The 72089-nt window shown below is 37.9% G+C and overlaps 1 protein-coding gene across 2 annotated transcripts; it reads left to right on the top strand.

Annotated features, from left to right (window-relative positions):
• The first annotated feature begins 22595 nt into the window (after positions 1 to 22595).
• Positions 22596 to 63416, top strand: LOC135644099 (UPF0400 protein C337.03-like). 2 transcript variants are annotated; one of them, XM_065161545.1, is made up of 8 exons: positions 22596 to 22930; positions 24755 to 24868; positions 26003 to 26250; positions 29783 to 29902; positions 30040 to 30181; positions 38014 to 38153; positions 38255 to 38290; positions 62391 to 63416. In XM_065161545.1, the coding sequence occupies exons 2-8, from the start codon at positions 24793 to 24795 to the stop codon at positions 63159 to 63161; spliced, it is 1533 nt and encodes a 510-aa protein (XP_065017617.1). In that variant the 5' UTR covers positions 22596 to 22930; positions 24755 to 24792; the 3' UTR covers positions 63162 to 63416. The 2 variants fall into 2 exon arrangements, with proteins under 2 accessions (XP_065017617.1, XP_065017616.1); XM_065161544.1 differs by having other exon boundaries at positions 30034 to 30181.
• The last annotated feature ends 8673 nt before the right edge of the window (positions 63417 to 72089 follow it).

Here is a 72089-nt window from a genome sequence, read left to right as displayed (position 1 = left end):
TTTATTTGTTTTCCTAGTTGACATTCATCGTACACATTATCTTTAACAAATTTAATGTTAGGAATACCGCTTGTAAGTTCTTTAGATGAGATTTAAGAGATTAGTTTCATGCTAGCATGACCTAATCTCTTATGCCAAAGCCAAGCATCGTCATTCAAAATCGAAAAGCACATTTCATTACAAAGATCATCAATGTCAATAGCATATATATTATTTTATTTTGGGGCAATCATAGATATGTTTTTGTGTGGTTTTTCAATAATGCAAGCATTGGATTCAAATCTAATGATGTATCCTTTATCATACAATTGACTAATACTCAAAAGATTATACTTTAAGCCATCAACCAACAACACATCTTTAATCAAAAAGTTGAATTTGTTACCTACGGTTCCTTTGCTAATGATTTTACCCTTGTTGTTATCTCCGAATGTGACATATCCTTCGTCTATGCTAGTGAGCTTAGATAATTTAGATGGATCTTTGATCATGTGCCTTGAGCATCTACTATCAAGGTATCTTCTCTTGCTCCTAGCTTGTGATGGTAAATATTTTTACAAAAAGGGTGATTTTAAGGTATCAATTTGACCTTTGATACCTCAAAATCGATTAACTCAACTTATTGTTTTACATGAAGTTCTTTGTAGTTCCTTTAGGAACTCAAATCAATTTGTGTAGACTAGATCTCTTAAACGGATATTTATAAGCAACATATCCAAGTTTGCAACAAAAGTTGCATTTAGTGCAGGGTGATACATGCAAGGTAGGGCCTTTAACAAAGGTGGTTGGATTTTAGTGAGAGCGAGTCACAATTCAGATTCTACCTCTTCTATGAACGTGACCCTTATTGGCAAGAATCATATTCAAGGACTTGTTACCAACCTTAAACTTTTCTAGAGTTTCTTGGAGTAGCAAGTTTTCCTTCTCAAGTGCCTCTAGGTGTTCACACTTCGTGCATGGAGGCAATGAAGGATTATCATGCTTAATTTTTTTAATTTATTATTTAAAAGGGCATGCTCTTTTTTAAAAGAATTATACTTTTTGCTCATTATTCTATATTCATCGAACAAATCATGAAAGGCATTTAAAAGCTCATTGAAAGATAAATTTGTATCTAATGAATCACTTATCTCATCTCCGATAGCTATTAGTGCGTAGTTGGCGATTTTCTTATTGCTTTGTTCTTCGTCTTCAGAATCGCTCAAATCATCCCACGTTGCTTTGAGCGTCTTCTTCTTCTTTGGTTGTTTCTTCTTCACTTTAGGATATTCGCTTTTAAAATGTCTCAGCTTCTTGCATTCGTAGCATATAACTTATTCTTTCTTGGGTTTAACTTTATTTTTAGTGTCATTTTTAGATTTATTTCTTTTTATGAATTTTTTAAACTTTCTTGTCAAGAGTGTCAAATCATCATCATAGTTCTCATCACAACTTTATTTCAAGTGGTCTTCATGAGTTCTTAGTATTATATCCTTCGTGTTCTTTGGAAGGTTGTTCTCAAGCTCTTCATGAGCATTGTAAGTTATCTCATAAGTCATTAATGACTCGATAAGTTCTTCGAGAGAAAAATTATTCAAATCCCTGGCCTCTTGAATAACCATTACTTTAGGGTCCTAACTCTATGAAATGGATTTCAATATTTTATTAACGAAGTTAAAGTTAGAAAAACTTTTACCAAGCATTTTTATACCGCTAACGACATTCATAAATCAAGTGTACATATCTCCAATGGTGTCACTTGGATTCATCCGAAAAAATTTATAAGAATAGACTAAAAGATTTATTTTGGACTCCTTTACTCTACTAGTGCTTTCGTGAGTGATTTCGAGTGTGTGCCAAATATTGAAAGTTGTTTCACAAATAGACACTCGATTGAACTCATTTTTATCTAAAGTGTAAAATAAGGCATTCATAGCCTTGGTATTGAAAGAGAAAGTCTTCTTCTCTAACTCATTCCAATCGTTCATTGGAAGATCAGATATTTGAAAGCTATTTTCCACAATGTTCCATAACTTAAAATCTATAAAAATTAGAAAAATCCTCATTCTAGTTTTTCAATAGGTGTAATCCGTCTCATTGAATATAGGTGGACGTATGATTAAGTGACCGTCTTGGTTGCAGACAAACGTCATCTCTCTTAGGTTTCAAACTAAAATGAGAGTGACCTCGCTCTGATACCAATTATTAGTATTAAGAACGATACTAAGAGGGGGGGTTAACTAGTGTAGCAGATAAAATCGATAAATTTAAATAATTTCAAAAAACTTCGTGCGATGAAACTCTTAGTTCGATGTACATTGTTTTGAAAAGACGTTTGACTCGAATAAGTTTGTAAGTGAGTAGAGAGGAGGGGATTGGACTGTTTGCAATGAAGTAAAGTAGAATACAGCAAAAGTAAAGTATGCACTAAGAAGAGAACATGCCAATTTTATAATGGTTCGATCGTTCGAACTACATCCACTACCGACTCCTCCTCCAATGAGGTCACCGGTTTCCAATATTGATCTTTCTTGAAGGGCAAAGATCAATCACCCATTTATAGAACTTTCAAAGGTGGCCCACTCTTCTTTTTCAAACTTTCACACTTAGAAACGATGGAGGTGAACTCTCAACTTTTGCAAGCTATTTCACTATAGTTTCGGTTCAATTCTTATCACTTCTCTGTGCTTTACTAGTTGAGAAGTAAGGGGTATTTATAGCCCTTAATTGGCTTCAAATTGGAGCAAAAAAGTGTCACATCCCTAGTTTTTAGGGTACTAGCGGTACCATCGCCAGTATTGGGCGATACTACCGCTTGACACTCTGACACTGGGTGGTACCACCTCCCAGCCTGGTGGTCCTACCGCCTGACAAAGTCTCGGAGATTGGGCTATGGTGGTATCACCACCTGACAGTATTAACTGCCAATGGTACTACTACTTAGGTGGTACCATCGCCTAGACCTCTTAGGAGGCTAAGCCTCAAGCGGTTCCATCGCCTAGCAAGGTTCCAAGTGGCCGAGTGGGCCTTCCATCTGGGGCAACTGGGCTCGGCCCAACTCAGCCCTATTTTGAGCCTAGTTGGCCCCTAATTGAGTTAGTTGGATTACCTTCCAATCATAACCCTAATTATGTGCTAACTTCGATATTTAAGGCACACACTAAATAAAACAAGTCAAGTCTATGTTTCTTCCAGCAAACTTCCAATGATCTTCCAACGGACTTTCGACGATCTCTCGGCAATCTTCCAATAGACTTCGAGTAAGCTCCTGGACTCATGATGATCTTCTTGGTGAGTTCCGATGAGATTCTTTGGCAAGCTCCTGGACTTCTCGATCAATTATGGCGGTACTTCCGACGAACCTTCGAGCTTCTAAAGAACTCTCAAACTCCCAACGAATTTTCGATCTTGACTCCGACACTTCATTTTGCTTTATGCCTTGATCGCTATCGTAGTTAATCCTATATACTTTTCTCAATATATAGATTGGATCAAACAATTTACTAATTAATTTTATTATCAAAATTCGAAATTCAATGATTCCAAAGTTTTAACTTGTTTTAAATGGGTTTTGACTTAGTTATACTATTTTTGAATTGCCCATAAATAGTATAAGTAGGTCTACATCATGGTTTTTTTTTAATCGCACTTTCAGAATATGTTTCAAACCTATTTATAAGCTTAAATGTTAGAAAAATATTGAATGGAAGCACAACATTATTAAAAATTAAAGAAATTAGAAAAATCAAAATATTTACATTGTGAAAAATATTAGAAAATATCAAATAAATCCTCTAAAAAAATTATAATCTTGTCACATAGGAGCATTTCAAAGGTTTAATGAAAGTTTCAACTTGTTTTGACTTTTGAACCAGTTATACTATTTTTTAAGTGCCTTAAAAAATATAAATGGGTCTAAATCATGATTTTTTTGGACTACACATTCAGAATATGTTTCAACCCTATTTAGAAACTCAAATTTAATAGAATATTGAATGGAAGCATGACATTTTGTCAAATTTTATAAAAAATTAAAAAAATCAGAAAAATTCATAGTTTTTACTATTAGGAATGAGTCGGCACTAGGGGGGTGAATTAGTACAATGGTAAAATCATATCAGTTCTGAAATGCTAAAATCGATTTCAGAAATGCTTAATTTGAAGGCAATAAGAAGAGCGTAACAAGTAATGAGAAGGCAGTTTGCAGTTTAAAGTAAATTGCCTAAAGTAAAGGTAAACCAGATTTTTATAGTGGTTCGGTCATCGTGACCTACATCCACTCCGCTGATTCTTCTTCCGTCAAGGCTACCGACATCCACTATTGGTCTTTCTTCAATAGATGAAGACCAACCACCTTTTACAACTCGATTCTCCTTTTATCGAGTTTACGAGATAACCCTTACACCCCCACTTACTCCTCTCTCAAACTATTCTAACACTTAGAACTTTTGAGAGGAGTTCACACAAGATTGCAGCAGCGTTTCTTTCTATTTTTACTCTCAAGTCTTGTGTACCTTAACCAGAGATGAGAAGGGTATTTATAGGTCTCAAGTTGATTCAAACTTGGAGCCTGAAAATATCTCATCCCGGGTTTTCTAGGTACGGGCGGTACCACCGCTTGTGCTGGGCGATACCACCGCTTGGCATCCTGACACTAAGTGGTACTACTATCTTACAGAGCTCGGAGACCGAGCTCTGGCGGTACTACCGCCTGACAGGGGCGGTACCACTATTGGTAGCATTTACTGCCAGCGGTACCACCGCCCAGTCTAAGCGGTACCACTGCCCAAACCACCTTGTCATGGGCTTAACTGGTTTTTGAACATGTTCGATGCATGGAGTACAACCCTTGAGGAGGCGGGTGAAGTCAAGACGCTTTGAAGATATTAGAAGGTAATTGTTACTTGACTTCGCCCGCCTTCTCAAGAGTTATACTCCATGCATCGAGCTGGTTACTAACCTTCGCCTACTCTTTGCTCACACTTCTGAAGCACTCGAAGTGTTTGCACTCCTTGCATTGAATTAGCTACTGTGATTCACCTTCTCAATGCCATAGAACTTCTGGAATGTAGGAAGTTTTCACCCCAACTTGGAGTAATTCTCTAATAGATTTGGTCGCCTATTGGATTGTACCGTCTTCTCCATCAACCCGGTCGCCTACTTCACTGAGTAGCAAAGGTATAGTACCATGTACTGCCTGCTTCATTCCTTAGAAATGCACTATTACATAACCCAAAGTCCTTCACTTTTGGCTATCCTAATGAGAAGCTCATTGACACCGGTCTTATGAAGTTCCTTGGCCTCTACCCTTCAGTCTTGTCTCGATACTTAGAGTTTACCTCTGCATGCTCCACCTCCTCGGCCCCTTTCACAACCAAGTGCTCTCCCTCCACGAGAGCACGGGATCAATAACTTTCATAGAAGTCCCGCCTCTACGGTACCATGACGCTGCCATACCCATGGCCCTACTATCCGTCGCCTTGCATCTGCATCCCTTTTCTTCATGATCAGCAGATATGTCTTTATGGCACTCCTTCGAGTCCACCTCTATTCTAACTTATGCTTAATTTTGGGTAGCCAAGTTCCACTGAACTCGTCGTCGCTTCCTCGCCCCTTTTGACCCCTTGCTTTAATACATATGTGTTCTCCAAACAGCTCCTTTTGGACGATGGAAAGACAGACTGCAACTCCCATGTATGGCCTCTGCTATTATGTTGTAGGGTTTGTACCAATTCTGTTCTCCTTAGCTTCTTTGGTAGCAACGTTCGCTTACTCAACCTTGTCCTCTGACTTGCCGAGCTCCTTTAAGCGAATATGGGCTTTAGAGCAATCCAACTCTCCAGCTGCTTCGATCATACCTCTACATGATCAAGTCTCTCCCATGGGACTCACTGGCACTTGCATTCGAACTTTTCCCTCGGTGGAACACAGCCCCCATATGCTGATAACCAAGACTTTCATCCGATGCAAGATTCGATGCATGCACGGAAGACCTGCCTCTACGGTACTATGGCCTTCACTCCTTGAATCCATAGCCCTTTTTACTATCGTGTTGTTCACCGAAGTGGAGCTTCCAATAGCTCCTAATCATACCACCAAATGATATAGTCCCTCACGGGAATATGTCGTGTATATCGCATTATCACGAACTGTTCCACCATGATCCGCTGCACCATGTTGCCTCCTGGTGACATCTCTATTGCATTCTGATCCTTGTGGGATGAACTCGAATTGTGATCCCTCCATGTGTGGCCTTTGCCAATACATCACAAGGTCTCTTCCACCTTCGATTTTGTTCACTCCTTTGGCATTCGACCTTCATCCACCCACTCTTGGGTCACACTTAGATAAAGCCCTGCTCTAAGATAGTTCGTCGCCTAGTAGCTCCCGAAGTCCACCAACTTTGCTACAATTAGTGCACCATTGTTTGGATCCTGGGCCTTTGCCCCTACCAGCACAATCTCCGCTGCGCACCGCTTCCTGCCTGGCAACACTATGGCATATTCTTCAAGAGTACCCGCCTCCGCGTCCTCTTACCCCGTGCCAAGGCCTTCTGAACCCAACTTCGCCTCCGCAAATTGAGTCACCTTAGTTCCTTCATCAAATGCTTCTCCTAGATAAGGTACATGTGCCCAGAAGCTTCCTTCGTCTTTGGCACCATGCAAGATGAGTCCGCTCCGTCAGAATGAAGGACTTATGGAACAACATGATGCTGCTCTTGCCTCGGCAAGAGTTCATGTCCTTAACCTCTACTAGCCATAGGTGCCCAACAAGTCAATCACGTGAGTGATGGCATGTGTGACTTGACATAGAATATTTTTACTAATTATATTTTGGTATTTATCACTTTATATTAACTATTGCATATATGCATGTATATATTGTGATATCCTTGGATCTGTGCAATGGGAATAGGATCGTGATGAGATCACGATAATGAGATCAATTCACCTTTAAACATAGATCATAAATAATCTTGATCATAGGTTACTCGAGAGGGATATCATGATAACTGGATAGACCGGTGTGCTATATACCCGTCCATATGATGGATGCAGTTAGTCTCATAGTTGCTCGTGTGGGGACACTAGGGACACAGTACAAGTGCTTATTGGAGAATGAGTTCACTGATTGATCCGCTTACGGAATGCTGGATGGTTGATGATGCCTTATTGTCAGACAGCGATTCTGTAGTCCTAGTGGTGTATTTGGTCCTTAGACTTGAGACACCAAGGATATCCTGTATGAGTGCTCCACTCTTTGATACCAGACTTATAGGTTTGGATGTCCCAGATCTAATACAACTGATCATTGGGAGTGGCAATCGACCTTACGAGGGCTATTGAGTGTCGATAGATGATCATCCACTCTCGACATCATGAGAGGAATATCTCATGTGTTCTTGCTCAGACAAATCCCTGGTTATGGTCATTCGGATTGAGAGAGAAAGAGTTCTTTGGGAGAATCCGATTAGAGCGAGACTCGAGAAGAAATCGTATGGGTTTGACAGCACCATACCCGATATACGGTCTCTAGGATATTAGATGAACGAGGGACTATAGGTATACGGTAAGTGAGGATAGACAGTTCCAATGGATTGGATTCCCTTGTATCGTTTGGGGACTACGGCGTAGTAGCATAGTACCTCCGTAGTCGATGAGTCGAGTGAATTATTATAGAGATAATAATTCACTAAGTTAGAAGGAATTCTGACAGGTATGACCCACGGCCAACTCGATATTGGGCCTAGAAGGTCACACATATATGGTAGGCATTGCGATGAGTAGAGGTTCGGATATGAGATATTCGCCGGAGCCCCTATCTTATTGGATATCCAATAATCCATTGAATTATTGGATCCCATGGACGAGATCCAATAAGAGTCCATGAGAGATTATTGGATAGAGATCCACTAATATAAAAGGCTTGGACAATTGGATGCAGATCCAATACCCACTAGGGGAGGATCCATTAGGGTTTGACAGGGGACCTCTATAAATAAGAGGGATTCAGTGGTTCATAGGCTAGAGCCTTTACTTGCCTCTCCTATTCTCCTCCCCCTCTCCACCTCAGAGTAGCCCTGGAGTTTTGAGGAGCATCGTCATAGCCCTGCTGTGTGGATCATCGCTAGAGAGGAGGACACTTGACCTTCTTCACCCTCTCCTAGAGATCTGCAAGGAAACAGGGATATACGATCTCCCTAGATAACACAATCTATTCTATACACAGTTTGTTTTACGAATTTTGCGCATCAATCTTTGTACGATGACGAACATCTGTTTAGAAAATTGGGGATTTTGTTTTTTCTTGTTCTTCCGCTGCGCATGTGATGTCGCCCCCAAGATTTCCTAATAGTAGTACCAGAGCCAGGTTGTTCATGTGAATGATTGGTTTTGAACTGCGTGTGTTGTATTTAGGAAGAATTTTGATGTCAAATTATTGACGCAATAGACGAGGAAGGGCAGCAACTGCTGCTGACCTTGCCATGTTCGAAGATGGCTACCAATCTTCATGCAAGCAGGCAGCCTACAGTGGTGGCGCGCAAGGGCGGTGCCTACGGGTGTTGGACTAGCGGGCAAAGGCGCCGCAGGGCAGCGGCGCCTGCGGCCGCTGCTCCCGCGGGCAAAACCCCCGCAACTGCGGCCACCCAGTGAGGCAGCACTGCCTGTGGGCGTTGCCTCGCGGGCAAAACCTCCCACGAGGACAACGCTACCCACGAGGGCGCTCACCTGCAACGGCGGCACCTCAGCCCCGTTACACATGCCACCGCCGGCAGGGTGGCGGCAACAGCAGTAGTAGGGAAGAGGAAGGGGGGCTTAGGGTTTTTGGCAAAAAGATAATTTTGCCCTTCGAAATTTGAGAAATTCTAGTTTCTGTCTTTTGTTCAAATTATAAAAATACCCCTAAGAATTTAAAAATTCCCTACATGTCCCTGATTTCAAAAAATATTAATTAATTAAAAGGTTTAGTTGATTATTATTTTTTATTATTATCTAGTAGTCCTACATGCTAATGATTTATACATGTGATGTTTGATGTGTGGACGGATGATCATGGACCGTGTGATGTGTGTACTTGTGATTATTATTGTTGGGGTCTGCGAGCCTCCATTATATTTCTCATTTATTGTCGGGCCTGCATGCCTATGATTAAGTTGTAATCACATGAGGAAGCGCAGCGGGAGCATGGATGCGATAGCGGACCCACGAGACAGACGATCGCGATGCATGAAGATGCATCGAGATGTCAACAGAACCGACGAGGATGAGATGGACGATTATAGGGCATGGAGATGCACCGTTGCACACATAGATCTTGATGTGAGTGATTAGGCCTACTGGCTCGGGCTTGATCACATTAGGTTATGGTCCATGATCATCTGGTGTGATTGCTTATACACATACTAGATATGTATATATATTTGCATACAATGTAGATATATATTAAATATGTATATGTGTGACATTTCATATTAGGAGACCAAATCATAGAAACATCTCTCTTGATAATATTAAGTTGATAAACGTGAGACAATTAGATTGACCCACGTGGCCTTCCATCGTTATAAGTAGGAACTGATTCCCAGTGTACGTTGAGTTAGTCGAGTCCCTTGAGGCTCATCTATATTGTGATTCGCTATCTTGCTTACGACATAGAGACGTCACCGATGACCTGAGGACATGGTATGCTTAGTCGAGTCCCTCAAGGGTATATCATTGAATCAGCCTCATCTTATAACGATGGTGTTGACTTAACCGAGCATCATGGTTAGTTGAGTCCCTCGAGACCATGGTGATTCGGAGGCCGAACAGGACGGGAATCACAATGAGTTGTGATTGGCAAGAGTTGCCTACTTTTTGGGCTTAGTGTGATTAGTCGAGTCCCTCGAGGTTACACTAAGACGCTGATTGGATCCTGATCCCCACTAGAAGTCTACCGGAGACTTCCGTTTCACGTGCTGAAGGTGTTGCGTGACTCGCTAGTAAAATAGTGGGAGCATATTAAGATATAAGCTCATATCTTGATTATTTATTTCTTACAAAATCTGCATGTCACTCATTTCTACTGAATCTTTATTTTCAGAAAATGTCGGTTTCAAATCCCTTACGAGGCATACTTGATGTCAACCGTCTCACTGGGCCAAATTATACGGATTGGCTCTGTAACTTGAGAATGGTTCTCACAGTGGAGAAAATCGCGTACGTCCTTGATACATTGATGCCTACGCCCGAGGAAGGGGCAAGCGAGGATGAGATCACTCGTTACGTGAAGTACATTGATAACTCCACTCTTTCTCAGTGCTATATACGTGAGGATGAGACTAGAAAGAGACGAGATAGACCACAAGATGGGTAATGGAGCAAAAGTTACTGTAGTAGTTGTTGGCAAGGTCGCCCTACATCTGCCTGGTAGAGCTTTTATTGCATTAGATGCATATTATTTTGTTCCTTCTATTATCAAAAATATTATCTCCATTTTATGTTTGATAGTTTGTGGATATAAATTAGTTTTTGAGAACAATGGTTGTTCGATATTATTAGATGATAAGATCATCACGAAAGGAATATTGCATAATAATTTATTTATGTTAGACACTACTCCACATATTATGAATATAAGTGTGTCTAAGAGGAAACGAGATGAGGTGAACAGTGCATACCTATAGCATTGTAGGCTAGGTCACATCCACGAGAGAATGATTCAAAAGTTACTAAATTATGGATATTTAGATCAATTTGGCTATGAGTCAAATGTAACTTACGAGCCTTGCCTTTATGGAAAACTAATCAACACTCCATTTAGTGGAACTAGAGAGAGAGCCACTAAGCTGCTGGAACTCATACATAGTGATGTATGTAGACCCATGTTAACTCATACCATTGGTGGTTACTCCTACTTCATTACCTTTACTGATGATTTCTCAAGGTATGGATATGTGTACTTATTGAAGTATAAGTCTAAGGCCTTTGAGAAATTTAGAGAGTATAAGAATGAAGTGGAGAACCAGACTGGAAAGAGTATCAAGACTCTTCGATCAGATCGAGGAGGTGAGTACTTAAGTACATAGTTTACTCAGTTCCTCAAAGACCATAGGATAATATCCCAATGGACACCTCCTTATACACCTCAGCTCAATGGTGTCTCTGAAAGAAGAAATCATACACTACATCATTATTGGGAATGATGTAGGAATACTATCCATAGTAAAGGCTTGGTTATCTAGAAACTTCTCTATTAAGGACTTAGAGGAAACATCCTATATCTTGGGGATTCAGATCTAAGAGGATGCTTGGCTTGTCATAGTCCAAGTACATAGAAACTATTGTCAAAAGGTTTGGCATGGAAAATTCCAAGAGAGGTCTCATACAGATGAGACATAGGATTTCATTTTCTAGGAGTATGTCCCCAAAGACTCTAGAAGAAAGGGCGAACATGGATATGATATCTTATGCCTTAGCAATAGGGTCTATCAAGTATATCATGCTATGTACTAGGCTTGATATAACACATGCTCTGAGTGTCACAAGCAGGTATCAAGCGGATCCAAGCTTGGAGCATTAAAAAGCAGTAAAGTATATCCTTAAGTACTTAAGAAAGACTAAGGATCTTATATGGAGGAAGTAACCTCAGGGTTGAAGGCTACACGGACTCACGTTTTCATTCTGATGTCGATGATAGCAAGTCGAATTTGGGGTATGTGTACACCTTGAATGAAGGAGCAGTGTGCTGGAAGAGTTCCAAGCAAGATACTACTGCTGACTTGACCACAAAGGTGGAGTATATAAGGCAGCAAAGGAGGTAGTCTGAATGAAGAAGTTCATCATAGATCTAGGAGTCGAGCTAAGTAGCGAGGAGCTGATTCCTTATATTATGACAATTATGTGGAGATTACTCAAATAAGGGAACCCGGGTCTCATCAGAAGTGTTCTGAGGAGGTTCCAACTTATTAGAGAGATCATAACCTAAGGAGATGTAGTAGTGGAAAGAGTTTCATCCGAAGATAACATTGCAGATCCACTAACAAAACCATTGTATTAAATTATCTTTGAGCATCACACGGGTCTGATGGGGATCAGACATATAAGTGATTGGCTTTAGGTCAAGTGGGAGATTGCTAGTCATAGGTGCCCAACAAGCCAATCACGTGAGTAATGGCACATGTGACTTGATATGGAATCTTTTTTCTTATTATATTTTGCCATTTATCACTTTATATTAACTATTACATATTATATATATATATATATATATATATATATATATATATATATATATATATATATATATATATATATTGTGATGTCCTTAGATCTGTGTAATGAGAATCAGATCGTGATGAGATCACGATAATGAGATCAATTCACCTTTAAACACAGATCCTAAATAATCCGGTCATAGGTTACTTGAGAGGGACATCGTGATAACCGGACATATTGGTGTGCTATATACCCATCCATATGATGGATGTAGGTGGTCTCATAATTGCTCATGTGGGGACACTAGGGATACAGTATAGGTGCTCATTGGAGAATGAGTTCACTGATTGATCCGCTAATGGAATACTGGATGGTTGATGATGCCTTATTGTCAGACAGCGATTCTGTAGTCCTAGTGGTGTATCTGGTCCTTAGACTTGAGATACTAAGGATGTCCTGTATGAGTGCTCCACTCTTTGATACTAGACTTATAGGTTTGGATGCCCTAGATCTAGTACAGTTGGTCATTGGGAGTGGCAGTCGACCTTACGAGGGCTATTGAGTATTGATAGAGGATCATCCACTTTCGGCATCATGAGAGAAATATCCCATGTGTTTTTGCTCAGACAAATCCTTGGTCAGGGTCATTCGGATTAAGAGAGAAAGAGTTCTTCGAGAGAATCCGATTAGAGCGAGACTCGAGAAGAAACTATATGGGTCTGACAGCACCATGCCTGATATACGGTCTTTGAGATATTAGATGGTGAGGGACTATAGGTATATGGTAACTGAAGATAGATAGGTCTAATGGATTGGATTCTCCTGTATCGTTTGGGGACTACGGCGTAGTGGCCTAGTACGTCCGTAGTCGAGGAGTCGAGTGAATTATTATAGAGATAATAATTCACTAAGTTAGAAGGAATTCTAACAGGTATGACTCACGACCAGCTCGATATTGGGCCTAGAAGGTCACACACATATGGTAGGCATTGCGATGAGTAGAGGTTCAGATATGAGATATCCGTCGGAGCCCCTATCTTATTGGATATCCAATAAGCCCCTAAATTATTGGATCCCATGGACGAGATCCAATAAGAGCCCATGAGAGATTATTGGATAGAGATCCACTAATATAAAAGGCTTGGGTAATTGGATGCAAATCCAATACCCACTAGGGGAGGATCCATTAGGGTTTGATAGGGGACCTCTATAAATAGGAGGGATTCAGTGGTTCATAGGCTAGAGCTTTTGCTTGCCTCTCCTATTCTCCTTCCTCTCTCCACCTTAGAGGAGGCCTGGAGTTTTGAGGAACGTCGTCGCAGTCCTGCTGTGTGGATCACCACTAGAGAGGAGGACGCTTGACCTCCTTTACCCTCTCCTAGAGATATACAAGGAAACAGGGATATACGATCTCCCTAGGTAACACAATCTATTCTATACGTAGTTTGTTTCACGGATTTTGTGCACCAATCTTCACACGATGACGAACATCTTTTTGGGAAATTGGGGATTTTATTTTTCTTATTCTTCCGCTGCGCATGTGATGTTCTCCGAGATAAGGTGCATGTGCCCAGAAGCTCCATTCGTCTTTGGCACCATGCAAGATGAGTCCGCTCCGTCAGAATGAAGGACCTATGGAATGATCCTGCGCTTGCCTCTGCAAGAGTTCATGTCCTTGACCTCTATCCAAGGAAAGCATTGTGCCTTCAATTTTACATTGAAGGTACTTTGCCAAGTTACACCCAAGTTGCTCCGCTCCTTATTTTTGCATTGAGTTGATGGTGGCCCTCGCGTCCACCATTCTATGGGTCAGCCCTCCCTTGAGTCCAATCTTCATATCAACTCCAAGTGTGCCTTCATTTGTGTTGCTTTGGGTCGCTCCCCCACTTGATCTCGTAATGCATCCATCAATTCATTCTCTCAAGCGAGATCATGTGATGACTCCTCGCCGCTTGCTCGGTCCATTGAGCTTTGTGGAGTTATTGTTTGTTGAGGTACTCCTCCTCAACATGTGTGGTCTGTTACACATGATTCTCTCTCTAGAGAAACCAGAATCTATCCCTCTTGGATAACTGTCCCATTGGAGCAACATCTCTCTTCGCTTCTTTCTCTCTGAAAGTTTCGGAGACCACCATCCCCTTCGGACTACTCCGATCTGCTGAACAAACTGTGCATTGTTCTACCTTCTGCAAACATACTTGCTAGATTGTGACTCCACATTAATACAGCCCCTACTACACTACTCAAGGCCTAGCAATATGCTGAACTCACTACACACTTCAGCCTCCTACGGACGTATCCTTCACATGCCGAAGAGAAAGATTCAATGCTCCATGGCGCCGAGTTTCGGTCGCCTTGGGATGGCCGTGAATATTCCATCATCCGCATACAAGCCTATGCATGAGTACCAAATTCTTTGAGTTAGCAATTCCCCTCACCTCTGTGAGCTTTGCATAACTCTTTCGGTCATTGAGCAACTCATTCCACTTTGCATGGTCTCATCCTTTACTAAGTGCCTCGCTTGCCTTGAGTACCATCAAATATTGTTGTCAACGTTAAGTTGTAGCTCCAACTCAGCCATCCCAACCTTTGTGCGCTCCACATTCTTCCAAGCTTGCTTGTTCTCGTGGTGCCTCTTGTGCGAAGGGTTTGGCCATTCCTCTGAATACCAATCTCAGATGCTCGCTCCTCTAAGTGACCCCTTTTCCCTACATCTCCATGCATGTTTTCCCCCAAATAGTCGCGCGTGTACTAACTACCCTCAGTGCAACCCTGCTAGGTCCCCCACATTTTCATGCCAAGTGTTTCTATGAGCATTTTTCCTGCTCTGATACTATCTGTCACAAACTTAGCTGGTTTTGCCTAAGTCGTGTGGCACCCTTGCATGTCCGTCTGCAAAGGTCAGCCTCCCCGAAACCTCCCATGGTCCCTTAGGACCTACAAAAGAGAAAATTGGTTAGAGAAAACACCTCACTTGGGATCCACAAGCAAACATTTCCGAAAACACTTCATAGACAATGTAAATTATAAACAGACTTTACAAGCTCTGAACAGTTGCACAATAAAGGGTCAAAATGGTCCACTACAGACTGAATATCTCTCACAAGTGTCTACATGACATGATCTTTATTTACAAGCCTAAGAAGGCTACCAAACCTAATTAAAATGGGGCTGTTAAGCCTTCGACCGTTCCTCTACATGCTGTGCAAAGCATGAACAAACAGAAAGACACAGATATACATAAGTACTACATCAAACATCCTGTTTAGAACTTTATCCGTGACAACCTAGGAGACTAAGTCTCCCAGGCAGTGCCACTGTCGGCCAGGCTTTCAGCATCCTGGTTGGGCCATGAATCCGACCCAAACCAGCCTAACTTCGGGCCTAGTTGGCCCTTAACATAGTTGATGGGATTATCTCCCAATCCCAACTCCAATTATATGCTAACTATGATTCCTAAGACATATTCTAAGCATTCTAGTTCTGGTATGTCAATTGCTCTTCCGGCAAGCTTCTGGCGATCTTTCGGCGAACTTCCAATAAACTCCCAACAATGTTCCGATGGACTCCTGACAAGCTCCTATACTTCACGACGATCTTCTTGGCGAGTTCCGATGAGCTTCTTTGGCAAGCTCCTAGACTTCTCAATTGGTTCCGGCAGAACTTTTGACGAACGTTCGGACTTCCGATGAACTCTCGAACTCTCGATGAAATCACGTTCTTAACTCCGAGACCTCATTTTGCTTTATGCCTTGCTATCGTAGTTAATCCTGCACACATAAAAATATACTATGATCTAGACAATTATTACTAAGCATGAATCATATCGTCTGGCATGTCATTGGTCTATCGATACTTCGTCCGATTCTTTGGCGCATCATCCTCTCTTGTGGCCTATTACCCAATCGGCCAGTTAACCTCTGCAACTCTGATATCATTGGCGCAATATCCACTCTTCTTTACCTGATGCCCAAATCCATGGCCCGAAGCCTTCTGTCAATACGTCGATTGATCCTCCGGCCCGACGTCCAATTTTTTGACATGTTTTCCTCCAGCCCAACATGACTCTTCCTGCTTTAATTGTCTCTCCTTGATCGAAGTATCTCGCGTCACTCAAAATGCATATCAAATCATAAACACTTATCAATTTGTTTCATTATCAAAATATGAGATTCAACAATCTCTCACTTTTTTATGATGACAATCAATTGATGACGAAGTTAACCTTAACTCCCCCTATCAATATACCATATTGATAAAACTTTGAATTCAAGCTGAATTCAAGTCATTGCAAATATCATCATGAATATTTGCAATATGTCATCATACATAACATGATCATACTTCTCCCCCTTTGTCATCAACAAAAAGGAGAAGTTACAACTATCAAGTATTTGGACCTAGAAGTTCAAATCATTGCAATATAATCATGTTTTATCATCATACAAGCTAGCAAATTTAGCATCACTTTACAACATACATAATCACTAAATCATCATTAATTTTAAAGACATGAAAGATAGCAAATTATGCAAGTTTGCATTTTTGTTTCTTAAGATAGGCAATCTATCAATTTTTTGGTGATGTTCAAGAGAGCAAGCTCTTTCTTCTCTTTTGAGAAGTGTCATTTTTGCTTCCTTTGTAAAGTGCAAGCTAGCAAAATTTTACATTATTTTACAACATGCAAGCTAGCAATTTAGCAAGTGTTACTTCTCTTTGAAGTATGAAGCCTAGCAAGTTTTTTTGAAAAATAATGTAAGATAACAAGCTAGCAAGATACAATGTTTTACATGAAGCAAGCTAATAAGTTTTGTATCTTTTTGCGATATGTACATTTGCAATTTTTGCTTCTCTTTAGATATGCTAGCAAGCAAGCAAGTTTTTCTCCTTGCAATTTGTGAGCTAGCAAATTTTACACATATGAAAGTTGGTAAGATTTTTGCATCTTTTTTAGATGAGCAAGCTAGCAAAATTTGCTCCCCCTTTGTCATTATTAAAAACAAGGGAAGAATACAATGTTGTAGTTCTTTTCCCTTTACAATAATTTTCAAAGCATGACAAAGATAAAGTATCAATCTTATTTCAATATGTTTGTGCATCATTATGGTTTAAATTTACAACATGCACAATTTTAAAACTTTGTATATGGTATCCTTACTTCATGCATGACATAAATAAATCAATCACCATGGACAGATCATACATGATATTCACGCATTCATGCTACATCATTTTGGCAACAAATCATAGCATTTCAAATCATGATGGTATCTAAATGTCAAATTATATTACATCCTATCATGCATGATCATAACTTCTCATTTGTTTGCATCAACATAAATTCATGATTATGTCATGCATAATTTCATATCATCATATGAAAAATATCAAGAGAATTTTAGTGATGAGATAAACAAATTATGAAGACAAATTGTGAATATCAAAAGACATATTATGATTCTTTTTTGATAACTCAAATAGCGAAAAGAAAGAATTATAGTAGACAATCTTGATTTATAAAAAGAATTTTCAAGTTATAATTCTGAGAAATCAAGAGAAACCATGATTCATTTTAATAAATCTCCTCTTAAATAAATAACGAAAAGAATTCTTAGGAAATCATGATATAGATAAAATTCATTTAATCTTGTAGGAGAACAAGATATTAATTCATGCATATAAAATCTTATGATTCACGTAGAAAATCTCCTCTTTAGTAAAATACTAAGAAAAATCGTAGGAGTACAAAGAAGAGATCTTGATTCATAATAAAGCTTAATTTATAAATACCAAGGAATCAAAATCATGATTTTGATAAAACTCATTCAAATTCAAATCGTCAAAACCATCAAAATCTCAATATTTCTTTCAAGAGATTCAAAATGGCATAAATAATTTTATTGATCTCTTAGTGAAAAATTGATAAGGTAGGGATTGAGAAGTTTTCAAGAAAAATGCTTTCCTCTTTTTGTTTCTAACTTATTGATTGATTTCATACATGTATGTTCTTTTCTTTTATGCCAAATCCATGTATCATTCATTAATACCAAAAAAGAACTTTCAAAAGAACACAAAGACTATCATGCATAATTTTAAAATATAAAATCATCATTTCTTCAAATCATCATGCTTAATTAAATATAAAATCATCACATACTTATATTATTTTATATAAGTATGCCTTTGTCATTTATGCCAAATCAAGACATGTATCCTTTTTAAAATCGAAAAAGCCACTTTCATTACGGTAAAAATCGATAATCCATAAATCGCAAAAATTATCATGCATAATTTCAAAAGATACACTCATTAAATATGATATTACTTCAAATCAAACATGATTTCATAAGGCATTTTTAAACAAAAATAATTTTTTTATTTATTATAAAATATGTAATTTTTATAATTATTTTTAAAATCACTAGAAAGGTAAGCATGATCCGATTTTATTTTTGCATTTTCATTAAAGATGTAATTCAAAAAAAATATAATTTTTCTAAACTAATTTAAGAACAACTCATAAAAAGCATTATATAATTTTGAAATAAATTAAAAGAGTTTCGTTTGAGTTGTTTACCTCATTGTCGAATGCTGTTAAGGCGTAGTTTGCTACCTCGCCTTTATTGATTTTCTTCTTGTCTTCGAATGAGCTCGATTCGTCTAAAGTCACCTTCTTCTTCTTCTTCTTCTTCTTCTTCTTCTTCTTCTTCTTTTTAAGTAAATTTTTAATTTTTTATTCTTGTTTTAAAATTTTCATGAGGAGTTCAAGTTCACAATCACTTGAGCTTATGCATAAGTAGTCTTCAATTGTTCTAAGTCCAAAATCCTTCTTATTTTTTGGAAGATTATTCTCAAGTTCTTCATATGCATTGTACGTAATTTTATAGGTCATCAAAGACCCTATAAGTTCTTAAATTAGAAAATGGTTCAAGTTCTTTGATTCTTGTATTGTCGTTATTTTCGAATCCCAATTTTTAGAAAATAATTATAAAATCTTGTTAACGAGTTCAAAATCCAAAAAACTTCTATCAAGTGCTTTTAACTCATTGACGACATCCGTAAAATGGGTGTACATGTCAACAACAGTTTCACTTGGCTTCATTCGAAAAAGTTTAAAATCAAGCATTAAAAGATTGACTTTAGAATCTTTTCCATAAATTCAAATCCAACGAAAGCAAGAAAACTCTCATTCGAGTTTTTCAATATATATAGTTCGTCCCATTGAACAAGGGAGAACGAATGAGAGAGTGACCCTCTTGAAAGTCGAAAAAGTCATTTCTCTTAGGTGTTAAACCAAATGAGAAATACGAGACTCTGATACCAACTGTTAGGAATGAGTCGACACTAAGAAAGGGGGGGGGGGGGGGGGGTGAATTAGTGTTGCGGTAAAATCATGTCGGTTCTGAAAAAATCTTTGTTTCATATGATAAAACAAATTTCAGAAATGCTTAACTTTGAAGGTAATAATAAGAGCGTAACAAATAATGAGAAGGCAGTTTGCAGTTTAAAGTAAATTGCTCAAAGTAAAGACAAACTAGATTTTTATAGTAGTTCGGTCGTCGTGACCTACATCCACTCTGTCGATTCTTCTTCCGTCGAGGCCACCGGCATCCACTATCGGTCTTCCTTCAATAGGCAAAGACTAGCCACCTTTTACAACTCGATTATCCTTTTATCGGGATTAGGAGATAACCCTTATACCCTCACTTGCTCCTCTCTCAAACTATTCTAACACTTAGAACTTTTGAGAGGAGTTCACATAAGATTGCAGTAGCGTTTCTTTTTATTTTTACTCTCAAGTCTTGTGTATCTTAATCAGGGATGAGAGAGATATTTATAGGCCTTAAGTTGATTTAAACTTGGAGCCTAAAAATATCTCATCTCGATTTCCTAGGTATGGGTGGTACCACCGCTTGGCATCCTAACACTAGGCGGTACCACCGCTTGATAGAGCTCGGAGACCGAGCTCTGGCAGTACCACATCCTGATAGGGGTGGTACCATCACTAGCAGCATTTACTGCCAATAGTACCACCACCTAGTCTGGGCGGTACCATCGCCCATACCACTTGGGAGACTGAGTCTCCCAAGCGGTGCCATCACTGGCCAGGCTTTCAGCATCCTGGTTGGGCCTTGAATCTGGCCCAAACAATCTCAACTTCGGGCCCAGTTAGCCCATAACAGAGTTGATGGGATTACCTCCCAATCCTAAATCCAATTATTTACTAACTATGATTCTAAGACATATTCTGAGCATTCTAGTTTTGGTATGTCAATTGCTCTTCCGGCGAGCTTCCGACGATCTTCCGGCGAACTTCCGACGAACTCTTGGCAATGTTCCGGTGGACTCCTAGCAAGCTCCTGGATTTCACGACGATCTTCTTTGTGAGTTCCAATGAGCTTCTTTGGCAAGCTCCTGGACTTCTCGGCTGATTTCGGCAAAACTTCTAACGAATGTCCGGACTTCCGATGAACTCTCGAACTCTCAACGAAATCGCGTTCTTGACTCCGAGACTTCATTTTGCTTTATGCCTTACTATTGTAGTTAATCCTACATATATATAAACATACTACGATCTAGACAATCATTACTAAGCATGAATCACGTCGTCCGGCATGTCATTGGTCCATCGACGCTTCGTCCGATTCTTCGGCGCATTGTTCTCTCTTGCTGCCTATTGCCCAATCGGCTAGTTGACCTCCGCAACTCTGATATCCTTGGCACAATATCCGCTCTTCTCGACTCGATGCCCGAATCCATGGCCCGAAGCCTTCTGTCGATATGTCGATTGATCATCCGGCCCAACGTCCAATTTTCTAACATGTTTTCCTCCGACCCAACATGATTCTTCCTGCTTTAGTTATCTCTCCCTAATCAAAGCATCCTACGTCACTCAAAACGTAGATCAAATCATAAACACTTATCAATTGGTTTCATCATCAAAATCCAATGTAAAAAATATCAGAAATATCAAATAGAATTTTGAAAATAGGAAAAACTATATTTTTGTCCACATGGAAGCAAAGGTTTCCTGAAAGTTTTAACTTGTGTTGACCAATTTTTGACCCAGTTATACAGTGTTTGAATTGCTTAAAAAGAATATAAGTGAGTGTAAATTATGGTTTTTTAGGACCACACTTTCATTCTAAGCCTATTTATAAGTTCAAATGTTATAAAATATTGAATGAAAACATGACATTTTATCAACTTTTATTAAAATAAAAAAGAAAAATTCGGAATATTTATAATCTAAAAATATCAAACAAAAATTTTAAAATAGAAAAAAGTTATATATTTTTTATTGATACGAGAGTAATTCAAAGGTTTCTGAAAAGTTTTAACTTGTTTTGACTAGGTTTTAACTGGGTTACAGAATTGCCCCCAAAACAGTATAAGTGAGTCTAAATCATGTTTTTTTGGACCACACTTTTTCAATAAGTTTCAAAGCTATTTAGAAGTTATTTTAAGGATATTTTTAAAGCACATTGTAGTATTTTTTATGGGTTAAATTTAACCTTTCAAGGGTTGAAATCAATTTTTATGGCTTAAAAATGAAAAGTAATGGTAGACCTTTTCAAATTTATGTTGAAGATTTATTAAATATAGAAATGTTTTTATATTTTTTATTTTTTAAAATATATAAATATTGTTATTATATTATTCTTCATTTTATAGTTAATAAAATTATTTTTAAATTTATTATTTATAATCTTTTTTGATGATTTAAAGTAATTTTTATATTTTTTAATATCAATTGATATATTATTAAATTATTTTATATTATTCATTTTAAATTGGTTAAAGATTTTGGTTGGTTCAATCAATTCAATTGAGTGGTCATTTTTAAATCATCAATATAAAGAATTTGAAAGGGGAAAGAGATAGAGAGGATTTAATTTTTTAAGAGAAAAACGTAAAAGGTGATTGAAGATTATTTTTTGTCATTTTAAAAATTTGAGACTCTCCGTTGAAATATTTGGAAATGAGAATGTTTATTGAGAATTTCATAAAATAAAAGGCTTTTCTAAAGAATTTATGTATATTTTTATACTGTATTATAGTATTGGACTGGTTCATCCAGCGGATCGATCTATAGAAAAAGGACGGGGAAAAGAGAGAAAAAGGGTAGGTGGTCTTTTTTTTGTTTTTTTTCCTTCCCAAAATTCGTCCAAAACAAATTCGTTTTTTATATCTAGAAAGCATGGCTACTAGGCCTATGCATCCGAATCCGGATTCGGCCCAGAGACGGATCCGACTACCGAACACGGGCCCCGTCGGAGTATTATTCGGCTGCTGTCGGACATTACCCATTTTCACCCCCGCGTTGATAGACGATGATTTGGAACACGTAAGGCTATTTTAGGAAGATAAAAGAAGGGAACCATGGTAAGAAGAAAGGAAAGGGGGAGGAGCACGGACAAGTCGATGGTCTTATCTCACAAGTCTTTAGGAGCCCCGACTTGAATCCATTCCCTTCGCATTCCCTTGCCTTCGCGACGTCAAAACCCACAGGCGTCTTCGAGCAGAGTGGCAAGTAGTTGTTTTGTCACTGACAAGGACGAAGCAGCGAATTATTTCCCTCTCCGTAACAAAGAAGGGGAACTAATTAAGACGCGAGGAGCCCTAATTCTTCCTCCCCCGACCCACCTTTGGATATCGTGAAGAAGCGCAGGAGGAGAATGCGTCGATCCACTGGGCTTTTTCTTTCCTCGACAGGCTACTCTAGCCTCGCCAGGCCGCAATAGATTCTGCAGGTCGGATTGCCTGTGGTTTTGTGGATCGAGGGTTCTGTTCTCCTTCGTTTTCTGTTGAACTAGTTTCTTTTTTAGTTTTATGTTTGTATGCGAATTCTTAGTAATCCTCTTGTAAAAGAGGTTTCTTTTTATCTTTAGTTTTAATATCAATGGTGGTGAGTGATATCTTTCGTGGAAAGTACCAGTTTTGACATTTTATTTTGGAGTCTTTCGGCATGATGTACTTTCATGTTTATTTGGTGTTTGATTATTTAGCTCAATAATCAGGACTTGATTTTCTTTAGATATACTGAAAAGTAACTTTGACTTATTTAGCTTAATAATTAGGACTTGATTTGCTTTAGATATACTGAAAAAGGGTAACTTTGACCTATTCACTTGGGGCAGTAAAGTTGACCTCATTATAAAACAGTTGTCAGATTCATTAGAGGTTGAATGTTTACCATCTGAGCTTGTTACCTATCTTTTTGTGGGTTGTCTTAGTGGTATTATTCTACTTGTTGTGTAAGTAAAGATAAATCTGCAAACCTTTTATCTCTACTGTTGAATCTGATTATTTCATGATACGCTGGACGCATCAAATATTTGATATACATGAAGAAGGATGCATGTAAAATATATGGAAATGACTTAAATATTGTGGAAGGGAAGCTTTTATGTAGCATAGTATCTAGGAGCTTCCTTCACTACTGCATAGAAGCTTTTGGCTGCTAATTATTAACCTACTCAGCAGCTTTTTATGAAGCATAAACACTTCCAAATAGTGCCTGTTGTTTCTGTGTCATATGCATGTTGGGCATTGATACATGTGGAACACTTCTGGACAAGTGCTGGATAGTTCAGAATATATTAGGATTCTTATACCATCTATACTTCAAAATTATTAATGAGTAGAGGACATTTAAGTCATTTAAAAATGACTTCAGGATGTGTTAAACATATGGCAATATGTACACGATTTGGATTTATAATTTACTCAATGTTTTATGTTTGGGTTCGAAGTGATTTTGTGAACATTTGCTGCTTATATAATTGTGTAATGCTTCTCTTCAGTTTAACATTTGATGATCATAATTTGCTATATACAGTTTAAATTCGCAATAATGTATCAAAGCATGCCTTCATTTCGATGTGCATGTCATCTTGTGTCCTACTTCTGTAAGATTTGCCATTTGTGTGTATTCTTGTCGTGTTGTGTTTGAGTCCTATGTCCATGTTCATGCTTGATGGGCAGCATTATGAACTTGCAGAACAAGTTATCTTCAAGTAGTTAGTAGTCAAGTCGGGGCTCTCTTGTATCAATGCTTTGAGGCAAGGCTGTAAATACTACATTAGATTTATAATAGCAAGGTATATGGAACATCTTCATAGTTCACTTATAGGTGGACAAATTGGCATCAATTATTGTAAGAAATGGCAACATTGTAAGACTTCCAAAAAATCCAATGGATATCCATTATTGTAAGAAGAATATAAATAGAGAAAGGCATCATGGAATTATTAGCTTCTCTTTGGCTTAGTTGGTCTATGATTAAAGTGTCTTTGCTAATTGCAAAGGCCCCTATAGAAGATGATTCTGATAATGATCTGTGCTCCAATTGGTTTCTTGAAGGAGACCTTCTGAAAACATGATTTAAGTGGCATGGTGTGTTTTGGTTTTGGAGGTTTTATAAGAGCATTGTTGTTAAATGCTGTTGATATGCTGGTTTAAACTGGCTTGATTTGGTTTAAATTCTTTCTTATTGAATTTATTTAAGAAGTATATACATGTTTACTAAGAGTTCATGTTGATATGCTTTTTATTTGATCTACCCATATTTGCAGGTTGTCATATTTAACTTTCAAAATATAGGGCAGGAACAATGAACAGTTCGTTTAATGGGCAGATTTTGGTCGACAAGCTTGTCAAGCTCAACAACACACAACAGAGTATAGAGAGTATCCTTCCATTTTCATTGATTGAAACTCATTTGGCAAGTCAACTATAGTAGTGTAGTACTTGTAATATTTGGTGTTGTTTGTAGCTTACAGTTAATGAACTAACCTTCATGTTCATGATGTTTAGAAGTTTTCCCAGGCTGTATAATGTAGTCATGTGTTGCCTTGCCATAGTGCTAGGTTGACCATTAGAACAGCACCTTTGCAAAGCCACAAATTGTGTTATTTGTTGTTGCTTTTAGAGATAGAAATAAATGTGTATCTGGTGGCACATTCTTAGTTAATGATGAAAAGAGAGATTTAATAAAGTAGATAAGCCATCATATAAATTCTCACTATTCAGGTGCTTTTATATTTGTAGTCATGACAAAAGAGAATAACTGAAATGATCTTTAATGATAAATCAATGTGTCTAGTAAAATTTGTCTAAAGTTGTCTCTCCCAAGTTTCAAAATTTTGGTGCAGACTGATATTTACTGGTTCGATCAAGCACTAATGTTGAAACATATAACTCAAGAATGGTACAAAATCATTCATTATTTATTATTTTTTTATCATATCCAAATCCAATGATACTGGATTGTGCGGATCAGTATACTGGCCAATATATTAATATTGTACCAATCTAATAGGTTATTGAAACCAGAATCAGACTGATTCGATTATTGCTCTGTACTTTATAATTTCTTCAGACAACACCATTGAGAGAAATAAGTTAACACTTCATGTGACTTCCTTTTGGATGCATTTTTAAACACCTTTGTGCTTATTTATTATTTTGTCATATAATTGAAATTAATGAATTTGCATTCTTCATATTTTTAGTTTACTTAATGTTGAATTTGTTGATCCAAATACAAATAGATCAAGTTAGATAGTGCTAGTGAAGATTTAAAATTTGTTCCAAATTGGTAGTAGATTTCACTCTTAGCCATAAGCTTCACATAATTGTGAGCGTGCATCTCTTTTTGGGAAAAAAAGCTATGATTATGCCCGTAATAGAAAGAATATTCTCTAGTCCAGTTGTGAGGATAGAGTCTTCATTTCTTTCTCTCATTTCATATTTGTGTAGGCATAATTTGCAGTATGCATGATTATCCTCACTCATAATTTAAGTATACTTAACTTGAATAGCGTTATCACATTGGTGTATCTTCCATAGAAACAAAGCAAAGCAGGTTGTGGAAACATGGCAGTGTCAATTTTATTGCGCTCCAAGAGATCAGCGAATATGCTTTCTATATCTAGCAAATGATATTTTGCAAAACAGCAGGCGAAAAGGCCTGGAATTTATTAATGAATTCTGGAAAGTTCTCCCTGGTGCCCTTAATGATGTATTTAATAATGGGGGTGAGTTTGGAAGAAACACTGTAATAAGATTGGTAAGTAGAATCAATTTATTTCTCTCTTTCTTTGGCATGCTTGTAGTAAGACCTTTAATTAAATTTATCTGACTTATAATTCACAGTTGGTTTCAAATTTAAGTTTGCTTGCGTGTCATTCATGGTTGTGTATCTAGTGAATATTTCTGAATATTAAACAGCTCTTGTTTACTTAAGCCATATGATGGGTGCTGACATGGAACTTACATAGTGTAGAAATATGCCTAATTTTTCACATATTTCTGACAAATTGTTGCTGTAGAATTTTTGTGCATTATCCATGTATATCTGATTTTGTTGGATTTTAATTTAGTTTTAGTATCATATCTGTAGATTTTTGTGCACATTATCCATGTACATCTGGTTTTGTTGGATTTTAATTTAGTTTTAGTAAGGGTAACATAAGATGAATTTGGAACATTGCTACAACTACAACCTAAAGGAAGATCCTTAATTAGTGTGAGGAATATATTTTAACTTATAAGATATCTTTGATGGAAATTGTTACTGCTTATATATGGCTAACTTCCAAATTCTGTCACAATGATTGTCATACTTGGCCCAACCTGTACTCTAGAAAAAAGCAAATGTAACTCCCATAAATATTATGTATTATCTTGTACAGTTCTTCTCTGTTGCTAAAATGCTTCAATATTATGAAGTTATCATGGTTGCAAACTTACCAGACCATGTGTACTGTTAGATGAGATATTCAACATTGAGGAACAAAGTTCACTTAATATTTAAATTGCTAATGATCTATGGAAGTTGCATGACTTTTCAGTTTCGGTGGACATAAAGTTATAATGTTGAATTAATTTAATTTAATTTTACGCTTGTCATTGATTACTTGTATCTGCAATTTATGTATAGGTTCCATGGAATGTGTTCTGTTAGCAATGACACAACCTAGTTGAAATGACAAATTTTGAAGGTACAAAATTGAATTAACAATTAGAAAAAAAAATAATATGCTACAAAATGTCTAGCACTAACAATGCTCAGAAACCCTTTTACATAGAAAAATGCTCCAACATATATGAATCATCAAAGGAAACAGAAAAACAAGTTTAATATCAAAATCCATCTTCTGCAATTATTAGTGGCAAATCAAGGAGAAATAAGCCTCGTATGTGGGTGGCTAGACACCTCCAAGCCATGTATGCGACAACAAATCAAGGAGAATTGTTCTTAAATTCTAGAGATTAAATAATTTCTTCAATAAGTTAGAAGTATTGGTTTGGTGGCAGATATCAATATGAGATTCTTTATAATTCCCACAAAAGAAGCCCAAAAAGACACCTAGAGGATCTAAAGTATCAATCTTTTATGCCTGTCATGTATAGTAGTAATTACTATGATTATCCCCATGTTATGCACACTAGGATATTTTTGGGTTTCTCCGGTGGATGTCAAAAGCCTCCATAAGTCAAAAGTCAAATTTGCAGATTGTCCCTTTATTTGATGGAGACGTTTATGTATAATGTTGTAGGAATATGCAATTAGTTTTAGTTGGATTCATGGTTCATATTCTAGATCAACCTAAGCCCTCTATTTCTTGATTTAGTGTATCGACACTTCTACTTAAATGGACTAGAAAAAACTGTCAGGAGTAACATCCACTCTCAGACTCGATGGCTGGGGCTTATTGTGTATTCTTGCTGCATCCTGTCTGTGAGAGACCACATAAATCTTTAAAGTTTTCAGGTTTGATTCAGTCCATCTAAATGTCATTTTGTTTACAGTGTAAGACTTCTAGGAAAAGGAAATCTTTCATTGGTTTAGTCTGGTATTGAGCAACTGCAGGATTTCATAGACTTTTATAAGAAAAGAAACTCTCTGGTGGGATTATTCAGTCTATTATCTGAATCCAAATGGGATCCCTTTCTTTTAAATGAAAGGAAAGGCTTCCTGTTCCTATTCATACCTGAATGTATCGAACCACCATCTTTGTCTTATATTAACTTTCTATTGTTTTGCCACTAAAATATTCCCAAATTGACCATTAAATTTGATTCTGAACTGAAAAAGGGACCTACCTAATAAATGATTAACTAACAGACAGATTCTTATTATATTGTTTTGAACTTTTGATCCTTTCTTAACTGCAATAAAAGTGACAGCAAGCTACCAGAAAAATGCCTAATAATGATACAAAATAATTTATACACAATCTCGATTTAGTTATTTTAAACAATATGACAAGTTGACAACAACAAATGATAATGTCCCAACTATTTGGGATCAGCTAAATTGATATTATTCTTATGATTTGAGCATCGTACAAGGCAATATCTCTAGTTAAATCAAGAGCAGTCACATCCTTTTTTATTGATACTACTAAAGTTCTCTTGGGCAACTTTTTTTCCTCTTATCACACCACTAATACTACTGGATTCATCTCATCCAACCACAATATTGATAGTCTCTTCTTTGGATGATGCACCTTCATTTTATTCTTTGTTGGGGTTATACCTAATTATTCATGAAAATATCTTTTTATGTCTTCATAGGTAATTCCGCACATCTACCTCGACATGTTCATCTTAGCTGCGTAAACTGTTTTTTGTACATGTTTCTTAACTGCTTAACAGTCGGGCCGACCTTTTTTAAGCAGTCTTTCCTCAACATGATCCCTCTAACTGCAGATCAGGGTTCATCCAATTGTTTTGGCTAGAAATAATTATGTTCTCATGGTTATTTGTCTTTGTATCTTGTTGGATCCTTGGTTATGTACAAATTATCAATTGATTAGATATCACTATCCCTAGAGCATCAAGCTTTTGAATCCAACAACTAGGTCAAGTGCCATGAGCCATAAACTATCAGTTCATTACATATACATGCTGAGATTTGTGATCCAAGTTCTAACTAGGTCAAGTGCCATGAGCCATAAACTATTATAACACAAGCAGTAGACAGGAGAAAGAATTTATTAGTAGAAGAAAAGTAGGATTAGATTAACATTTGTATTTATATAGAGATGTTTCCTTTTGAATGATGGGAATAGAAGGTTCTCGATGCTAAAGGTGCGTTGTTCATATAAACTTTTGATTTCAGACATGCTTGGCGATCAAGTCTATGTTGTACATCTTTCTTGCAATTCAGTATTTGGCAACACTATGTTATGGATGTCATTTCGTTCAACTGAATGCCTAGTTTTTATTTATGTACAATTGTTTGATCGATTGTAGTGTTTCTTTGGTTCTCACTTGGATTGCTAAGGCTGTTATCATGATATGTTGCTCTTTCGTGACTTGGGTGATTAGTATTTGAGTCATGGAAATGACCTCTTTGCTTGCAAGGGCAAGGTTACACTTCTCCTTAGACCATATCTTAGCGGTAGTCTTATGTGCCGGGCTTGGATTGCAAAATATATAAGAATGAAAATTATTCTATGATGTGTCATTTGTTTAATAGGCCTTCTACATAAAACTGTTTGTTTTGTTACCAATTTTTCATTCATTTGCAAAATTTTATTTCAACCTAAAATTTTAATCAGCCACCTTTTGATTCTTCTAAATATCATCAGATTGACATATGGGAAGAACGCAAAGTCTTTGGCTCTCATGGACAAGTTCTTAAGGATGATGTCTTCGGAAGAAATATTGATAATAAAAATAGAAATGAGAAGGGCATTACATACAAGTTGGTAAGGATTTCAAACATTTAGTCTAATGTGTATCTTGCCATGCTGAAATGTTTGTGCAATGCCATATTTTATATACTAGAGCTGTTAATTAAGATTACATGCATCACCATCTGCATGTTTGCCATTGATAGAAACAGCCTGCTGGGGAACAGCTGGAGAAGCTCATTTCAGGCTATAATCATGTTTATGGTCTTCCCTTTGATGAAGATACTTTATTTGGAAATTATCAAGCTGCCATTAACTATATCGAGAAAGTGCATAAGGAACATGGAAATGACTGTAAGTTGAATGACTCTTAGACTTTCATACAAAGTGGAAATACATCAAATACTTAGTCGACATGAAAGTTTACTTCCTTTCTACAGTTTCTTAGAATTCTGCAAATTTATTGCATCATGAAGCTAGCAAATTTTTTAGTCCTACTCTAGGGCCAATAAAATAATTGATAATACAGATATGTTTTATACTATTCTTGTTCTGAATTACAAGGTTTCGACCATATCACTCTGCTGTCTATGGGCATAAAATAACCTCTGTAGATTGATTTCATCTGACAAATGGATTACTAACAGGACTTCGGCCTAGTGGTTAAGTTGTCTCTTTATCTTGAATAGGTTCTAGATTGAATATTTGTGGAGGTGATAACCAAAAAACCGTATGTACAAAAATGAAAACTAAAAAAAGAAGTTGACATATGAATGTAACTTTATTTTGTAGTAAGGTATCTTTCTGAGCACTGCTAGTTTGGAAACTTCTAAAGATGTAAGATCTTACCTATAAGGACACTTTAAAATCCCAGTTTCTCTTTTGAAAGAACCCTATTTTATTAGCTTCCATAAATAGATATGAAATGACAAAATTACATGCATGAAAAATTGGACATCATTAACAAATAGTCGACTTTATTCAGAGCCTAGACCTTAGTTATCAGAAGTGTACTATCTTTAAGCTTTGCTTATGGTTGCCTTTTGGAGCTAAGTTTTCTACCCTTGCTTTTTCTCAGTGCATGTTTGGCTTCTGAATTGCTTGCTTGAGAACTACTTTTATTCTTGTTTGACTCTGTTGGTGAGACATTTTTGTTTGCTTTACACATAGCTTCATTTTATTATATAATGCTTTAATAGTTGGATCCTTTTTGTTTCTTTTATTTTTTGTATTCTGGACATTTCTCACCCTTCAAGAGAGAATCTGCCTAGGACTTTTTTTCATACTTATATCTTAACATTCTAAATTCTCATCTTGACATTCTTCCTTCTTCTTCCTCCTCGTCCTCCACCACCTCCCCTTCTTCCTTTCTCTTCTTCTTCTTCCTCCACTGCCTCCCCTTCTTCCATCCTCTTCTTCCTTCTTCCTCATCTTCCTCCACCACCTCACCTTGTTCCTCCACTTCTTCCTTTTCCTCCTCATCTTCCTTCGTCGCCTCCTCGTCTTTTTTCCTCTTCCTTCTCTTCCCTCCACTGTGTCTATTCTTCTCTTTCGGTACGTACTGGTTCGATCACAGCAACAAAATGGGTCCGGTGCCAAAATTGCAGTCCTTGACAATAGCAATAATATCTATGAAATTTCAGTTGAAATAATAATCAGTGATTTAAAAAGCGTTAGGCGCCAAAATGCGCCAAGGTCCAAAAACGCCTGAGGCGGCGCTAGGCGCTCGCCCGAGCGAAGCGAGGCGCTAAAATATAAAAATATAAAATATAATTAATAAATATAATTATTTAAAATTTTAAATAAAATATGCTATTAAATTAAAAAAATCTAAGATACAAAATCAAAATAATATATTATTAATCTAATAAATACAAATACTATTATTAGTATACTGTTAACAGTATACATAAAGAGAAGAAGGAAGAGGAGTGTAAGGGGGTGTTGACAGAAAAAAGGAAGCGGTAGCGGCAGTGGCAGCGGGAGCGGGAGTGTAAGGAGGCAGCGGCAGCGGGAGCGGCGACAACGAGAACAGCAGCGAGCAGCGGGAGCGGGAGCGAGAGCGAGAGCAGGAGCGGTGAGTAGCGGGAGCGACAGCGGCAACGAGCAGGGTTAGGGTTGGGCAGCGACAGCTGATATCGGTGCTTTAGTTGGTTCGATTGAACCAACTAAAGCACCGGAGACCGAACCAGACCTAAAACGCTGGTTCGGTCGCCTGGTTTAATCCAGGTGCTCGCCCGAAGCGCCCAGCGCCTGGGCTCTTTGAAGCGCGTCGCCTGGAAGTGAAGCGAGGCGCTTGGGCCTCGCCTCGCCTCGCCCGAGTGCCTTTTTTAATCATTGATAATAATAATAATTACAATTATTAATTATCACTTTAAATTAATCTGTTCCAATAATAATAATAATAATCTGTTCCAATAAACTTCAAAGTTGAGACAACAAAAGCTGATTAGTGCCAGCAAAAACTAATGCATTGGAAGATGATGAGATTAATTCTCTCCACAACTATGTATGAGTATGTAAGCCCTTAGGCATATGATCAGATACTATCCCTTATTTGCAATAAATTCAGTTCTCTCTCGTCTTTTTCCTCTCTCTTTTTCTCTTTCATCCCATCCTCGCTCTTGTCATTTCTCTTGTTTCTCTCTTGGAAGTGCTACTTTCCCCCAAAGAATAGCACTCTCCAATAAGAAACTCATCCTATAAATTTACTATTCTCTGCACTCTTCATTTGCTCCCTATGGTGCTCCATGTTGATTATTTTTATAACCACCTCCATGGATACATGGTATGCAGTGTGCACCATAGTCATCTAACCCCTTTGCCTTACTACAAAGGTTGGATGCAAGTTGTGACTACTAGATTGATACTTTTGTACATTTTAGTATCGATCAACATTTTTTGTGAATTTTTATCCTACACTTCTTGCAACTATGTTACCCTTATTGAGAATATGAAAGGGCTCCTGCAGTGATTATTGATTGAAGAACCCATCAGGGTAGAGATCTCAGTTATCTAAGCATCACTGGAGAGTACCCTATTATTTCAGCAGTTTCTTGATATTACAGGTTTCAAATAGCTCCCAGCCAGCACAAGTCCAAGGAGGAACAAACTAAGCTTATGAAGCTGATGACTACAATTTGCACCCAAAACATTACACTGAGAAATCCTATAACTCATCCAATAATTCCAGGTCCTCCATTACAAAATTAGCCCAAAACAATGATTGCGAGGTCTAAGGACAACCATTCATAACACATATTGACTCACTGTTATATAAGTGCTTGGTTATGATAAGCAGCCTATTGTGACATTGATTTGTTACTCCATCGACACTTAAGACGAGGATGAAGATCTCAAGGACATGGTGATTCAAACGATTACACAATTCGACAATCAAATCAGAGGCATCAACAACCAATTTTAAGTAGTAACACAAACTTGCCAAGTAAGATTATAACCATGTAATCACACTATGGTCCTTACTGGATAGATTAGATGATCACATAAGTTCTCATTATTGAATTGTCAAGGTATTTGGGATGAAGAAGAACAAAAATCCAGCATCTGATTTATTTCACTCAGTCCCAAGTTACTGCAAGGTGAAGAAAATTTCTGCCTGCAACAGTCCTGTAGTCCAGCACACCACGATCATCTGGCCCTAATCAGCCATTTGAAAATAACTTCTGCAGGTCCGCAAGGCAGTATCCTATATGCTCAGAAAATACATACCAAATTGTGCCTGATTCAGACTCTAATTCGTCACTCTGATTGACATCAAAAGTGGAGAAAAGTTAATGGCTTTGGTTATTATGTTACCTTTCTAAAGAGCCTGATATGGCCATTATTTCCGGCAAATTGGAACTCGACACATGGAATCTAGCTGGAATCCAACATGCCACTTCAGCTACCAAAGATGATGAAGATTGAGTATGCATCTAAAGAGAGTATTTATGGCAGTTATAAGTACAAGGATATATAAAGTGACATCTCATGTATGTTTTCATAGAAAACTAGGTAAACTAACACTTATGGGCTTTAGACATCCATGGACGCATGCTAACTTGACTGTTAGATTGGTTTGGTTGGATAAACCCTCGACGCAATATGACACATACTAACTTGATATTTGGAAGGGTTTTATCTGACAAGCCCTCGGCTCAATCTTTTTCTGGAAGTGAGATTCAAACTGTGGGCATTTTTTGCACTTAAACTAAGTAAAATAAAGGATTTTGCTGCCTTCGAGAGAATCTCTCTCGGCGCAATCTTTTGTTGGAAGTGAGATATAGAATATGGGCATCTTTCGTCGTTAAACTAAGTAGAGTAAGGATTTTGCTGCCTTCAAGAGAATTTCTCCCTCATCTAAGTTCCAAATACTTAACAACCTCTCTCTTCCAAAATAATAACACTCGAAAAACAAGTTTCGGTACTTGGTTTTTTCCTTATAATTTTGATTTCAATGGCAGTTGAAGGCATAGTCCTAAAATATATAAGGCTAAAATTATCATGGATTTTAACGGATGGATCTGAATATGATTTCAAAAGAATTTATATGTTTGGGTCAGTCCTCCAAAGGTACTGTCAATCTGATTCGTTTTAGTATATAATTTAAATGTCATAATGCATGCCAGATCCCCGTTGCAACAGATGCAACATAAGGACATGTTCTCCTAAGTCAACTTAGAGGCACAACTGAGCTATTAATATTGGCCTATCATGTTAAAAGGATATTTACAAAAGCATTGCTACCACAAGGTTCAACATCACTAGCTTGGGGACTTTGATGCAATTCACATCCTACACAAACCTCGTTAGCTTAACCTAGAACATCATTAGACCATTCCTACTACAAAATTAGCTTGTATTGGGTGATTCAAAGATCTAGATTGGATCACATTAGTCCAGTGATTTCAATAGGCGCTCGGGCGAGGCGAGGCAAGGCCCGAGCGCCTCACTTCATATCCAGGCGGCGCACTTCAAAGAGGCACCGCCTGGGCGCTCGCCCGAAGCGCCCGACGCCTGGGCTTAGGCGAGCGCCCGGGTTAAACCAAGCGACCCCGGTGCTTTAGTTGGTTTAATCGAACCACTAAAGCATCAATATCAGCCTCACAGCATCCCTCTCGCGACTTTTCCAACCTTAACCCTGCTCATGATTTTGCCGTCGACATTTCCTCTCCGCTGTCGTTGCCTCTCTCCATTGTCGTTGCTCTCCGCTGCCACTACCACTATCGTTGCTCGCCGCTGCTGTCGCTGCTCGTCGCTACTATCGTTGCTCGTCGCTCCCATTGTTGTTGCTCGCTGCTACCGCTATCGCTACTCTCAGTCAGCAGCATCGGTGTTACTCAAGGTATGCAATACCATACCGTACCGGTGTTTCGAGGTTGGCTCAGTACGGTACGGTACCGGCGTACCGAACGGTACACTAGGGCTTACTGAGCGATTTCCTCGTATTGTAGCACGGTCCGTCCGGTAGCGGACGGTCCGCATGCCGGTATGCCGTCGGACTGGTACGTATCGCCCGTACCGGGCGGTACCATTCGAAATTGCATACCATGGTGTTACTCTTACGCTGCACTATCGTTACCGTTGCCGTTGGCACTATCGTTGCTCGTTGCTATTGTCACTGCTCTCGCTGCCGCTGCTCGCCGCTGTTGTCTTACTCTTACTCACTCTTCTCACATCGACTCGATAGTATACTGTTAACAGTATATTAATAGTATACTGTTAACCGTATACTAGTAACAATATTTTTTATTTATTAGATTAATAATATATTATTTTGATTTTAATACTGCTATTTTTTATTTTATTTGAAATTATTGTTATTGTTTTGAATTTTGAGACTTTTTGTTAATGTGATATTGTGATTTTATAAGATTTTCTTAATTTAATATCATATTTTTATTTAAATAATTATATTTATTAATTATATTATATATTTTTATATTTTAGCAGCTCGTTTCGCTCGGGCGAGCGCCTAGCGCCTCGGGCGTTTTTGGACCTTAGTGCCTATTGGCGCCTAACACTTTTTAAATCACTGCATTAGTCAAAAAGTTATATGAGATGTTGCATTAGCCCTAGCTTGCTCAACCACTGTAACAAGTCATCTAGGGCTAGAGTTTAGTATGGTTGAATTGGCTTTATTTGGATTTTTTTAGTCATTCTGAAGGGCTTGATACTATTCCATTAGTTGCTAACTAGCATGAAATCTTTTCATCTAGGTCTGGGCCAACTTCTACCAGAAGGATTCGACAAAGTCTGAAGATTGTTTCTTATTTTGAATTGAGCTAGAGTCATAACTTATGTATAATTGTAGGACCTTTAGTTGGAATCAGATTCAGCCCAACTAGGATTTGACCATCCATGGCAGTCCTAAGCAACTCTAATAAGGAGAAAATAGTCTAGGTCAACCGTATTCTAAATTTGAAACTTTTTCTATGTTTTTAGTTATTTTAAGAAAGATTTCATCTTTTCTAATTAGCTGGTTTAGTCTGTCAAAATACTCCTTTCGTGAGTTTTATTGGTGTTCCATAGTCCCTGAGTAGAGGTTTAGCTAATTATACCTATTACAGCCAATATTTTGAAAATTCTAGAAGTTTCTCTTACAAGTTTTTCTCTTATAAGATTAGTTTTTTCTCTACGACTTTGAAAACTCTCTCTCTCCAACACCCCACCCCCCCCCTCTCCTTTCTCGTGCCCTCCCAACCCTCCATTCCCTCTCCCATTCTTTCTGCTTTTGTTCTTTCTTGCAGGTGCTACTTTCTCTTGCAGAAAAGTGGTTACTGGATAGGAGCCCATACTTTTAGCACCTCTCTTCTATGTTGCAGGGTACTTGAGTCAAAGGTATTTGTGAAGAAAATTAAATTTGTGGTCTGGCTTCTCACTATCAAAGAATTCTTTCTCTGTAAGCCTTTGATTTGGATTGTGTTGTTTCTTTCTTTGGTTCCTTTGATCAACTATTCATGTTCAGTCTCCTAAGTTGGATTTCTCATAGGGTCTTGACAGTTGACATCTAAAATTTTCTCATGGATTTAATCTTTCGGAAACTAACTTTATCAGAAACTAACTTTTTTGTTTCGGTTTGGAGATTTTAATACATAAAACTAAAGAGTCAAGCCTTTCCCTTGTCTCAATTTATTGATTAGGCATATTGTTTTTCTAGTGTTGATGTGAAGTTGACAATCAGTCTTAAAGTTCTTTATGTTTTCCTTAAAACTCTCTTTTTGGAGTTGTGTTCCACAGCTGACTGTGTTTTCATATGAAATATTTGGATAGTTTAAACCAAGGTTCGCCGTACCGTACCGTACCGGCGTTTCGACCCGGGCTCGGTACCGGTACGGTACGGTATACCGCTCGGTACACCCAGGTGTACCGAGCGGTACACTCAGGTGTACAGAGCACTGTAGCAGTGCTACAGTGCTATAGTGCACTGCTATAGTTCTCGGTACGGGCGGACCGGTACAGGGCGGTCCGCGTACCGCTAGCCTGTCGGACCGGTACGTACCGCTAGCCTGTCGGACCGGTACGTACCGCCCGTACCGGGCGGTACAGTCCGGTACGGCAAACCTTGGTTTAAACCAAGGTTCGCTGTACCGTACCATACCGGCGTTTCGACCCGGGTTCGGTACGGTACGGTACCGGTGTACCGGGCGATACATCAGCGGTACGCCCTGGTGTACCGAATAATTTTTTTATTTTTATACTGTAGCAGTACTACAGTTTAGTACTGTAGCACTGTAGCGGTACCGGACGATCCATGTATCGATAACCTGTCGGACCAATACATACCGTCCGGTACGGGCGGTATGCTTCGGTACGGCAGACGTTGGTTTAAACTTTAAAGTTTGATCTCTATCTTCTCCAATATAATTTGTTTACTCTGAATTCATCTTAATTTGTTTTATATTATTTTTTCCATTGTAGATTACATTCAATGTAGTAGGTTCCCCCTAGTTTTATCACCAAAGATAAAACAATTCATTTCAAATTGCAATTTTGTTTCATGACTATAAAAAGATCGATTTATATGTATGCTTGAGTAAATGTGTCTTCATGTTTCGTGGTAATATGACTCCTTTAAAGGTGGATGTTTGTTGAGCAATATATTTCAACGCATACTTATCCACTTGATATCTCTTTTTGTGATGTGTTTCATCTTTCTTTTTGTTTTATCATATGTATGATAGGGAATTCCAATGGATCTGAAGTAGTTGCGGAGTTGCAGACACAGCATGGCAGACTAGGAGAATGCATTGAACACCTAAAATCAGTTGAATCATCTAGAGCAACTCTGGTTACCTATCTAAGAGAGGCACTACATGAGCAGGTGGGCAGCTGGTTCATTGTTCTCAAGGCTTTGTGCAGGTTCTCTCTTTTTTTTTGTGTTTATAATTTTAATATGTTTTGATAACTGTTTTGTGTTTTCAGGAATCAAAGTTTGAACAAGTCCATCAACAACTTCAGGTACACTTCTTTCACATAAGATCTCCTGTTTATTTCAGTTGACATATTACCTCTGACGAGCTCTTTGTTGAATTTTCAACTTCATGAACCTGTGACTGTCACACCCTAGTAAACCTAGATTCAGTGTGCTAGCTGAAAATTAGTAAAACAAAAATTTACTCTTATTTTATAGTAAAAATTGCTGCTTTTTCTTGCTGATAAGATGATTTTTTTTTTAATTGATATGCTTTTATAATGCAAGTAATATCGAGTCTTGATATGTTGGTCTCAGGATGGTGGAAGACCAAATAATTTATGGTAAAGTTACTGTATGAGAGTCATGTAAGGTGTAGTGCTGGATTAAAAGGAACTGTTCTGCATAGTAAGAGGCTTTAATTTCAAATATTTTAAGGAGGTCCTTGTACTTAAATGCTTTGATCTATATGTTGCTACACTTTATATTTAAAACCAAGATGGTTGCATTGAGCTTCGTGAGCACGTGGACAAGTTTGTGTTCGTAAGTTATGAATGGGCAATGTCTTCTTGGTGAACTTTTTTCTTTTTGGAAGGAAAATGCAGCTATAATTTTTTAAGAGCCAAGTATAAAAGAGTGGATTGGAGCCTCATCTGCAAAGAAAAAGAGAGTAAGGAGTGAGATATACCAAAAAGGGCTTGTGAGTTGAGAAAACTCGATGCTTTGAGCTATTCATTTGAAGGAAAAAATATCCCTGAATAACAACAACAACAAAGTTGTAAGTCTCACCTATTTGGGGTTGGCTACATAGATTTTTGACTGTCATTAAGATCTGTAAAAAATCGTATGCTTAGTTAAGTTTAAAGTATTTAAATATTTATTTATTGTTTCTATTTAAGTCTTTTTATATATTCTTTTGTCTCTCCTTTTACTATTAATATTAATCATTTCACTTCTTCTAACTATTGTATTTGTAGGTTTCTTAAGCATATGCCCATACCGTCTTAAGCGATTATCTCTCATCTTATCCTCTATCAAAATGATACTTAATTGTTCACGAATAAAAATATTTCTTTTCCTTTCTGTCCTAATAGTTTCATATATTCATCTCAACATTCTCATCACAGCAACACTTTTTGTATATGTTATTTTTTAACTACCGAACACTAAGAATCATAAAAGTATTGTTGATCTCACAATTGTCTTTTAAAATTTTTCTTTTAATTTCAAAGGTATTAATTGATCACATAAGACTTCTAATACCCCTTACCATTTTAATCATTCTGATTTTACTGTAAGAATAATATCTTCATCAATCTCTCAATCTTATTGAATAAATGATCTAAGATATGAAACTTCATGTCCATCCAACTTAACTATATTCTCCTACCTATTCCTAATATTACTAAGATTGCATATCATATATCCAGTTTTAGTCCTATTTAATCTAAAATCCTTAGCTTCTAAGGATTGCCTCAATAACTCAAGTTTTTAATTTATTTCACTTAGGCTTCCATCAAGTAAGATAATATCATCAGCAAATAATATACACTAACGACTAAAGAAGTCTATCTTATAAATGACTAATAAGTTCATTCATTATCAATGAAAATGTAGAGATTTAATACAAATCCTTGATATAATCTATTCTAGAATTCACTAGACACACTCCATATAGTTTTAACACTAGTACTTATATTAGTGGATATACTTTTATTTTTTAACCTATCATAATATATCTATATCTCTAGGAATTTTATCATAGACTTTCTCTAACTTAAGAAAAAGTTAAAAACCATATGCAAGTCTTTCTTTTTCTTTATACTTTTCCATTGATTGACTTAATAAATGAAAAACTTCAATGATTGATCTTCTAGGCATAAAACTAAATTGATTTTTAGATATATTTATTTCAAGCCTTATCCTACTTTCGTAACTCTTTCCTAAAGTTTTATAGTATGGCTCATGATTTTAATTCATATATAGTTAGAACAGTTTTGAATATCACCTTTATTCTTATAAATTAGTACTATAAAACTCTTTCTTCATTTATTAGGCATCATTTTGAATCTCATAATTTCCTTAAATAAGCTATTTAACTAAGCTATTCCTTTGTCCCCTAAACTTTTCCAAATCTTGATAGGGATACCATCAGATCTTATACTCTTAATTATATTTATCTTTTTTAAAGCTTCTTTTACTTCACTAGCTCTAATTTTACGAACAAATCTATGATTATTAAATCTACTATTATTTATCGTTAAAGTTAAGCCTTGTGTGGAATGCTCATTAAATAATTTATAAAAATATTTTATCCATCGTTCTATAATTTCATTATCATCAACAACTATTCCTTGATCTTCGTCTTTAATGCATCTAATATTACCTAAATTCTTACACTTTCTTTTCCTACCTTTAACAATTTAATAAATATCGTTTTCACTATCTTTAGTACCTAATTTATTAAAAAAAATATTACAAGCTTTATATATGCTTTTTTAGCCTCTTTTTTAGACACTTTATATCTTTTAAATATTTTCTCATTTTTATAATTTTATCAATGTTTAAAACATAATCTTTTAGTAAAAATTGCTTTTTGAACTTCCTTGCACCACCACCAAGGCACCAACTCTCTCTTAAAGCTATACCTCTACCTCTGGTTTAATAAGGATCTCCTCCTTTGTCAAGCTCCTAATCTTATTAGCTATCATAGTCCAAATAATATTAATATTATCCCCTTCCAAGTTGTAAGTCGTCCCCCTTTCCATTCTATTCTTAAAAACCCTTGCCGTATCATCTTTAAAATTCCACCATTTAGTCTTAGTAAGTTTTTCTACTATTTTCTTGTTCCACTTTCTATAACAAATATCTAATACCATCAACGTATTGTCACAGATGATTGTCTCGCACCTGCAACACCTTTGTCAACGAATCGTTCGTCGCTTTTATTTGCTTGTACATATGTTTGGGCAGCATGTTTTGCCTCGTTTGTGTGTTTTGCTTGAAAACTGTAAGCAGAAATAGTTTGCGAGACTACAGAGCGATCGCTCGCCAGAATGGGCAAAATTACCCTAAAATGGCTTAGTTTTCACATGCCATGGCCTATTTTTTTTAGGATGTGGTGCAGAGAAAAACGTTAGCCATCTTAGCACCTTAGAACACCTAGAGTGGCACCTGGATGGACGAGGATTTGGGGTAATGTTGGGCATTGATTGGATTCACAAGTTCGTACGTTAAGCCTACAGGAACTTGCCAACACCCCCGACACCCAGTGAGCAATTGTTTGCAGACTTACGACTATTCGTATGCCTTCTAAAGTCCTTGTTTTCTCCTTCTTCTCTTTTCTCTCTTGCACACCAAGTGTTTACTAAATTGCTTGTAAAGTTGTCCGCTTCGTGAGATGTCGGGATTTGTCCGCTGCTCGCTTTCAAACTAATCAATTTGTTCTTTTATAAGTCCTTCGAGACCTATAAGAGGTTGCAACTAGGTTGACCCTTTGTGAACGAATAACGTAAGGGTATCTTACGACTTAGGCAATTCCAGCTAAGTCCATGACATTGTGGTATTAGAGCAGGCAAACAATTCGAGCAAACAGTGAAAGTTTCGCAATCTTGCCGTGACTAAGCATCGTGGAGAATTGAGCAAGACGGAACAAGTCGGACTATTGCCCTAAGCAATCGCAGGTGGGTTCCATTCGGGACTGCATAAAGCAATTTTCTACACCGATACTGGACATACAAGACATATTCGAGAAGAACAAGCTGTTCAACTTCCTCGATAGCTTGAAGTCATGGGCACAACAGGAACTGCATCAAAGGAATGTCACCGATGTGGTCGGGGCAATTGCAATTGTGGAAAGGCTCATTGACTTTGTTTCCTTGGAGGCAATGGGGAAGAAGAAACAATCTTTAGGAAATCGCCAATCTAAGTTATTCCCGAGGGAAGGAGTCCGGAAGCAACCAAAAGAAAAGGAGTTCCCATAAATGGCTAAGCTCAAAAGGCATGGTCTTAAAACCCGACGAATGCTTCTTGTGCGGAGGACTGCATATTGTGAGGGAGTACTCACAAAAGTAAGTACTCAATGCATTGACAATATCAATCCATCCCCCTAGTCTAGACAAGGGCCAGGCCGTTGCCCTTAGTTTGAGTAATTCAGAATCTAGCAGTGATGATGAGGAGTCGCAAGGGCCTCGCATGGGAGCAATGCATTTGTTGAATGCATTGCAGGGTTACGTGGGGGAGAACATGATGACGAAGCCACAAAAAGTAGGGAGTAGCGAGTTGATGTACGTGGACATCAAGCTCAATGGCCGAGCAACTCGTGCGATGGTGGACACGGATGCTACCCTAAATTTCATTGCTGATCGAGAAGTAAGGTGACTTGGGTTGAACTTGGAAAAGAACCCAAGTCGGATGAAGGCTATGAACTCAAAGGCTAAGCAAATCCTTGGACTGGCCAAGGGGGTCCCCATCGAGATCGGGATGTGGAGCAGAGGCACAAACATGATGGCGGTGCTGTTGGAAGACTTCCAAGTGATCCTCGGAATGGAGTTTATGCATACGACGAAGTTGGTGCCAATGCCATTCCTGAACTCTCTATATCTGATGGGAGGCGATGACCCTTGCGTGGTTCCAGTTTCTCGAGGAGGAATCAAGGACTCACAACAAATATTTACTTTACAATTGAAGAAGGGGGTGCGAAAAGGTGAATTAACTTTTGTGGCGTAGTAAAACTAGATCCACTTGATATAAAGGCTACTCGTGAACCTGCTGTGGTGACGGATGTTTTGAAGGAGTTCACTGACGTTATACCACTTGTGTTGCCAAAAACTCTACCGCCATGCGGAGGCATAGATCATTGCATCGAGCTGGAGCTAGGAGTGAAGCCTCTAGCGAGAACCATATTGCATGGCCTCTCCAGAGTTGGTAGAGCTCAAGAAGCAATTAGATGAACTGCTAAGCGATGGTCTCATCCGTAGTTTTAAAGCACCATTCAGAACTCCAGTCATCTTCCAAGAGAAACAAGATAGGAGCCTCTGATTATGCATCGATTATCGAGTCCTAAACAAGGTGATGGTGAAGAACAAGTATCCCATCCCACTCATCACGGACTTGTTCGACCAACTGGGCAAAGCGAAGTATTTCTTCAAATTCGATCTTCGGTCAGGTTACTATCAGGTGCACATTATTGAAGGTGATGAAGTGAAGACTACCTATGTGACCAGGTATGGAGCGTTCGAGTTCTTGGTGATGCCTTTCGGCTTAACCAATGCTACGGTCACATTTTGCACTCTCATGAACCAACTATTCAAGGAGTATTTGGACAAGTTTGTGGTTATCTACTTGGACAATATTGTCATTTACAGCCCAATGGTCGAGGAGCATATCGAGCACCTTCAAACAATTTTTAAGGTTCTCAGGGAAAACACCTTGTTTGTGAAAAGGGAGAAGTGCTACTTTGCTCAGACGGAGTGGGGAACACCAAAGAAGGTACCGAAGTTGAGATCCTTGGTTTCGTCAACTATTATTGGTGCTTCATAATAGGGTACTTGAAGCATATAGCTCCATTGAAATAGTTGCTGAAAGAGCAGCCTTGGTGATGGTCAGACAAATGTGGAGCGGTATTCCAAGGCCTAAAGGCTGCTATGTTGGAAGAATCGGTACTCAAATTGTTGAACTATAGGAAGCCTTTCGAAGCCTATATAGATGTTTCAGACGTCGCTATTGGGGGAGTACTTATGTAGGAGGGTCATACGATGGCCTACAAGAACCCAAGCTCAACGAGATCGAGCGGCAATATCCGATGCACGAGAAGAAGATGACAATGGTGGTCCACTGTCTACGAGTTTGGCGGCACTACTTTCTCGGAACGTGATTTGTGCTAAGGACGGATAACATCGCATTAAGTTACTTTTAAATTCAAAAGAAATTCTCTCTAAAGCAAGCACGATGGCAGGACTTTCTGGCTGAGTTTGATATGGCAATAGAGTACTAACCCAGAAGAACAATTATCGTGGCCGATGCATTGAGCCAAAAAGTGGAGCTAGCGAATGCCATGCAGTTGGAAGGCGGAGGCCAAGCAAGTTAGTTGCACACCAACTTCCTTTCCAAGATCAGGGATGGATTGTATAGTGTCTCCCAAGCAGTAACCTGATGCAACTAATTATAGAGAGCAAGGCATAGCGATTTTGGGTCTAGATGGACTCGTCGACACCAAAGCGTCTCGTACTTAGCTGGAATTGCCTAAGTTGTAAGGCACCATTGTAGCAATGTCATGAACTTAGCTGAAATTATTTAAGTAGTGAGGCACCCTTGCATCAATATCACAGATTTAGCTAGGATTGCCTAAATCGTGAATCACCCTTACACCAATGTCACCGACTTAGCTGTGATTGCTTAAGTCATAAGGCTCCCTTGCGTTATCCGTCTGCAAAGGGTCAACCTAGTTGTAACCTCGCTCAAGTCCCGTAAGACCTATAAAAGAGCAAATTGATTAGTTCGAAAGCGAGTGACGGACAAGTCCCAATGTCTCGCGAAGAGGGCAGCTTTATAAGAAATTCAGCAAACACGGTGTGCAAGAGAGGAGAGGAAGGAGAAAACAAAAACTTTAGAAGGCAAACAAACAGTCGTAAGTCTGCAAACGACTGCTCACCGGGTGTTGGGTGCGATGGCAAGTTCTCGTAGACTTAGCGTGTAAACTTGTGAAATCCAATCAACGCCCAACACCATCCCAAACCCCTATCCAGCTAGGTGCCACCTGAGGGGTTCCAGTGTGCTGAGATGGCTGACGTTTTGCACTGCACCACAGCCTGCAGAAAACAAGTTGTGGCATGCGAAAACGAAACCACTTTGGGGCAGTTTTGCCTGTCATGGTGAGCGATCGCTCTACAGCCCTGCGATTTGTTCCTGCTTACAATTTTCTAGCAAAAACACGCAAAACCAAGGTAAAACATGCTGCCAAGTATATGTACAAGCAAATAAAAGTGATGAACGGTTTGTTGACAAAGATGATATGGGTGTGCAACGATCGTTCGTGACAAAAGGGAATATAGTTTATGTTCTTCAAGATATTGCTCAATAGCGCAGTGGAAGCCGATGGGACTTTTGGAGTCGTTGCTCGTACAAGAAAGGTCGTGGGAGAGCATTTTCTTAGACTTCATATCAAGCTTGCCGGTAGTAGGGGGACTCGGATAAATACTCATGGTGGTCGATTGGTTTTCAAAGTCTGCAACATTCATTACTTTGGAGTGCAGCAATGAATGTTGCAGACTTTGAAAATCGTTCAACCTCCTACACTGCTCAACGGAGGAGGCAGCCAAGTTGATGATGAAGAATATGGTGAAGTATTGGGGAGTTACGCATAATATCATCAGTGGTCGAGATGCGCGGTTCTTGGGATGATTTTGGACCAAGCTATTCAAATTGCTGGTATTTAAGTTGTGTTTCTCCATAAGCCTCCACCCCCAAACGGATGACCAAATTGAAAGAATAAATTCGCTCCTTGAGCAATATCTTCGGCACCACGTGAGTGCCAACCAACGAGATTGGGTGAAACTATTGGACATAACCTAATTCTCCTACAATTTGCAGTGGAGCTCTATGTCCAACAAGAGCCCCTTCGAGATCATTATAGGATTGCAGCCGTCGACTCCTCACACCATGGCAATCGGTTATACCAGGAGTAGTCTGTCAGCGTATTATTTTGCAAAGGAATGACATCAAAATGCAGATATTGCCCGGGCTTACTAGGAGAAGACAACCAAAAAGATGAAGTGAGCAGATTTGGGAAGGCGACCATAGGAGTATAAAGTCAGCGACTTGGTGTTGGTGAAGCTCCAACCAGTATCACTCTAGTTCTTTAGGCATAAAGTACACAAGGGACTAGTGCATAAGTATGAAGGACCTTTCTCAATTATCAATAGGGTAGGCAATGTCTCATACAAGTTATAACTGCCAGCTCAAAATTCACAATGTCTTCTACGCAAGCAACTTGAAAGCCTACCACTTGGATCCGCAAGATGCTTCCTGAAGTATTCCAACTCGACTACCCCCACCAGATCCTCCTAAGAAAAGTGAGTTGAAATTATTTTGGCGGATTGCAAAATAGCTACCCAACGGAGTAGAGTAGACAGAGTACTTGGTGAAGTGGTGAAAGCTTCCCTATATAGAAGCCAGTTGGGAGCCCGAAGATGCCCTACGACATAAAGAAGCAATCATCAAAGCTTATCGGCAAGCGTCGACGAGGGCATTGACAGTTTAATTGGGGAGAATGTCACAGATGGTCGTCGCGCATTTGCAACACCTTGGTCAATGGATCATTCGTCGCTTTTGTTGCTTGTACATATGTTTAGGCAGCGTATTTTGTCTTGTTTTTGTGTGTTTTGCTTGAAAACTGTAAGCAGAAATAGTTTGCAAGGCTGCATAGTGGCGTTCACCAGAATGGGCATACTTGCCCCAAAATGGCCTAGTTTTCACATGCCATGGCCTGTTTTCCACAAGCTGCGGTGCAGAGAAAAACGTTAACCATCTTAATACCCCGGAACCCCTAGGGTGGCACCTGGCTAGACGGGGGTTTATGGACTAGTTTTACGGGAACTTGCTAATACACCCGACACCTAGTGAGCAGTCGTTTATGAACTTGTGATTGTTCGTTTGCCTTTTAAACTTCTTGTTTTCTTCTTTCTCTATTTTCTCTCTTGTATACCAAGTGTTTACTAAATTATTTATAAAGCTGCCATCTTCGCGAGACGTCGGAATTTGTTCACCACTTGCTTCGAACTAATTAATTTGCTCTTTTAAAGGTCCTTCGGGACCTGAGCGGTTGTAACTAGGCTGATACTTTGCGGATGGATAATGCCTCACGACTTAGGCAATTTTAAATAAGTCCTTAATTGTCGTCGTAAGGTTGGTTGTCATTCCCGAGAACCGGCTGTACCAGTTTTGGAACTTCCAAACTTGCAAGTCCGACATCAAAGAATGAAGTACTTATACAAAACATCTTTGGTGTCTAGTCTAAGGACCAGACAATTGGGACTATGAAATCACTGTCTGACGTCAAGTATCATTAACCATCTAGCATTCCGTATGTGGGTCAATAAGTGAACTTATTCTCCAATGAGCACTTGCACTATACCTCTAGTGTCCCCACACGAGCGATTATGAGACCAGCCGCCTCCATCATATGGACGAGTATATAGCACACCGGTCTATCCGGTTATCTCGATGTCCTTCTTGAATAACCTATGACTGGGATGATTTATGATTTATATTTAAAGGCGAATCAACATCATTATGATTCGATTCCCATTGTAGAGATACAAGGACATCACAATATACATCCCGATAATATATGATAAAATGTCAACAACATGTAGGTGATTGTTGTTGTAGGGCACCTATAACAACAATCTCCCACTTGACCTAACGCCAATCACCTACATGTCTGATCCCCATCAGACCTCTGTGACGCTCAAATACAATTTGAGTCAATGGTTTCATTAGTGGATTTACAATATTATCTTCGAGTGGAACTCTTTCCACTGTTATATCTCCATGGGCCATGATATCACTAATAAGCTGAAACCTCCTCAGAATACTTCTAATGGGACTCGGGTTCCCTTGCTTGAGCGATCGCCCCGTTATTGTCGCAATATATGAGAATCGGTTCCGCGTTGCTCGATATGACTCTCAAATCTGTGATGAACTTCTTCATTCAGACTCCCTCTTTTGCTGCTTCTGCTGCAACAATGTATTCTGCCTCTGTGGTTGAGTTAGCAGTAGTATCTTGCTTGGAATTCTTCCAGCTCACTATTGCCCCATTCAGGGTGAACATATACCCTGAATTCGACTTGCAATCGTCGACATCGGACTGGAAACTCGAGTTCGTGTAGCCTTTAACCTGGAGACTACCTCCTCCGTATACCAGTAAAAGATCCTTAGTCTTTCTTAAGTACTTAAGGATACATTTTACTGCTTTCCAATGCTCTAAGCCTAGATCTGCCTAATACTTGCTCGTGACACTTGAGCATGCACTATATTAGGCCTGGTACATAGTATAACATACATGATAGATCCTATCACAGAGGCATATGTTATCCTATCCATGTTTGCCCTTTCTTCAGGAGTTTATGGGCACATATTCTAAGAAAGTGAAATTTCATATTTCATCGGTATGAGGTCTCTCTTGAAATTTTCCATGTCAAACCTTTTGACAATGGTGTCTATGTACCTGGACTGGGACAAGCTAAGCATTCTCTTGAATCTATCTCTATAGATCCGAATCCCCAAAATATAGGATGTTTCCCCTAAATCCTTCATGAAGAAGTGTCTAGATAGCCAAGCCTTTACTGTGGAAAGCATTCCTACATCATTCCCAATGATTAGGATGTCATCTACATATAATACCAAGAAGGTGATAGTGCTCCCACTTACCTTCCTGTACACACAAGGCTCATCTTCGTTCTTAACGAAGTCATAAGATCTGATTGTCACATCAAATCTTATGTTCCAACTTCAGGAAGCTTGCTTTAGTCCATAAATGAACTTAAGCAACCTACACACCTTATCTAGGTAGTCCTTGGACACGAATCCGTCAGGTTGTATCATATATACCTCCTCCTCGAGGTTGCCGTTGAGGAACGTGTTTTCATGTCCGTTTGCTAGATCTCATAATCATAATATGCAGCAATAGCCAATAGAATTCAGATGGATTTCAGCATAGCTACGGGTGCGAAGGTTTCGTCATAGTCAACACCTTGCCTTTAACGATCCCCGTAGCCATTAGCCTTGCCTTATAGGTCTCCACCTTTCCATCTACTTCGATCTTTTTTCTTGAAGATCCATTTGTAGCTGATGAGTACGATACCCTTAGGTGCATCAATAAGATTCCAAACCTTGTTAGTGTACATGGATTCCATCTCAGAATTCATGGCTTCTTGCAACTTCCCGGAGTCTATACTCATAATAGCCTCATCGTAGGTCTGAGGATCAACATCTTGAGTGTCCTCTCTACTGATATGTCATACATATCTCTCAGGAGGGTGTGACACTCTACCAAACCTGCACAAAGTTGGAACTTGTGTGTCAGGTACCTGAACAGACTCAGTTTCTGGAATGGTGCTTGAGCTAGGTTCTCTAACCTTGTTCAACTCTATCATGCTTCCATCGTCTCCACCAAGAATGTGTTCCTTCTCAAGGAACACTGCTCTCTTGGCAACAAAGACCTTTTGGTCTTCGGGGTGATAGAAATAATACCCACAAGTTTCCTTAGGGTATCGTAGGAACTTACATCGTTCCGTCCTGGATTCTAACTTATTGGGGTCGTATCTCTTAACATGGGCAGGGCAGTCCCAAATCTTAACAACTTTAAGATCATGCTTCTTCCTTTTCCATATCTTATATTGTGTAGACATTATCGATTTAGATGAAACTCTATTCATAAGGTAAGCTACGGTCTCCAAGGAATATCCCCAAAATCAAACGGGTAGGTCGACAAAACTCATCATGGATCGCACCATATTTAATAGTGTGCAATTCCTCCTTTTTGATACACCATTGAGCCGTGGTGTATAAGGAGGTATGTCTAGTGCGATAGAATCCCGTGGTCCTTGAGGAACTAGGTGAACTCCGTACTCAAGTATTCTCCTCGATCTGATCGAAGAGTCTTAATACTCTTTCCAGTTTGGTTCTCTACTTCATTCACTCCCTGAATTTCTCGAAGGCTTTAGACTTGTACTTCATCAAGGACACATGTCCGTACCTAGAGAAATCGTCAGTGAAAGTAATGAAGTAGGAGTGACCACCTATGGCCTGAGTTGACATGAGACCACATACTTTGCTATGAATGAGTTCTAGTAACTCAGTGACTCTCTCTCCAGTTCCATTAAATGGAGAGTTGATCATTTTTCTACGAAGGTAAGGCTCGCAAGTTTCATATGACTCATAGTTAAATGGATCTAGGTATTCATCTTTCAGCAACTTTCGAATCCGTCCCTCATGGATATGACCTAGCCTACAATAGGACAAGTATGCACTGTTCACCTCATCTTGCTTCCTCTTGGACGTACTTACGTTCATGATAGTACCTGAAGCTTCTCTAAGTTTTCTTTTTATCTTTTCTGTAAGGTACTCTTTGCATTTCCTCTTCCAATGCTTGTCTTTATTGTAGTGGGAGCATTAGCCTTTATCCTTCGCTGGGTCATTCTTAGCAACCTTTGCCTTGCCCCGTTTGCCTTTGCCCTTGCCCTTCCTACGGGACTTCCCAGCCTTCCTTTTCCTTTTGGTTTCACCAATGTAGAGAACTATTTTTTTTTCTTGATGGTGCTCTCGGGCTCCCTCAATATATTGAGGAGCTTAATGAGAGTCACCTCAAGTTTGTTCATATTAAAATTAATAATGAATTGGGAAAAGGAATTTGGTAGGGATTGAAGTATAAGATCAACACACAGGTTATCATCTAGCACCATTCCTAGACCTGTGAGTTTCTCAATCCACTTTATTATCTTTAGGATATGGTTCTGAATCGATGCCCTTTTAGTCATCCTAGTGCGGAAGAGACTCTTGGGTATCTCATATCGCTGAGTTCTTCCTTGCTCCTTAAATAGTTTACGGAGATGCAGGAATATGGATCTGACATCCATGTTTTCATACTGTCTTTATAACTCAGGAGTCATAGAGGCCAATATATGACACTGAACAAGAATGAAATCATCTATATACTTCTCATATCGGGCAAACTCTTCCTGAGGTGCTCCTGCCTCAAGATATGATATGACCGTATCCAGGATATATACGATTTGTTTTCCCTATGAGAACTATTCTCAGGTTACGGAGCCAATCCGTATAGTTTGGACAAGTGAGGCGGTTGGCATCAAGTATGCCACGTAGAGGGTCTGATGGTGACATGTTTTTGATAAACAGAAGATGTAGCATAAATAAATAACATGCAGATTTTGCAAAAAAATAAACAATCAAGATATAAACTTCTATCTTGATGTGCTCCAACTATTTTTCTAGTGAGTCACATGACACCCTCAACACGTGAAACGAAAGTCTCCGGTAGACTTCTGGTGGGGATCAGGATCCAATCGGCATCTTAGTGTAACCTTGAGGGACTCGACTAATCACACTAAGCCCAAAAAGGTAGGTAACTCTTGCCAATCACAACTCCTTATGATTCTTATCCTTTTTGGCCTCTGAACTATCATGGTCTCGAGGGACTCGACCAACCATAATGTCCAGTTAAGTCATCATCATCGTTATAAGATGAGTTTGATTTAATGATATGCCTTGAGAGACTCGACCAAGCATACCATATCCTCAGGTCACTAGTGCTCTATGTCGTAAGCAAGATCTCAAATCGCAATATAGGCGAGTCTCGAGGGACTCGACCAACTTAACCTACATTGGGATTCGATTTCTTTCTATGACAATGAAAGGCCACATGGGTCAATTTAATTGCCTCACGCTTACCGACTTAATATTATCATAGGAGAGGATTTTGATTCAGTCTCCTAATATGACGTGTCACTCATACATATTTAATATATATTTATATTGCATGCAAATATATATACTTATCTAGTAGGTGTATAACAATCACATGCACAAGCACACCAGATGATCATGACCACAACGTAATATGATCAGGCACGAGCTAGTAGGCCTAATCACTTACATCAGGATCTATGTGTATCAGCATATATTCATGCCTGGCGATCATCCATCTTGTCATCGTCGGATATGTCGGCACCTCGGTGTATCTCCATGCGTCGCAATCGTCTGAATCAGCCTCGAGGGTCCCACTGCCACCTCCAAGCTTCCGTCGTGCCTCTTCATGTAATTACAATATAATTACAAGCGCGCAGGCCCGACAATGAACGAAAAAATAAAGGCTTGTAGGCTCCAATAATAATAATCACATACACCATCACATGGTCCATGATCATCCTCCCACATTATACATCACATGTATATATCATAGTGATTTCAATAGGCGCTTAGGCGCTTGCCTAGGCGCTCGGGCAAGGCGAGGTGAGGCCTGAGCGCGTCGCTTCATTTCCAAGTGGCGCACTTCAAAGAGGCGCCGCTTGGGCGCTCGCCCGAGCCCAGGCGCTGGGTGCTTCGGGCGAGCGCCCGGGTTAAACCAGGCGATCGAACTAGCGTTTTAGGTCTATTTCGGTCTCCGGTGCTTTAGTTGGTTTAATTGAACCAACTAAAGCACCAATATTAGCCTTCCTCTTGCGACTTCCTATCTCTAACCCTGCTCGTCGCTACCGCTGCCACTGTCGTCGCTCCCGCTTCCCGTAGCCATTTCTCGCTGCTATTACTGCCACTATCATCGCTCGTTGCTCCCGCTGCCACTATCATCGCTCGTCGTTCTCGCTCCCTTTCCCGCTACTCGCTGCTACCGTTGTCGTTGCCGCTGCCACTGTCATCGCTCGCCGCTGCCACTGTCATCGCTCGCCGCTGCCACTGTCATCGCTCGCCGCTCCTGCTCTTGCTACCGCTTCTTGCTGCTACCGTTACCACTGCCACTGTCGCCGCTCGCCTCTCTCGCTCTCGCTCCTGCTCTCGCTCCCGTTGCCGTTGCTCACTACTACCTCTTCTCACATCGACTCGATAGTATACTGTTAATAGTATATTAATAGTATACCATTAACAGTATACTAATAACAATATTTTTTATTTATTAGATTAATAATATATTATTTTGATTTTAATATTGTTAATTTTTATTTATTTGAAATTATTGTTATTGTTTTGAATTTTGAGATTTTTTGTTAATGTGATATTGTGATTTCGTAATATTTTTTTAATTTAATATCATATTTTTATTTCAATAATTATATTTATTAATTATATTATATATTTTTATATTATAGCACCTCGCTTTGCCCGGGCAAGCACCTGGGCGAGCGCCTAGCGCCTCAGGCGTTTTTGGACCTTGGCGCCTTTTGGTGCCTAGCGCTTTTTAAATCACTGATATATCATTATGTAGGATTACTAGATAAATAATAATAGTTAATTAAACTTTTTAATTAACTAATATTTTATGAAATTCGAGATATGCAAGGAATTTTTTGAATTGTGAAGGGTATTTTTGTAATTTAGACAGAAATTACAAAACTTAGAATTTTTAAAATTCAAAAGGGCAAAATTATCCTTTTATCTAAAACCATAATCCCCTTATGTGGTGGCCATAACTTCTTGCGACGTCGCCTCCTTACTACCGGCGCCAGTGTGGCGATTGCAACTCCTTCGGCTGCCGTGTTGCGTTGGCAAGCGATAGTGTGGCGTCGCCTCGTGCGTAAGCCTGTGCACGAGGTTGGCGGCCTGCCTATGGGCATTCTGCCCGCAGGAGATACCTTTGCTGGCAGACGTCCGCCAGCCGACGGTGGCTCTGCCTGCGGGTATTCTACCCGCAGGCGTTGTCCCTGTCTGCAGGTGGCCTACTCTCGAGCGCCTTGCCCGTGGGCACTGCCTCGACGGGCAAGTGGCTCCTCCATAACTCGCGTGCACGTCGCCTTCGATCGATCCACCGGGCAGCAATAATTACCGCCCCTGTTTCCTTCATTTATGTCAACAAATTTGACGTTGAAAGATCGCTCTAAAGACAACAAGGCACCTTTCTGATCTGAAAACTACGTCAAACGCAGCAAGAACACGTAAAACAATTCTACGCGATTAAACACAACACATGTAGTTTAGAAGCCAATCATTGCACGATGAACTTGGTTCTGTACCACTACTGGGAAATCGTGGATTGGCTCTTATGCGCAGCAAAAAACAAAAGCAAAACTAGATTTTCTAAAGTCAAGTACTTGGTCGTTGTGCGATGATTAGTACGCAAGAAAATCGCAAAACAAAAAGACCGCACGTATTATGTGAGAAGTGTTACCTAGGGAGATCGTATATCCCTGAAATTTCCAGATCCGATGGAGAGGATGAAGGAGAACTCGCATACTCCTCTCTAGCGGTGATCCACACGACAGATGCAACGATGACACTCCTTAGATCGCTGGGGGATCTCCCTCTCCACGCGCACCACAAGGCTACCAGAGCCAAGGAGGAGGAGAGGAGGCTGAGGAGAATAGGAGGGGCAACCACCAGAAGTTCTAGCCTATGAACCGTGAGGTTCCTCCTATTTATAGAGGTGCAAGCAGCTTAACTCTTAATGGATCCTATCCTTATTGGATATTAGATCTCTATCTAATTACCCAATCTTATTGGATCTCATCCATAGGATCCAAACTAGGGGCTCTGCGGATGTCTCATATCCGCACCTCTACTCGTTGTAACATCCACCATATGTGTGTGATCCTCTAGGCGTGATACCGAGCTGGCCGTGAGTCGATTCTGTTAAAACTCCTTTTGACATAGTGAATTATCATCTCCATAATAATCCACTCGATTCATCGACTATCGACGTACTAGGCCACTACGCTATAGTCCCCAGACGGTACAGGAGATCTAATCAATCAAACCTGTTTGTTCACAATTACCATATATCTATAAACCCTCATCTATCTAATATCTTAGAGATCGTATATTGGACATGGTAACGTTAGGCCTATACGGAATCCTGTTCGAGTCTCGCTCTAATCGGATTCTCCCGGAGAACTCCTCTCTCAATCCGAATGACCCTGGCCAGGGATTTTGTCTGAGCGAGCACACACGAGATAATCCTCTCGCGAAACCGAGAGTTGATGATCCTTTGTTGACACTTAATTGCCTTTATAAGGTTAGTTGTCATTTCCGAGAACCGGCTGTACTAGATCTAGAACTTCTAAACCTATAAGTCCGGCGTCCAAGAATGGAGTACTCATACAAGGCATCTTTGGTGTCTTAAGTCTAAGGACTAGATACAAAAATGGGACTACGGAATCGCTGTTTGGCGTCAGGTATCATTAACTGTCCAGCATTCTGTAAGCGGATCAATCAGTGAACTTATTCTCCAATGAGCACCTGCACTGTACTTCTAGTGTCCCCACACGAGCGACTATGAGACCAGCCGTCTCCATCATATGGACGAGTATACAGTGCACCGATCTATTCGGTTATCTCGATGTCCTTCTCGAGTAACCTATGACCGGGATGATTTATGGTCTGTGTTTAAAAGCGAATCGGTCTTATTATCGTGATCTCATCACGATCTGATTCCCATTGCATAGATCTAAGGACATCACAATATACATCCAGATAATGTCATAAAATGCCATTAATTGTAAGCAAAGAGATTGTCACAGTGTGTCACAGGTGCCATCACTCACGTGACTGGCTTGTAGGGCACCTATAACTAACAACCCAAAGTGTGTTGTCATTGGTTAAGGATAGGTGTTATACGTTTGGCACAAATAGCTCTATTGACAAGGACATGGTCCCTTTTACCCAAGCATGCTTGATCCTTAGAGAGGGTCATGTTGTCCCAAGCAACAAGATGTATCCTACGGTGGTCTCGCTTTGCATTCTGAAAGAAATTACATGAAAGCTTCGAAAATCTAGCAAACAACTTGTTGGAAACCCAAGAACTTAGCAAAATGTGATCTAGGAGAGAACTGATGACAGAGTTAATGAGCACCTGTTTTCTAGCTTGAGTTAGCAGAAGCCTTTGTGCCACCCTTGGATCTTATCGGGGCCTTTGTCTAGGAGAGCATTTTGGTATCTGTCAGGCAGTCTACCTCTAGATAGGCATTTAGCACCATTCATGAACTACTTTGTTAATCGTTGAATGAGATTAGAAAAAGTGGTTGACTTTTGAAATGGAGTTGAAGATGCAAAAAGGTAGTCCCAACACTGAAGAGGTTAACTAATAAGAAATAGGGTTGGGAGGATTTTGAGATCAGGATTGTCATGCCACACTAATCTTTACACATACAAAGGTCTATATTATGGAGAATGGTGAAGTTGTAGTTAAGGTTTCTAGTCTTGGACCCAGACCTATACCAGTGGTCCTTGGCTAGACCAGTATGTGTTGTGTTCATACTGGCAACAATCAAAGATAAAATAGGGAGAAAATTGGGGAGGAGAAGGATAAGGAGAGAAAAGGAGTAAGCGAAAGGTGATAAGGAGCAATGGAAGAGGAGGCAAACAATACAGATACCTAGCAGCAGAGTGGTGGTGGTTGGTAGTGGTGAAGCGGCAGAGAGAAGGAAGAGACATAGGAGAAAAGGAGAGAGATAAGAAGAGAAAAGGGAGAAGCCACAATGTGGGAGGAAAGTTTGAAAAAAGGAAAGAAGACAGCCGTAGAACATATAAAAAATTGGAAGTATGGGCTTATCACCTGGTGCCCTTGGTCTTAACTATGAAAACCAGATGGTGAGTTGGTTTGATAGGTTTACTATCCCTGAATCGGATCAAGAGAAAATCATCTTGACTTTGGAAAGACCGGTAAATACTGGTCAGTGCAGACCGGTATGGCTAGTGTTTATACCTTTGTTGTAGCATAATTGATAGGCTATTTTGTTTTTATGTTTCTAAATGCTGTAACTTGTTGGGATGGTGGAAATTTCTAGGTATATGTCAACAATATTATCATTGTTATTTTTTTGTATTAATTCCCAACTTTGCATTGTCAACAATATTCCATATAGAATTTCGTATTCAGGAGGTTTATGGGTGACTATGTCCTCATCCGGTTCAATTGAACCAGAGATCCAAATTGAGTCGACTTAGGCTCGATCCAAGCTAAGTTGAACCAGGTTGGCACTTGCCTCTCCTACGGCTGGGCTGTGCCCGGTTGAAGTCGCCCTCCTAGCCCACTTATCAAGCTCTCAGGCCTTGCATGGGTGCCTAGGCGAGTGCTTGGGCGATCGGTGAGTTCACTAGTGGGAGGGGCTTCTTAGTCCCACTTTTCTCTATCTTGTCTTTCACACCTCCCACCTCTCCTCTGAAGATGCAAGTTAGATCCATGAAGGTTTAGCTTAGGCTTAATTTGAGCCTTAGAATCATGTCATTTCAATCTATGTCAAAATATTTCAATTACATATGTAATGTACTTTTATTTTCAATTGTAATAAATTGCGACTAGTATATTGTATTTTGGATGAATTTGAATCAGTATCAGAGCTTCACTTGTGTTATTTATCGATAGTCCCAAGTGTACATTTAAATTTTTGTTAGATCTTATGAGCATGGATTTTAAATTATTGTAAGACTTTTTGTGCCCTAAAGTGACACATGACGTCTTCACTATTTGGGACCCTCTTAGATGTGAATATAGGCAAGAATTCTTATTTTGGACAAAGTGGGTAAAGAAGTTATCTCAAGATTATAGAATTAGACTAATAACTTTGAGCACAATAACATTTTTGTAGACGTGATTAGAATTGGTATATATAAGGATTACAAGGAGAGAATTGGCATAATTTGTTCATGGAAAACTGTGGATCGGGGAAATGTTAAGGAGACCGATAAAACTTGACATCAGTTTTGGTATATTGGAAAAGTTAAACATGGAATAATGTTTATATTATTGTAGATTAGCAATTCGAAAATAAAACTCAGAGGTGGAGAGGGTTGGGGATAGAATTTTAGTATTAAAATAAAATTTTAAATACTGAATGTTATAAATGCTTATGTTTCTCAAATAAAATTAGATGATAAAAAAATAAAAGAAAATTTTGAAAAAAATGTAGTTGAAATATTCATGAAATACCTTGAAGTGAAAAACTTATCATTGGTCGTATAGGAAGAGAATATGGACAATTTGAAGGGGTGTGTGTTTATGTTTTGGGTGGGAAGGAGGGTGGGCGGATTTTGGTTTTACAATTTTATGATCTCATGATTGTTAATGATATTTCAAGAAAATCATATAACGTTATTCATTGGCTAAAAGTGTGGTGATTAAAGGAAGAGGGGTATTTTTATTATGTGTGAACATCATGTGTGCTTTAAATTAAATAGTAATTTGAATAAGATATGTAAAATGATTAATTTTTGTGGTATGAGAAGAGGTAGAGGAAGACATAAAAAGATCTTAATAGAAACTATAAATAAAGATTTAATACTTTGAACTTAATTAAATATGACTTTTTACAGATCTCAATGACAACAAATGATCCATGTAGTCGATCCTAAATAGTTATACCTTCGGTTTTATTGTTGTTGTATGTGTAATGTCCATCCATGTATTGAGGATCAGAGTGCTCAATAGTTAAAAAATATATACAAAACATTAGTGTAGTTGAGATGGGAATGATGAGGTGGATTTACAGTGTATCTGGAAATGATATAATAAAATTATTCCATTCTTAAATAATTAAAGTATTTTTGATAAAGGATAAAATATATTAAGAAGTTATAAACATATTTAGAGAACTATAAATGTTATGGTTATATGAGGTGAAGAAAACTTAACTACAAAACAATGAACGGGCTTGAATTGATCAATAGTTTTGCCCTTAATATAGCTCAGTGGTGAGAAAAAATTCATAAAATCCATACAGCTTGCTTTTAATAGTTAGGATATCATGTCTTCTTGTTGTTGTCGTTACTATTGATGTTAGAACCATAAATAAGTACCAGGTTTAGGAGGATCTGTGTCTAGTTACTTGTGTTTTTGTTGGAGTTAGAGATAAATACTTGTGATTATGGCAGTGATTTAAAAAACGCTAGGCGTCAAAAGTTGTCAAGGTAAAAAAACGCCCGAGGTGTTTGGCACTTGCCCGAGTAAAACGAGACGCTAAAATATAAAAATATATAATATAATTAATAAATATAATTATTTAAATAAAAATATGATATTAAATTAAAAAATCTTACAAAATCACAATATCACATTAACAAAAAATCTCAAAATTCAAAACAATAACAATAATTTTAAATAAATAAAAATTAGCAGCATTAAAATCAAAATAATATATTATTAATCTAATAAATAAAAAATTATTGTTACTAGTATCAAGGTAAGTAATACCGAATAATACTGCCCGGTACGGGCGATACGTATCGGTCCGACGGTATATCGATACGCGGACCGTTCGTTACCGGGCTGAACGAATAATAATAATAAAATAATATTTATTTATTTATTTTGTTTATATATTTATTTTTTTAGAAAAAGGCTCGACGATGTCACCGAGGCAACGCAACGTCGCCTTTTTCGGCGATGTCACCGAGGCAATGCGACGTCGCCTTTTTCGGCGACGTCACCGAGGCGACGTGACGTCGCCGAGGCGCTTATATATATATATATATATATATATATATATATATATATATAAACGAGGCGACGTCGTCCTGCGTGGGGAACGAAAAGGCGACGTCGCCGAGGCGATGTGACGTCGGCTTTTAAATAAATAAAAAAATATATATAAATATATATATATATATATAAATATATATATATATATATAAATATATATATATATATATATATATATATATATATATATATATATGTATATAATATGTATACCGAACGGTATACCCGCTTGGTATACCGTTCCGAACCGAACCGAGCAAACGTCGAAACGCTGGTACGGTACGGTATTTCGAACCTTGACTAGTATACAGTTAACAGTATATTGTTAATATACTATTAGTAGTATACTATCGAGTCGATGTGAGAAGAGGTAGCAACGAGCAACGACAGCGGGAGCGAGAGCGGGAGAGGTGAGCGGCGACAATGGCAGCGGTGACGGTACTAGTGAGAAGCGGCAGCGGCAGCGGCAAGTGACAATAGTGGTAGCGGCAACGGTAACAGCGGCAACTGTAGCAATGAGCAGTGGTAGCGGGAGTAGGAGTGGCGACGGTGGCAGCAAGCAGCGGTAGCGATAGTAGGAGCTGGAGCCACGAGCGGCAATAGTGGCAGCAGTAGCAGCGGGAGCAGTGAGCAACAGGAGCAAGAGCGGCGGGCGGCGATAGTGGCAACGGTAGCAGCGAGCAGCGGGAGCGACAACGACGAGCAGGGTTAGGTTGGGAAGTCACGAGTGGAAGGCTGATATCGGTGCTTTAGTTGGTTCGATTGAACCAACTAAAACACCGGAGACCGAACCATACCTACAACGTTGGTTTGGTCGCTTGGTTTAACTCGGGCGCTCGCCCGTAGCGCTCGCCGCCTGGGCTCGGGTGAGCGCCCAGGCAGTGCCTCTTTGAAGCGCGCCACCTGGAAATGAAGTGAGGCGCTCGTGCGAGGCGAGTTCCAAGCGCCTATTGAAATCATTGGATTATGGTTGATTGGATAACACATTTTGTCGAACTTCTTACCTTAGGATAATTAGAAGCCTACTTTACAAGAAATCCTATTATGTGGTGTCTACTTAAGGGAAAGCATCTGCCCCTATATCCTATTCTGTGGTGTCTAGTTACTTGTGTTTAGATTTGATAATTGAATTTACATCATTTCTTTTGGCTGTTAGCAACTTTTCTTATGTCTCTTATCTTGCTTGATCATCTATTTTTTTCCTGCTCTATTTCCTAGCCACAACATCTTCCCTTCTTTCTGTTATGCAGGAAACTAATAGTTGAATCAACATCAGTTTCTCTTTCCTAAGCTTTTCATTTCCCACTATTGGTTGTATTCTATTTTACAACATCCTTTTTCAGCCTAACCGAAAGCTAACCAGCCTTAAGAAAGTGCTAACTTCTAGCAATGGCATGCATTGGGTAAGGTTTGTCTTCTTGGTTTTTTCCTCTCTACCACTAGTCATTGTAGCTTCACCAACACCAGGCTTCCTCTAGTTGTCAAGTGATCTTTTGAGAATTGAACTTAATTTGCATTGGCCCTAGTCAATTGCAGTTAGGTGAACAATGAAATCCTAGGAGCAAGATACTTTTGATGGTATGAAATCATTCATAACTAAAGGTAGATAATTTTGATGGTGTGAAGTCGTAACATGTTAAAGCATAAGATGAAAGGAAAGGGTGAAAGGTGGGAAGGATTGTTTTCATTAGTTCTAGGTCATATCCTCTCTACAGTGAACCAAATTAATTTTGACCATTAAAACTCCAACTTTATTTGCTCACCGTATATGATCTTTTTGTTATGTTCCTTCTAATCTTTAATAAGATTAAGAATCTTTTCTAAATTTTATTACTTTTTGTATGTTGATTCTGTGTTAACCCTTCAAAAGCCATTTGAATTACTTCTAGGGATTCCATAAATTTAGTCATCTACATATAAGTATTCTTGCAATTGCACATAATTCAACAGAATTTCCTTATGATGAGTAGTAGAATGATCAATCTCTATTCTAACTGGTGAAACTTCACATTATTAACTGCAACAATGGTTCTTGTAATTTTCCAAATAGACTTGCGCTTGTACAAAATTTTTGTTTAGGTCCCAGTATCATTAATTTCGTCATCATTATTAGTAATTGGGCTATTTGGAGCAATGACAAGGTTGATGTTGCTATCCATGGGGATTATGTTTTTCTAATATGATCTGGTCATTGTTATACTAACATAGCCATTAATCGCAATTCTTATTTTTGCTCAGTATGGGTCAGGACAACCCCTTTTGTAGTATACTACATTCTCCCACTTCACACACATTGCCAATGAATTTATTGAATTGTTTAAAATATATAGATTAGTAAGACTATTTGCAGTGTGGGCCATGATGTCATGGTAAGGTTGCTCCTTTTCGGTATAGCTGACTGGGGTTCAAATTGCCAAAGTACTGTCTGTTTGCAGTGTGACTGCACTCATTAATTCTCCTTGGACATCACTCCACATTGGCAAAGAGTCTTATGTAATGAACCACCCTTTTTTCACAAGAAGTGATAATTGGCCTAGGTTCTGTAACTTTTTAATAAATTTGCACCATTTTTCAGAAAATACAAAGATAAAGAAACCTGATTACATTAACACATCTTGGCACTACATCGGAGAAGATTGAACTAAAAACAAGCATCAAAATAACTTAAGGCTTCAGATTTTCCTTAGTTTATAGTACTAATGAAAATGAAATTGAAGATTGGAGAACTAAATGGTATTCTACCTTTCAATAATGGCAATACCTGACTGTCCTTATTTCAGTGTCCGCTAGTGGACTTATCTTTATGGATTAGCCTCTTATGACAGCTTTATTAACACTTTATGGTCATGGTTTTTTGCTAGTTGGGATGTTTTTGAAGCTAAAAATTTGCTGCTTTTATAAAATTCATGATGGTTCTCTATGTCACGTCTTTTTAATTGTTCCAGGCTGCTCAATCACGATATGAACAATCAGTCAACTTACTTAAACAGCTCAATGTTGGCTCTTCATCACCAGAACCAAGGCTTAACGGATCATCATCATTCTCTGATGCCATAACTCACATCCCTGAGTCCACAGCTTGCAGTGGTACTCAAACTACTCCAGTAAGATACACCCAGGAAGGGCCTCCTTCAGACAGTAATGCTCCTGTTGCTGTAGAGGGGAACCAGAAGGCAGCTGCTGCTGCTGTTGTGGCACAGCTTGCGGCATCCACTTCCCCTGCCCAGATGCTGAGCTATGCCCTCTCCTCCCTAACTTCAGATGGTGCTGTTGACCCCTCAAATAAAAAAGACCATTCTGATAACAAAAGACTGAAAGTAGAGGACAATATGCCTTCTTACGTGCCACTGCTTCAGCCACCCTTGCCTCCATTCCCACATCCTGATTTGTTGAGTCGGCCTCCACTGCAGCTACCATCTCCTGTTACACATCCAAGCTCAACTGTGGAGCCGCCGCCACTACCACCTCCTTTCCCACCTGTACCACCACCACCTTCATCTGTGACACCCCAGTTCATGCAGATTGCTGCTGGACCTGCAACAGGCATGCCTTTTGGTTATGGTCCACCTCCTCCGCTCCCGAATTTCCCAATGCTTGGCATGCAACCCTATCCAAGTGCTTTAAATCCATACCATGGGTTTCAAGCATCCGAGGGCGTCAATCATTTAGGCCAACCGCCATTGCCAGCTGCACCACCACCATTGAGCCGGCAATAAGAGCTAGAGAAAAATGGTTAGGGAGCTTCAGATGTGCAGTTATTAAAAGAATCCCTCTTTATATATAAAGAGAGCTAGAGAAAATCGTTTGTCTTCTATATAAAGAGGGATTTCTAGTTGGCATGTCCTTGTAGTTTTGGCTATAAACATGTAATGCAGATACCTGCTTCATCACACTCGACATTAACCATGTCCGAAGATGAATCAGAGAATTTGATATTTGATGGTCATCTGAATGAGGCACAATGTTGTTTATTTGGAAACCTATTGATTCCGGAACGAATGTTTAGAAATCATAGTCTTTATTTTGTTTCTAGAGAACATCAGTAGCTTTGGCAGCCTGATGCTCCAAAATTTAGCAGGTAATTGATGTGGATGGTTTTAACTCTTCATCAAAGTGGGCTATATATATTCTATAGGCATTTATAATCAGGCAGGGAGCTTTATTGATGTAGAATGAAGCTCAACTGGATTGACGATAATGGAAGAGGCTTATATGTTCCCGAACAGGATTCGTGGGGGAAAATTTAGTAACACCTATCTGCCAAGCCATCAAATTATATAGTCCAACCATTGGCGCATCGCAGCGCATAATGCTACAATGTATGTTTATGAGCCTTTTACAAGCAGTTGTTCACTCTCTCTCTCTCTCTCTCTCTCTCTCTCTCTCTCTCTCTCTCTCTATATATATATATATATATATATATAGAGAGAGAGAGAGAGAGAGAGAAAGAGAGAGAGAGTCAACATCTGCTTGTAAAATATTTACTTTTTGAGGTTTGACGTACAATAATTTTTATATGATTTGATACCTATGCCCTTATTATTCCCCTCTTTCCAATGGATCAACGGTATGTGGAGCCCTTGTAAGATTCTTAGCTTTTACATCAGATCTAACCTGATGTTCCCTATGAATCCTCAACCAGACTTGGAAGAACAGCAATAAAAACATTTGTTTTGCATCAAATCACCAGAAGAACGTCGATTTGATAAGGGATTATCGTGGACTTAGACCAAGGGGTTGGTGATGAGTCCCAAATATCGAACACCGGCTGAATGAGCTCTTAAATCCAGTCCTTCATTTACTAATCAGACCTTCCCAAGTAGGTCTCAAATGAGTAACTAGTTGGTTGCTGAATGAGAGATCGGCAAATTGTTGACGAGGATTCAATTTTGGGACCTGAAATCAAGTGATTTGTTAAAGATTTGATTCAATCACATTGTTGAAGAGGATTCAATTTTCAACGCCACGATTCTTTTGGTACATTGTTACATAGGAAGATTTTCGCACAGAGAAAAAAGAGAAGCAAGAAAAGATTTTTGGAACAAGCAATAAAATCCCTCTTTATAGAGAAGAGAGGATCAGTGATTCCAGCGTAAACGGTAAAAATCAATTACCGAAGGTAATTAATTAAAAGAATGGTAACGTAACCGATAAGCAAATAAGGAAATTAAACGAAATAAGTAAATGAAATATACATTTTTGGGTTTTCTTTTCTTAAGAAAACGTAACACGTTACGAGGTATGGACTATATAAAATTTGGTGCCTCGTGGTTTATGGATCGCACGACATTTATATTTCATTTCTGTTCTAGTTTGAGCTGCTGTGAGTAATCTCGAAGATATAAATCATCGATGATTCTGAAAAAGGCTCATCTTTTCCTGTTTTACCCTTCTGATTTCTCGTCGTAGCAGATTCGCTTCCAAGTATGGCATGCACAGAATCTAGCAACTTCGAAAAAGAAACTTGTCTTACTGTTGTCATGAAAACTTGACCTGAAAGTGTGATAATTTATTGCTGATTTTAATGTGGGATGGAGCTACAGCCTTGAATTCTATTCGGTAGAGTTTCATCTTTCTCCATCACCGTAGGCTGAGTGTCTGAAAGATCAAGCAAAATGATTTAAATGATTAGCGACCATTGTGTGTGATAGATACTATTCGTGGAGTTGCAATTTAACGTGGTGAGAAAAAAAAAAAGTATTAATAATGTAAGCATAAAATATGTAATATAATATATATAATATGGAAACAATCTATAATTGAAATCAAATAACATTAGATTGGTTTTAAAAGAAGAGAAAGAACTTAGATTGATGGGTTTAAGGAGATTGAGAGAGAAACTTTAATATCTTAACTACGTCCTCTATGAGATGAGATACCTTGTTTAACCTTTAAGTCTTATTTATTTATAGGCGAGAGCAGAGGATCTAGGATAAGTTATTAAGAGAGTTCCTTTCATCAAGGACATCCCCTAAGGAATCATACTGTAATATGAACTTCTTTTCTATTGGTCAATATCTGTCATCAAAATCAAATTAGTTTTATTATATATCTTATCCAATTATAAAGGGCCACATACATATAACATTCTCTCACTTACCATTAATTGATAAGATATAAAAGATATTTCAAATTAAAATAAATAAAATAAAATTTGTTTAAAAATAGTTTTATCTAATTGGATTTCGAAAAATTTTGAAAAGCATTTTATACATGGTCATAAATTTTAAAAATAAGTGAATAAGTCTAATAAACACAATAATACTACATTAGGTCCAACTATCAATGTGAGTTATAGTAGTTGTATATTATCAATGTCATACTTCATTCTATGTACTATAATATTGTTAGTCTTTTCTAATATAGTTCATAATGACCCATATAATTTGTCTTGTCAAGATAGTCCTATTATTACATTCAACTATAATATGTATAAACATAAATATAAACAATACACTAAAAATAAATAACTTTAATTATGCAAAAAAATATCAATAATATCATCCACCTAAACATGCATCACCATATCTTTTATGGCTTTCTCACAAGCCCCATTCTAAGAACATGTTCTTTAAATTTTTTACATTGTAAAACTTTGGTAAATTGACCAGTAATCATCATAGTGGTGCTCAGGTTCTCAATTGACACTTACTATTTCTAGACTCTTTCTCTAAATTTTATGGCTTTCTCACAAGCCCCATTCTAAGAACATGTTCTTTAAATTTTTTACATTGTAAAACTTTGGTAAATTAACCAGTAATCATCATAGTGGTGCTCAGGTTCTCAATTGACACTTACTATTTCTAGACTCTTTCTCTAACTACCAAGTACTTTATTTCGATGTGCTTGGAACCATTAGAGTATTTGTCATTTAAGAGAAGAAAACTACTGTGGTATTATCACAAAATATCTTCAATGACAATTGAGTCAAACACACCAAGTCCTGAGATGAAATTTCACTGCCACAAAGCTTGATTTGTGGCCTCAAAGCATGCCACAAATTCGGCTTCTATTATTGATGATGCAATAAGCAATTGCTTTATATTTTTCCAAGAAATTACCCTACCAGCTAACATGAATACAAATCTTATAGTCTCATACTATCGAGGCAATTTGTAAAATTAGCATTTGAATATCCCGTCACTTTAAGTTGATCTGATATCCTATATGTGAGCATATAATCTTTCTATCCCTTATAGATATCTCATTACTTTCTTTGTAGTTTTCCAACGTTTCATTCCTGGGTTGCTTTGATATCTACCTAGATTTGTAACTACAAAACTAATATTTGGTTTTGTACAGGTTTGTGAGCATGTAATAGACTTCTAACTCTACACCCATAAGAAATATTTTTCATTTGATTCATTTCTAAGTCATTTTTTGGGCATTGATTTTGACTGAATTTTTCACCTGGTAATAGGGTGTATCATTGGCTGAGTAAAGCTGCATATTAAATCTCTTTAAGATACGATTAATATATTCCATTTTTAGATAATCCTAATAATCTTTGAGATCTATCCCTGAATATCTCAATGCTAATAACATAGACTGCCTCATTCATATCAATTATCTTAAAGTTCTTGCTAAGAAATATCTTGGTTTTATGTAATAAACTAAGATCACTACTAGCAAGTAAAACATCATCTATATATAAAACCAATATAATAAATTTGCTCTCATTTACCTTTAGATATATGCACTGATCAATAGTGTTTTTCTTAAATCTGAAGGAAGTAATGGTATCATGAAACTTTATATACCATTGTCGGAAAGCTTGTTTAAGGCTATAAATGAATTTCTTAAGTTTACAAGCCCAAATTTATTTTCCCTTTTCTATGAATCCTTTAGGTTGTTCCATATAGATTTTTTTATTCAAATCCCCATTCAAAAATATTGTTTTCACATCCATCTGATGAAACTCAAGATCATAATGAGCTATTAATGTCATGATGATTCTTAAAGAGTCCTTTCTAGAAATCGGAGAAAAAGTATCATTATAGTCGATGCCTTCTTTTTGAGAAAAACCTTTGGCCATAAGTCTAGCTTTATATCATTCGATATTGCCTACTAAGTCACGTTTTGTCTTAAAGACCCATTTACAACTAACTCTTTTATAATTATTGGGCAATTCAACGAGCTCCCAAACACCATTCTAGACCATTAATTTTTATTCTTCTTTCATTGCATTATATCATTTTTTAAAATCGTTACTTTCTATGGTTTATAAAAATGATGAGGGGTCTCTTTTTATTCCTATATCAAGATCTGATTCTTGTAGATATGCCACATAATTATCAGAAATGATATGTTTCTTTTTCCTTTGAGATATTCTCAAGGCTGCCAATTGTGATTGTTCTATAAGATCATCAACAACGACATCAGATCATCAATGGCGACATCAACCTCATATGAGAGTTCATCGATGTTATTTTATTGTTTACCCTCGTCAATTCTCTTATTGATTTGAGGAACAATAATTTCTCGAATAAGAGATGATATGGGAGAATTAACTTGAATCTCCTCAATATCAAAATTGTTCCTTTGAGATTTTTGACTCTCACTTATTTCGTCATTTTCTACGAATTTTGTATTATCAGATTCTACTATCCTTGTACTATGATTATGGCAATAAAATCTATATCCCTTAGATTTTTTTAGATAACTAATAAAATACAGAAATAATTCTTGGATCCAATTTCTTTTTATATAGATTGAATACTCTTATCTCTATATGATATCCCTAAATATGTAAATGTCTAAGACTGAGCTTCCTACCAGTCCATAAATCAAATGGAGTTAATGAAACTGACTTACTAAGAATATTGTTCAAGATGTACATAGCTGTTCTAAGAGCATCACCCCACATTAACTCAAGTACAAAGGAATAACTCATCATGCTCTTAACCATATCCATAAGAGTATGATTTCGTCTTTCAATAATATCATTCTGTTGTGGCACACATGGTAATACATATTGAGCAAAAATACCTGGTTGTTCTATGAATTTAGCTAAAGGACCAACATTCTGACCAAATTCATCATATTTGCTATAGAATTCACCACCCTCGTCAGATATGATAATTTTAACTTTTCTATCTAATTGTATCTCAATCTCATTTATGTACACTTTAGAAGTGTTAACGGCCTGAGACTTTTCATGTATTAGATAAACATAGCTATATCTTGATAGGTCATCTATAAATATGATGAAATACCTTTCTCTATTAAAATAGGGAATATGAAGTGGTCTACAGATATCAGTATGAATAATCTCATGGAGTTATTTACTTCTTGTGACATTCTTTTTATATCTTTAGTTTGTTTTCCCTTAATGCAATATATATAAACATCAAAATCAGTGAACTCTAAATATTTCAAAATGTTATCATTCATTAATCTTTTAATTCTATCATTGGAGATATGCCCCAATTTTCTATGTCATAGTATAGAAGATATTTCATTATTGAAACTATGTTTTAATCCAACACTTGATTGTGGGGTCAATAATGTCTTTGCAAACTCAAGATTCAAATTAATTCTATGTAAACCATCACATAGAATTTCAAAACTAACTTTTATTAAATCATAAAATATATTGAGTTTATCATTCCCAAAATAAATACAATATCCTAACTCATCAATTCTAGATAAAGAAATTAAATTTTTAGAAATAAAAGGAATATAACATACAACAACAAGATCTATCAGATGACTCGTCTCTAGGCGTAAACGATAAGTCCCCATTGACATCACTTTCTCTTTGTGACAATTTTCCATAATGATGAATTTTTCATATTCTTTTGGTTTCTAAATTGAAATAAATCTTTGCATATTATTGGTAACATGAGTTGAAACACTAGAATCAATCCAAGTATTACAAGGAACTTCTGTAATGTTTGATTTGAAACATACAAAGGTCGAGTTTATACCTTTCTTTTCGAACCAAGTCTTGTGTTTAATATAGTCCTTCTTCACATGTACTTTCTTGCCACAAAAGAAACACTTTATTATAGGAGTTTTCTTTTTATTAGTCAGTTTAACATTTCCAAACTTGACATATTTCTTTGATGATTGATGCTTCAATTTTCTTTTCTTGTTACCAACTCCTTGAGTAGCAATCATGACATTATATGAACTTTCCTACCTTAATCTCAATTCTTCCTAAACACATATACTAGTTAACTCATTCAAGTCTCATTTATCCTTATTAGTATTATAGTGAATCTTGAATTGGTCAAACTGAGAAAGAAAAGAGTTAAGAATAAATTGCACGAGGAAAGACTCATCAACATTCATACCTAGTGCTTTTAGTTTTATAGCTTTATCAACCATATTGAGAATGTTATCCTAAATTTCTCGAGTACCATCATATTAAGCTATAGTTAGTTCTTTCATTAGCGTGCCAACCAATAACTTATCAGCGAATTTAATTATGTCTTTAATAACTTTTAAATATTCTCATACGCTAGTTGCAATCGATAATGAAGTCTATATATTATTTACAATTGTCATTCTTATGAACATTAAACTAAGCCTACTAGATCTTTTCCACGCCTTTATTTCATGAACTTATTCCATAGTACTTTCATCAGTCAAGTCTGCGGACTTTTCAATAAGAAATTCTAAATTAAGATCTAATACGCTCAATGTGAATTCCACATGCTAACTATTCTGAATAATTTGATTCAAAAAGTACAGAGACACTACAAGCATAAGAATGTATAGATGAAAGTACCACTATAAAATATAAAATAACATTAATACTTTGAGTTTTCAAAATTTGATGAACTATTGATATCATCTATTTTTTATCTTTAGGCGAAATATTGATGTATCTAGTATTCACTCAAGATTATCTATAGAGGACTGACACCATCCTTGTAGAATAGTATCGTTACATTTGGGTATAAAACCCTAAACTATAAGAATATCCAAAACAGTATCATCCTATCCCATCACATAATTATTTGAAATAGATTCTCCTTTGGGGTTATCTAAATCTCCTAATTATGTATATCATTGTGAATATTATTTTCTTAATATAATTTAGGACTAATTCTTTAATGTGCTTTTATAAGTTATTGATTTAGATCTGATGGCTACAAGACTAATACAATAATATAAAATATAGTTTAAAATGTTCTATAAATGATAAGACTTTTATTTTAATTCATATCCCAAAAGTTTATCATCCCAAGCCACTTTGGTAACTACAAGTTAGATAAAAATTAGGGAGATGAGTTACAAATAATATTCATCAAATTTCTTCAATTTAATTTATGCTAAGTAGTTCAATAATAGAATAATAACCATAATAATTATTGAACATTAATCAGTAAAAGAAAAAGCTCATATAATAATTAAAATAATAAAAACATATAAATAAAATGAAAGATAGATATTAATTCATAATTTCAAATATATACAAGTGAATAACCAAATGAATATCCAAGAATAATAATTGGATTTTGTTTATCATATGTAAAATATAATCAATAAGTCATATGAGAAAACTATAAAAGAAAACCATAATTTATAATTTTTTAATTAAATAATCAAAATATAATCATGATTAAATTCAAACATAATTATAATAAATCATATTTATCAATTTTATAATTGAGGATATAAATTAGAAATTCTCAATTTCATAAGGGTAAAACTGTAATTTTATTAAAAAGATATAAGGTGTAATTATGACATTTCGAAAAGGGTAGAACGATCAAAATACTAAAAAGTATTAATAAAATATAGGAGGGCAAAGTTGTAATTTAATCAAAAGGCAACCCTAGGGCAAAACTATAATTTTACCAAAAACCCTACTACCTACGTCGTCGTTGCTTGCGCATGGCTGCCACTACCACGACACTACCTCTGCCCACGCACGATTGTCACCTGAGCGTGGCCTGTGCCCGCGCATGGTCATCGTTTGCGTGGTCATTGCCTGTAGGTGGCTGTCGACTATGCAACCCCCCTACTGTTGGGTCCAGCCCATATGTGGGCTTAGACAATTGGGTCTATTGAGCCCAAATCAGCAAATGAAAGAAATTAAAAAGAGGAGAGAGAAGGAGAGAAAAAAAGAGAGAGAAAGATTAGGTTTTGAGTTTTCTGCTTGACGATCGGTGGCTAAACGTTGTCAGTTTCGGCCCAAATTTTATGTGGAGAATTCTTGCAGCAAACTCTACAATCCTAACGGTGTTGATCTACAGTTTACCCTCTCTAAGGTACTTTCCTACGATATCTACTCTGTGAGACCTAGAATTCTCTCTTGAGGAGATCCATCCTACATGATGAAGATATGCTATTGTTGAGCTAAGATCTATGTTCTTGATGTTATTCTGATCCTCTAGTTATTCTAGAGAAGACCTACTGTAAACCTGTTATTATTATTATTGATAGTGGAAGTTTGAGGTGGACTACGGTCCCGTAGTTTTTCCCATATTGGGTTTTCCACGTTAAAAAAGATTTGGTCTCACTATGTGATTGATTTTTGCTCTATTGTTTATGCTGTGCTGGTTGATATTTACATTTGGATATCAAGTTGGTATTTTTGATGAGGAACCCATTTTGATACATAAAGAGGGAAAAGAATATTCGGCTTTAATAGGTTTCTTCCCAACAAGTGGTATCAGAGCCAGGTTGGT

This window comes from Musa acuminata, chromosome BXJ3-8 (genome assembly GCF_036884655.1).
Source record: "Musa acuminata AAA Group cultivar baxijiao chromosome BXJ3-8, Cavendish_Baxijiao_AAA, whole genome shotgun sequence".
Taxonomy (NCBI): domain Eukaryota; kingdom Viridiplantae; phylum Streptophyta; class Magnoliopsida; order Zingiberales; family Musaceae; genus Musa; species Musa acuminata.
The sequence above is the reverse complement of the archived record's forward strand: the minus strand, read 5'-3'. Positions and strand labels throughout refer to the sequence as shown.

Bases quoted from the DNA above. Each gene is read 5' to 3' on its own strand.
- LOC135644099 (XM_065161544.1), top strand. From the start codon at position 24,793: ATGAACAGTTCGTTTAATGGGCAGATTTTGGTCGACAAGCTTGTCAAG. The intron at 26,251-29,782 runs GTAAGTAGAATC...AAATATCATCAG, and splicing joins GAAACACTGTAATAAGATTG to ATTGACATATGGGAAGAACG. The intron at 38,154-38,254 runs GTGGGCAGCTGG...TTGTGTTTTCAG, and splicing joins GAGAGGCACTACATGAGCAG to GAATCAAAGTTTGAACAAGT.